A 72,089-nucleotide genomic window follows, 5' to 3' on the forward strand; every position below is an offset into this window, starting at 1 on the left:
ATATGGTTTCATGAGCCACGGCATTAACGGGTATGCAGGGTCTCCAAGGATCACAATGGGCATTTCAACGTCCCCTGGTGTGATCTTCCGGTCTGGGAAAGAAGTCCCAGCCTGCAGCTTCCTGAAGAGGCCAGTGTTCCGAAAGATGCGTGCATCATGCACCTTTCCGGACTAGCCTGCGTTAATGTCAATGAAATGCCCAGGGTGATCCACAAGCCCCTGGAGAACCATGAAGAAATACTCCTTCCAATTAACGTACTCGGATGCTAGGTGGGGGGGTGCCAGAATAGGAATATGCGTCCCATCTGTCACCCCTCCACAGTTAGGGAAACCCATTTGTGCAAAGCCATCCACAATGTCCTGCACGTTCCCCGGAGTCACGGTTCTTCTTAGCAGGATGTGATTAATGGCCCTGCAAACTTGCATCAACAAAATTCCAACGGTCGCCTTTCCCACTCCAAACTGGTTCCCAACTGATCGGTAGCCGTCTGGAGTTGCCAGCTTCCAGATTGCAATAGCCACCCACTTCTCCACCGGCAGGGCAGCTCTCAATCTCGTGTCCTTGCGCCGCAGGGTGGGGGAGAGCTCAGCACACAGTCCCATGAAAGTGGCTTTTCTCATCCAAAAGTTCTGCAGCCACTGCTCGTCATCCCAGACTTCCATGACGATGTGATCCCACCACTCAGTGCTTGTTTCCCAAGCCCAAAAGTGGCATTCCGCAGTGCTAAGCATTTCTGTGAATGCCACAAGCAAGTTCATGTAGTATGCGTCACGCGACTCGCTGTCATCGTTGGACTCCTCATCACTTTGGATCCTAAGGAATAGCTCAACTGCCAAACGTGATGTGCTGACGAGATTTGTCAGCATATTCCTCAGCAGTTCAGGTTCCATTTCCCATAGAAATCGCGCGGCACAGAAACCGTTGAGAGTGTCAAGATGGCGCCAAACGTGGACAGAAAAACATGGATTGCTGGAATGTGAAGCGATGCATCACGGGGCGTAGGACAGGAAGCAGAATGACGCACACCCTCAGCCCCTTTCCCACAACTCACGGCGCCAGAATGGGAAGAGGTGCTCTGTGGGATAGCTGCCCAGAATGCACCACTCCCAACACTGCTGCAAATGCTGCAAATGTGGCCACACTGCAGCGCTGGTAGCTGTCAGTGTGGCCACACTGCAGCGCTGGTAGCTGTCAGTGTTGCCACACTGCAGCGCTTTCCCTACACAGCTGTATGAAGACAGCTTTAACTTCCAGCGCTGCACACCTGCAAGTGTAGCCAAACCCTTAGGGTTGAAAGGCTTTTTCAAAGGGGAAGGTTTTTCAACATTTCCTAAAGGCAGTCAGACTCCAGATTTATCTCATCTCCTCTGGAAATCTGTTCCATTGCTGGATCCCCTCAAACGGTCATGCTTTATCTCCCACAATTCATCCTCGCCTTTGTTGTCTGCATTGGCCCAGCAGAGCACAGCTGTCATAGTAATTAATAGATTCAGTCTTTAATATATCTGGGACATGACCTGTTAATTGCTTTGAACATTAGGATCAAGTGCTTAAACTGTCATTAGAAGCTAACAGGTAGCCAGAGGAAACACTAAAACAGGACAGAAGTGCTCATAGATGCCCAAGCTATGGAGAAGACCAGCAGCCACGTTCTGGAGCAGATAGAACCTGTGCCTGTTTCCTTAAAGTTAATATCCATCCTTTATGAGCCAGAGTGTAAGTTTCATAGACTGATTACTAAACGATTGCCTTATATAAAAAGAAAGCAAATGGAAAGCCAATGTGATCTCTGATCTTGTGGCAACAAAGATAGTTTCCAGCCATCAAGTGCCCAGATTTCCAGAAATGCTCCCTTTTTATTTTAAATAAAGACTAATCCAGGACAATATGGAAGGGAAAAAGCACCAAAAAAAATGCAATTTGTACGAGTATCACAATTAAACATGTTACAAGAGAGTTTTCAATCACTGTAAACATATTTACAAAGCTGAAAGTTGGAAATTATTAGATTCCCTATTCACACCAACATTTCAGTCCAGTTCTGCAGGGGACGTGTCACATTTTTCATGCATGGGCAAAACACATATGTTCTGTTTAGAAAGAAAATTTTCCTGTGAATTGTAAAGGTCCTTTATTTCTATGCATAATAGGCTACCTCAGATGCACATCAGGGAGCATAGGAAAAAAGAACGAAAGATGTTAATCACTTCAAAAAAAACAACCCTGAAAAAGTTCTCCTACTCGACTGTACGTAAGTTTAGGGCAGGATTTCCCAGGAACTTTGAAGTGAATAGATACAGTGACAGAGTTTTGTTAGGACAAGTGCATTAATACTGAATAAAATAAACTAACCGTTCGTTATTTATTTTTATAGAAATATCTTACACTGAGGCCTTATCCAGCTTCTACTAGCTCAATTCCCACCGATCTCAAAAGGGAATATAAGTTATCCCTAAATACACCAAAACAAACATTGGAAAACCAGTCAGACTGCTAGAGAGCTGACCACCAGTGTCTTATTCAGAAGTTTTTGAAAAGAAAAACTAACTGATTGCAAGATATTTTTAAAAGTTAATCAGGAATTCCAAATATCACAAGTGACAAGTATCAAACAAAATTTACTTTGATCATATCAGTGTATCCACCTAGGGGCCAGTAGATTATTATTAATTTAATAATGTTTTGTAAGCTGGGATGGAACCTGTCATAGGAAGTCACAGGAAGTTTTGACAGCTGTCTCAAATGCCTAATGGCATTGTAACTGATCAATTAGAAGCAAGTGGACTTATTTTCTATCTAGCCCCACAGCAGCTAGATGCTTCCTTTCACAAGAATGGTTTACTAGTTTGCTTGTACCAATTCTTTTAGAGGCCTGATCCTCTGTTCTTGAGAATAGCACTCACAGGTAAGGGATTGACCACATGCTTCCTGTAAAAGACATCTGCCCTGCTCCCATGCCATTTGGTCAAACTCTTCTAATTAGGAGCATATGCAGTCTTTACATAGAAGGAAAGAGTATTAACTTTGAATAATAATCTTTATTAGTTTATTTTAAAAGGTACATTGTAATCCTGAGCTACTGCTTTTATACATTTGTCATCATACAAAGACATGTCATTTACAATTTGAAGAATACATTTATTGTGCTCCAAATCCTCATCTGAATGTCACTTTGTCCTAACAGGAACACAGATAATTTAAAATAATATACGTATCCCTGGAACATCCACATTAATTTACCCCAACCCCATTATCTACAGACTACTGTCTTCTAAAGAGCTCAGGACATTCCTTCTAAATTTAGCAAAAAACTAGTTTAAAACTGTAAAGATGGGCAGTGCAAGAACTGGTCCCTTAACCCTTTGTGAATACATCATTAGAAAATTAAACTGGTTTCAGTCTCTGTATTCTCTTGAATGAATTGCCAATGTCAAATTGACCAGCTGTATTTTGAAGGAATGATCAGAGTAACAGTTTACTCATTTTCATATTACAGAAGTACCTCTTTTTGCAGTGACCACTGAAAAATTCTCCCAACAGGAAAAGTTTATGATGATCAGATGAAAATAAGAGGTAACCCATCATCACCCTGTTTTCAGCTAAATTACACCTAAGTATTATAAAACAAGTCATATGAAACACTTCCCTTCAACCCTGTAAAGGAACTCACACAAACAACCAGAGCAAAGTTCCATAAATCCAAACGTGGCTTTTAGGATTTGCCTGTAAAAAAAGAAACATTAACAAGTCCCAGGATCCTTGAAAAAAAAAAAATCCAAGTTGAATTCCAATACTGGATAAACTGACATTTCTGTTTCTAACTGGATTACCAAAATATTGCATCTCTCTGCCTGAAAACCTGAAAGCATACAGTGTTTACAAATGTTGACTCTCTAGCAACAGTGGCAGTCTTCAAAAGTACACTCGTAAATTTCACTTCCTGAATAAGGTCGTTATGATCTTAGGTAAAAGTTACAGTAAGCAGTTCAAGCAAATTGCTTATTGCTTAGATTTTAAAGCAAGCCACTTTAATACAGTTTTAATGAAAACATAAGTACAAATATGAAGTTACTGTAGAAAAACTTATAAATACCTGTTGCTTTTGACTACTTACTGACCACCCAAACAATGGCACTGACTGATCTTAACATAATAAAAAGGAAACGTAAAATTTAATACTGTTTGTTGGAATTAAATTCAACAATACCTTTAAGACAGGTGCATGAACATGTAAACAAAGCTTTAGTATTCAGAGCTTGGGAATCTAGCAGCAAAACAAACTATTTGCATATAATGTAGTGCAATGAACATTTGTTCTTAAAAGATCCCCAGTCTTAAAACTACTTGTAACAGAATGAAATCCTTAAAGGAAAAGTTTAAAAAATGTCCAACATGTAGCATCCAGAATCACTAGACTTTTTCACCTGCTGTAACCTACCATTATAAGTCTATGCAAAACTGTGCTCTGGATAACTAACTTTTATGGCTCCCCAGTAACAGGCTCGAATAAGGCAGATCAAGCCTAAGAGATAAGCAATAGCCCAAGAAACATATGTTGCATGGAAACGCCTGGCAAAATCTTGTGTACCAACCTAAAAAAAAGAGAAAAAAAATGTCAGTAACACAATAGTCTAAGCAATTTGAGAGGAGAAAAAAGTGTTTTTAGAGAAACATATTAAACTTAACAGGCACTGTCAAGGGTCACAGTACCTTTTTTCAGTTCCATGAAGGTATTTTTTTATTTCAAGTCAAGAATGCCAGTATTTAAAATTGTACCAAAACTCAAAGAAATTGCCTTTAAACTCCATATATAGTTTCTTACTTTCACTCCTTCCACTACAGACCAGTCCTCCACTACTCATCTGAGGGTGCAAAAGGCCCATCACAGAACCAGGGCAGTTATACTGTGCAAGTTAAGGGTGTCAGTAAGCTCGTAGAGACAAAATTCAACTCCTGTGCAGGGGGCTCCTTGCACCGCAGTATGTAGCTATGGGGTTGCTGTCATTCCAAGGCTGCAGTATTGACTACAGAGGTTCCATTACTGTTCTGCAGGCTGGGGACATGGGTACAAGAATATAGACTATGTTCCCAAACCTCTCTTCCCCACCATGTAATGGAAATGCAGCAGTTTGGTTGCTAAGGGGCACTCCTCAGTCTCCACCCCTAGAAGACTGGAAGATATTTACAGTGATACTGTATAGCAGCACCAATCTCTATTGACAAAACATGGGAGAAACATTCCCATTTCATTGGTGACAATATGAACTCTAGCATACCAGATGTTTGTGTTCAGCTCTTGAGATTGGAGGGTAAATAGGTGGTTGGGGAGAGGATAAGGTTGTTTTCTTCCCCAGTCGTGTGTGGATTGAGGTACAGGTTTCAGATTGTTAGGGTAGTTATAGGTAAGTATACAGGAAGGAGGAGAGAAGCTTCAGGAATTTGACACATAGCTACAGGATGCCGGAAACAGAACCCATGCTCCTGAGAGGATGCCTTGTAAATGGGAGATAACAGAATAAATCCTCCCCATTTGGGGCTGAAATGGCAAATAGAAAGAAACCTTTTACAGCCCTGGATCTCGGATGGAAAAGGGATTTTGGATTATGACTTCTGGTCTGGTTTACAAATGGAATGTTTCACTCCGAGAAGCCAAGATTTGGGCCAACATTTAATGGGAGATTTTCTGACTGAAAAGTAATGGAGGTTGGCATCCACAGTAAGTGGTGAGGTTAAAGTATAAATCGGGGGTCAGCAACCTCTGGCATGCGGCTTGCCAGGGTAAGCACTCTGGCGAGCCAGGCCAGTTTGTTTACCTGCCACGTCCGCAGGTTCGGCCAATCGCGGCTCCCACTGGCCATGGTTCACTGCTCCAGGCCAATGGAGATGGAAGGAAGCATCAGCCAGCACATCCCTCGGCCTGTGCCGCTTCCTGCTGCTCCCATTGGCCTGGAGGGGCAAACTGCAACCAGTGAGATCCACGATCGGTCAAACTTGCGGATTCGGCAGGTAAACAAACTGGCCCGGCTGCCAAGGTGCTTACTCTTGTGAGCCGCGTGCCAGAGGTTGCTGACCCCTGGTATAAATCTATATCCCATCATCCCAGCAGGTAGGTCAGATTTTCAAGGAGAAAACTGGAACACTGCAATTGGCGTGTCACAGGAAAGCATCGGAGTGAGAGAAAAGGGAATTTGGTAAGGAAATGGGAACAAAAAAGCACCATCCCCATATCAGGATGAAAACCTGGAAGCTTTATAGAAGACAGCAGCAGGGGAGGAGACAATATCTCTCTGTGACCATACTGTTGTCTCATACTACTAACTCTCCCAACATCTAGCTGTTACCCTTCCATCCTTCCCCATCCACGTACCAGCCAGACCCATTTTCCCTTGCTCTCAAACTTCCCATCTCCCTTCTGATTCAATCTCCCTTAACGCTCTTCAACTTTCCTATTACTCAGAAGCCTTCCCATCCCAGTCCGATGCCCTCAAGCTGAAAATTGTTCCTCTTCCTACTTAACCTCTCCATAGCTCAGCACCACATCCCCTCCACCTCTAAGCTCTCTCTGACATGACACTCTTAGGGTGAGAATACACTCTATGCAACTCTCTAGACTAAAAAAAATCCATCCCTGGACTCCAAATTCTTCCCCTTCCTTTCCACCATTGCCAGGGAGAGCAGGATGGAACTATGTTGTGCTACTAGTCCCTACTCAAACTGCACCAGCCCTTCTGCTGCCTCTCTCAGTGGCAGAAACCAACAAGGCTAGCAGAGTGGGACTGCTGAGCTGACTGCAGAGGCTAGCAGGACACTGCTGCACAGGAAACACAAGAATGGTTGTTTGGAGAAGCCTTTGCAGACTCAAAATCCAAGAGAGAGGATCCAAAAAGGTGGCAGGTCACCTGTGCTGCATCTGAACTTGAAGGAAGTAGAAATCATGAACACTAAATTAAGGAACTTAGATAAGGAGACCCTAAGAAGGCATAAACAACTGACAATAAAAGCAAATGTCAATAATGTGCTAGCCAAGGCGGAGGGATATGGCCAGGATCTGTGCTATAGTAGACGTAGTCATGGAATAACTCAAGAGTTAACCTAGTTCATGGGACTTGGAATAATTATTAGTTAACGCCAATTAAATATTGACTCTTATAGCTAAAAGCACAGTTCATCAGTGAGGCCACAGAATCAAAACAAAATTTGCTGGGTCAAACCACTACAGGAAAAAGGTGGCAACTTCACAAGAAGTGGAAAAAACACTTCTTTCTATATTTCCTTCTATGACTTTCATCTAGATTCCTAAAATAATTCGGGTCTGAGAATCACAGGATTATAAATGACAAAATGTAAATTTGTTGAAGTAAGAGAAGGAATCAAAATCAGGCTGGACAATCGAGATGCTAAAGAAGCACTCAAGGACGAAAAGGCCATGGTGGAGAAACTAAATGAATTCTTTGCATCGGTCTTCACAGCTGAGGATCTGAGGGAGATTCCCAAACATTAGCCGTTCTTTTTAGGGGACAAATCTGAGGATATGTCCCAGATTGAGGTGTCATTAGAGGAGGTTTTGGAAGAAACTGATAAATGAAACAGTAATAAGTCAACAAAAACAGATGGTATTCATGCAAGAGTTCTGAAGAACTCAAATGTGAAATCACAGAACTGCTAACTGTCATATATAACCTACCATTTAAATTGCTTCTGTACGAGATAGGAAGATGGCTAAGGTAGCACCAATTTTTATAAAAGGCTTTAGAGGTGATCCCGCCAATTATAGGCTGGTAAACCTAACTTCAGTACCGGGCAAACTGGTTGAAACTATAGTAAAGAAGAGAATTATCAGACATATAGATGAACACGATTTGTTGGCAAAGAGTCAACATGTTTTTTATAAAAGGAAATCATGCCTCATCAATCTACTAGAATTCTTTGAGGGGGTCAGCAAGCATGTGGAAAAGGGTGATCCAGAGGACATACTGTACTCTGATTTTCAGAAAGCCTTGGACAAGGTCCCTCACCAAACGCTCTTAAGCAAAGTAAGCTGTCATGGGATAAGAGGAAAGGTCCTCTTATGGATTGGTAACTGGTTAAAAGATAGGAAACAAAAGGTAGGAATAAATGGTCAGTTTTCAGAACGAGGAGAGGTAAATAGTGGTGTCCCCCAGGGATCTGTACTGCGCTCAGTGCTGTTTAACATTCATAAATAAACTGGAAAAAGGGGTGAACAGTGAGATGGCAAAATTTCCAGATGATACATTACTGCTCAAGATAGCTAAGTCCAAACAGACTGCAAAGTGTTACAAAGGGATCTCACAAAACTGGGTGACTGGACAACAAAATGGCAGATGAAATTCAATGCTGATAAATGCAAAGTAATGCACATTGGAAAACATAATCCCAACTATACATATAAAATGATGTGGTCTAAATTAGTTGTTACCACTCAAGAAAGATCTTGGAGTCACTGTGGACAGTTCTCTGAAAACATTCACTCAATATTTCCTTTTGTTTTAAATCTGCTGTCATGATTTTATAGACCTCAATCATATCCCCCTTTAGTTGTCTCTTTTCCAAACTGAAAAGTCCAAGTTTTATTAATCTCTCCTCATATGAAAGCTGTTCCATACACCTAATCATTTCTGATGCCCTTTTCTGAACCTTTTCCAATGCCAATTTATCTTTTTTGAGATGGAGTGACAAGATCTGCACACAGTTTTCAAGCTGTGGGCCTACCATGGATTTATATAGAGGCAATATGATATTTTTTATCTTCTTATCGATTCCTTTCTTAATGATTCCCAACATTCTGTTCGCTTTTTTGACTGCCGCTGAACATTGAGCGGATGTTTTCAGAGAACTATCCACAATGACTCCAAGATCTCTTTCTTGAGTGGTAACAGACCAAGAATTTGGGCTGTTGCCTTTTAATTTCACTGCATGATACACTGTTCTACTTTTATTGGAAAGGCTGAGTAAGAACATCAAGATTACCTTCTCCTCACCTTTTGTTATTTTCTCTCTCTCTATCTGGCCCTCTTACACATCTACCTGTAAACACTTCTGATGTTTTAAATCTTTCTGCATGTGCAAATCTTTGCATGTCTCTAAGAATTTTTGCTGTTCTTCTCATCTCTCCTATATCCATTTTAAGAGGGGTGACTAGAAAGAAACAGCAGACAAGGTATGTATATAATGGTATATTACTATTGCAGCATTAAACTATGTCCCTTTCCTAATATAGCCTAACAGATTGTTTGCACACATCTGGTCAGTGTGCTGTAGTGGTAAAAAAAATCACTGATCTTTTTATGAATTGTTACAGTTAAAGCAGAATCTATCAATTTATTTAAAGTAGCTAAAATTATTTCTTACAATAAGTATTACTTTGTGCTTGTCTGCACTGTATGTGTCAGTCGTTGTGTTGCTTAACTATTTAGCTCTCAAGTTACACAGGCACCTTCTGCAAATTATATCTTCTATCTTACTGTGACAGAATGTATGCACCCTGTGTTCACACCCTAAACACTACCGAAATATTTTTTGTAGAAGACACGTCTTGTAAGGTATCATTTGAAAATGCGTAATTTGCTGGTCAGTATGGTCCTGATGCATGGCAACATTGTATGTAAAGTTATAAGTTTGCCTGCATAGTGTTATTAAAACATGATTCAAACCCCACAGCCCTGCCCAAACAGAGGGTGGCAAACAAGTCTGTCCTAAACAAAGAAACGTGTGCTCTGCTTAATTTGCACTTAAGCAGTAAACGAAGTCATCATGCAGGAAGGGAAACAAAAAAAGTTTTAAAGGGTGATAAAAAGCCAGCAGGGAACATCCTTCTCCATAGACTCTTTGCCTACTAGTGTCCATCTGGAAATGTTGTTCAAGAGAAGGACGGAAACAATACAAAGAATGGACAAATGCTCTAAGGCACCCTTTTTCCTGACCATTATATTCACTGCGCCTGAAGCAACAAAGGACTCTGGGGGACAAGACCTACAGGGTCAGTAAGACTGCTGAAAGCATGTGGTCAGAAACTTTCTTGAATCTGGTATAGTTTGTGAAGTTAGGTATTAGTGAACATTTTATCTTTATTTTACCTTTATTTTTTCTTTCTGACTTTTATGCCTCATTACTTGTATTCACTTAAAATCTCTCTCTTTGTAGTTACAAACTTTACTGTTTTATCTAATCCAGTGTGTTCAAATTGAAGTGTCTGGGTAAATATTTGGGGTGACAAGTTGTGTGCATATTAATCTTTTAAGGGAAATTTGCACTGTCCAGGAGAGGGCTGGGCAGTATAGCACATGTGTTTATTGAAGAAAATCTAAGACAACGGATGTGTTGGGGTCACCCTACTGTATAGCCACCGCTGATGAGAACCAGAGTGTAACCCAAACATGCGTGGCAGGCTACAGGCACATACAGACACTCAGGGTGTGGCTTGCATGTTTGAGTGACCCAGGTGAGAGCTACTTCAGCAAGGCATTGTAAGGCAACCAAGGTTTCAGGGCAGGAGTGACACAACTGCTCATTAGTCTGGATTGTATGCTGGTATGTCACACTTACTCAGTGGCCTTACAGCTGGTGTTGTGCATAGTTCTCGATCAAACATTTTCTAGAGATCATATATATTTTACTCTCGTCCCTCAGGGACAGGAAGGTTTAGTCTACATGGCTTCCTGGCAGTCTCTTGAAGCTAGATCAATATCACGACTAGAGCCGGTCACAAATTTTCTACTGGAAAATACTGATTTGCGAAACTGAAACATTCTATTGGAATAGGTCAATTTCAATGAAACGGCTGATGAAACCAGACTTAAGAGGCCTAATTTCCTGCCTATGTGACAGGTAGCTGGGGAGCTTGGGCTTCCAAGCTCCTCACCTGGCAAGAGCCCAAGGAGCATTTCTTGTTTCAAAAACACTAAAATGTTCCCGTTGAGGGAATGCTTCAGTGTTTCCGAAACTAAGCATTGTGAAATTTCAGTTCCGCAAAAAAATCTTGAGGTTTTGGTTTTTCATCCAAATCAGGAATAATTTTTTTCCCCAAACCTCAAAGTTTCTCATGGAAATGAAATACAGTGTCCCAGCCAGTTCTAATCATAACCTTAAAAGAGCCCAGGAGCCTTTTAAAGTTGCATGCCAGAGCATAAGTACGTGATTAGTGGGACGGTGACAGGTAATACTGAAGGTAGAAATTGAAAAGATTCTACTTAAATGCTGGAAAAGGGAGGAGACCCACTGAAAATTAATATTAAATGCATTACTCACAGTTAATCCAACTCCAATGAAGATGCATATCATTCCAATGGTAATGTATGCACAGCAGCGTCTCCGTGGGAGTGCACTTCCGACAGAGGAACTGTAAATGAAATGTTTGTTAGATTAGATCCACAAAAAAATGTTAAACCATTTAATATATGCCATGTTAATGTTATATTGCTTTAGATTTTTAATCAAAATGTTGTGTGGTACCAAGTCAAACATCTTATAGAAATCTAAGTATATTACATCAACCGCTATTACCTTTATCAACAAAATCTGAAATCCTACCAAAAAAAAAAAAAAAAAGGTAGTTTGACAGAATCTATTTTCCATAAACCCATGGTGATTCGAATTAATTACATTACCCTCCTTTATTTCATTATTAATCAAGTCCCATATCAGCTGCTCCATTATCTTGCCTGGAATCAATGATAGGCTGACATGTCTATAACTACCCAGTCACCTCATTTACCCTTTTTAAAAACTGGCACATTAGCTTTCTTCCAGTCTGCTGGAACTTCAGCAGTGCTCGAAGGCTTGTTTAAAATCAACTTTAATGTCCCAGCAAGCTTCTCAGACAGTATTTTTAAAACTTACGGATGCAAATTATCTGGACCAGTTGATTTAAAAGTGTCTGACTTTAGTAGCTTTTATTTAACATCCTCCTGGGATAGTAGCAGAACGGAAAGAATGTTATCATATAATGAGACTGCATCATCTGTTTTTCCCCCAAATACAAAGCACTCTACATTTGCAAGAGTAGCCATGCCCTAAACAAGTTTGACTAAAACTCTACTTCAGCAATCCACTTTTAATACACAATATTACAGGCTGGGGAAGAAGCAAAGCAAGATTAGATTAAGCAGCCGGTTGCTAATGAGCTGTCTAACTCACTCAGCTCTCTGCCTCTTGATGCCTTGGTTAGTTTTATTTTGGGAGATGGTAGTAGCAGTAGGGATGGGAGAACTAATGACAGAAGTATATCTTGCCTAAAATGGAATCTTTTGTCTGAATATTTTGAAGTATTCTTCTGTTCCCTCAACACTACATATTTAATGCTATTCTCTACCACCACACTCTCCCCCCATAAACACACATACACTTTTGAAGTTATTCTTGTTATAGACTCAGCAGATCTCCCAATTCCTCTGCTGGGCTGGCCGTTCAAATCCAGTATGGCAAGCCCTGAGGTGAGAGGCACACAACAATCAAGCAAAACTGTCAGCCACCATAGACAGAAACAAGATAGTACTACAGTTTTATTTAAGGTAGAAAACCTCTTTGCATCAGTGTAGGATGGAGACCTCAAAAATTTGGAAAGCACCCAAACTTTCTGGTGTATTATCCAAAACAACCTTTGGAGGTTTGCTATTATTACCTATGCGTAACTTAGAGACCATACACAAGACCCTAAAAGTATCAGCGTGGGGCTGCTAAAATTTGAAATTTTACTTCTGAGATTCCCCTAGCCAAGACACAGACCAATTCTGATTAGTAACAAAGAGAGTCATTTGTTCCAATTTTACATACTTTATATTTAAGTTTAAGTGATTTATAGTTAGCACCATGGCATCTAGGCATCCGGACAAAAAATGAAAAGGTTATCCAGTAGCATTTTATTGCGCTCATCTTAACAGCCACGTTTTTAACAATAAGGGTGAACATGAACCAACCAAACAAAACCCCCAAACTAAACCCAAATACAGAACCCCTCTATCCATCTTCACTCGATCCTGGAAACGGACAACAATACTTTCTGGTTAAAAGCATCAGAAACTGTTAAGAGATCTACCAACGTCAATATACAGATATTACCCTTGTCCATTACCAGAGGGACATCAAGCACCACTAATAATATTGATTCTGGACAGTACCCCAGTCTGAAACCAGACCAATAGGGATCAATGTAATATGTGGAATACAAGAATAAACTGTGGCTGACACTACTACTTTCCTGGTGGTGCTTTCTTATTAATAAGAGATGCTAGAGAAAAGCCGGTAAGTGGGCAGCTGATAATTCTGTTCTTTATTATAGATTTTGTCCATTATCGGACACATAGATGAACATTGTTTGTTGGAGAAGAGTCAACACAGCTTTTGTAAAGGGAAATCATGCCTCACCAATCTATCAGAATTCTCTGAGGGAGTCAAACAAACATGTGGATAAGGGTGATCCAATGGATATAGTGTACTTGGACTTTCAGAAAGCCTTTGACTAGGAAAAGCTCCATCACCAAAGGCTCTTACGCAAACTAAGCAGTCATGGAATAAGAGAATCTGAGAATCATAGAATATTAGGGTTGGAAGAGACCTCAGCAGGTCATCTAGTCCAATCCACTGCTCAAAGCAGGACCAACGCCAACTAAATCATTCCAGCCAGGGCTTTGTCAAGCCAGGCCTTAATAAACTTCTAAGGATGGAGATTCCACTACTTCCCTAGGTCTTCTCATGGGATGGTCTTCTCATGGATCAGTAACTGATTAAAAGACAAGAAACAAAAGGAAGGAATAAATGGTCAGTTTTCTGAATGCAGAGAGGTAAACAGTGGTGTCTTCCAGGGATTTGTACTGAGACCTGCGCTGTTCAACATATTCATCAATAATATGGAAAAGGAAGTAAACAGCGAGATGGCAAAGTTTGAAAATGATACAAAATAACTCAAAATAGTTAAGTCCAAAGCAGACTGTGGAGAGTTACAAAGGAATCTCACAAAATTGGGTGACTGGGCAACAAAATGGCAAATGAAATTCAATGCTGATAAATGCAAAGTAATGTATTTTGGAAAACTTAATCCCAACTATGCATACAAAATGATGGGGTCTAAATTAGCTTTTACCACTCAAGAGAGAGAGAGATCTTGGAGTCATTATGGATCACTCTCTGAAAATCCACTCAAATGTACAGTTGCAGTCAAAAAAGCTAACTGAATGTTAGGAACCATTAGGAAAGGGATAGATAATAAGACAAAAAATATCATGATGCCGCTATATAAATACATGGTATGCTCACACCTTAAATTTATTGCATGCAGTTCTGGTTGCCCCATCTCAAAAAAGATATTAGAAATGGAAAAGGTATGGAGAAGGGAAACAAAAATAAGTAGGAGTATGGAAGAGCTTCCATATGAGGAGAAATTAAAAAACTGGGACTTTTCAACTTCGAAAAGGCACAACTAAAGGGGGATATGATGCAGGTCCATAAAATCATGAGTGGTGTGGAGAAAGTAAATAAGGAAGTGTTATTTACTCCTTCTCATAACACAAGAACTAGGGGTCACCAAAAGAAATTAATAGGCAGCAGATTTAAAACAAACAAAAAGGAAGTATTTCTTCACACAATGCAGTCAACCTGTGAAACTCTTTGCCAGAGGATGTTGTGAAGGCCAAGACTATAACAGGGTTCAAAAAAGAATAAGATATATTCCTGGAGGAGAGGTCCATTAATGACTATTAGCCAGGATGGACAGTGGTGCAACCCCATGCTCTGGGTGTCCCTAAGACTCTGATTGCCAGATGCTGGCACTGGACAACAGGGGATGGATCACTCGATGATTGTCCTGTTCTGTTCATTCCCTTTGTAGCATCTGGCATTGGTTACTCTTGGAAGACAGGATACTGAGCTAGATGGACCATTGGTCTGACCCAGTATAGCCGTTCTTATGTTGTAAAAAAGGTTTCTTGACAAAGATCTAGTCACTACTTGTCTAAATGAGTTGGATATTTGTCCTTTTCAAAAGGAAACAATATTAATAATGGGACTCAAATCTCCCCTTTGTCCTTAGGCAGATATGAAGGATAAGAGTCAATATCAAAAGGTAACATCTTCCCAAAAACACCTACACTCAGTAAGCCAAGCTGGGAGAATAAACCAGCAAATACCACATCTCTGCAAATCCATTCCTACACTTCTCACGAACCAGTCAGCTCAGCCGAATCTAATCAATCTCATCTTTGAAAGAGATTGACAATTCCCTTGTGTAGGAAACACTTAATTGTAACTAAATTGTGACAGGAGAAACCATCAATAACTTGATATGCTCCTGAGAGTCGAGACAGAACGGTTACTTACCTTCCGTAACTGTTGTTCATCGAGATGTGTTGTTCACATTGATTCCACATTAGGTGTGCACACGTTGCATGCATGAGCGTCGGAAACTTTTTCCCTTAGCAGCTCCTGTCGGGCCCCCGCCAGAGTGGCACCACTGCGCCGTGCATATATACCCTCACTGGCCCGACCCCCTCCAGTTCCTTCTTGTCAGCGACTCCGACAGAGGGGTAGGATGGTGGGTGGTGGAATGGACGTGAACAACACATCTTGAAGAACAACACTTACAAAAGGTAAATAACCGTTTTTCTTCTTCTAGTGCTTGTTCACGTCCATTCCACATTAGGTGAATCACAAGCTTACCTTTGGAGGAGGGTAGGAGTCATGAAACAATTGACCAGAGGACCGCTCTGCCAACAGCAGCGTCCTCCCATGCCCGCTGGTTGACTGCGGAGCAGGTCGTAAATGTGTGCACCGATGATCAGGTGGCCGCCCTGCAGATCTCCTGGACTGGGACCTGTGCCAGGAAGGCTGTGGAAGCTGCCTGCGCTCTGGTCGAGTGGGTTGTGACTGCCGGAGCTGGGACACCAGCAAGGTCATAACATGCCCAAATGCAGTCCATAATCCAAGACTGTGATTTGCTATGTCAACACTGGACTGCCCCTCATCCTCTCAGCCATGGCCACGATTAGCTGCTTAGACTTACGAAAGGGTTTGGTGCGCTCCAAGTAGAATGGCAACGCTCGGCAGACATCTAGGGTGTGCAGGCTGCGGTGACTTGGGTCTGTATGGGGTTTTGGAAAAAACACCGGCAGGCAAATGTCCTGACCCAGATGGAATTGTGAGACCACCTTTCGGAGGAACTTAAGGTGCGGGGAGAGCTGCAACTTATCTCTGTGAAACACATTATGTGGTGGCTCCAAGGTGAGAGCCCTCAGCTCCAATACCTTGCTGGCCGAGGTGATTGCCACCAGGAATGCCACCTTCCAGGAAAAGTGGAGAAGAGCGCAGGTAGCCGCGGGCTCAAACAGGGGTCCCATGAGCTTAGAAAGGACTAAGTTGAGAATTCAGGGGGAACAGGGAGGTGTGAGTAAGGGAACACTATTTCCAGACCTTTGAGGAATCGTCCCACCGTTGAATGGGAGAAAACTGAGCTACCTAAAAACCCTGGGTGAAAGTTGGAAATAGCCGCCAGGTGCACCTTAATCGAGGATGGGGCCAGACCCTGCTGATTAAGGTACAGAAGGTATTCCAGAATGATCGAAACTGGGGCCTGGAGCAGTTGCACCTGTTGTGACCCGCACCAGCAAAGAGAACCTCTTCCACTTGCCCAAGTAAGTTGCTCTGGTAGAGGGTTTCCTACTTCCAAGTAGAACCTGCTGCACAGGAAGGAAACACTGGCTCTCCATAGCACTTAACCACATAGCTTCCATAACGTCAGATGCAGTGATTGCAGGTCGGGATGGAGAAGCCGCCCTCTGCCCTGCGTAATGAGGTCCTGGTGTAGGGGCAGGGATATCGGGGCCTCCACCAACAGCTCCAGGAGCATGGTGAACCAATTCTGGTGGGCCCATGCCAGGGCAATGAGAATGATCGACGCCCTGTCCCTGCCCACCTTGAGCAGTACCTTGTGTACTAGGAGTATGGGGAGGAAAACGTATTTCAGTTCCCTTCCCCACTGAATCGTGAATGCGTCAGCTATTGAGCCCAGGCTGCAACCCTGGAACGAGCAGAAATGTGGGCACTGGAGGCTGTCCTTCATAGCGAAGAGGTCCACCTGGGGAAACCCCCACCTCCGGAAGAGCGAAAGCACATATCCATTTTAAGTGTCCACTCATGCATGCAATAAGTCCTGCTGAGGTGGTCCGCCAGCTCATTTTGCTCCCCCGGGAGATACACCGCCTCGAGGGTTCCAACGCCATGGATGGTAAGGAGGAACTGGAGGGGGTCGGGCCAACGGGGGTATATATGGCCCAATGGGAGCCGCTAAGGGAAAAAGTTTCCAACGCTCGTGCACGCAACGTGCGTACACCTAATGTGGAATGGATGTGAACAAGCACTCAAAGAAGAATTCACAGATGCTATGGCTAAGGAGGAAACAAAAGTCTCTTCACCTTGATCACCCCCAGAAACTTCTAAGAGTCCTCTGTGATGCAACCGGTCAGACTTCAGTTAAGCCTTCCACCACTGTTGCTGGAAATTGTATACCATGGTGACTTCTGAGGATGGTGGAGGAGGGAGCAATATTTCAGATGTCCTGGTGTTTCTGGTTGTAAAACACATACACACACACCCTTATAAATTTGTACTAGACCACTAAGAAGATATCCCAGTGACTGGGAAGCAATATCCCCCAAAAATTCTGGTATTTTACTGGGGGTCTCAGTCTCTCAGCACAGAATTCCAAATCCAACACTCCAGACCAGATCTACTACCCTCACAGGAGCAAGGAAAGGCCCTGATTTCAGTGAGGAGATGATTTGTGACAACAGGTTATTTCTTAATATCCTATAGTTCCAGTCCCATCATGCAGGTCAAAAACATGAGTAAGCCCATTGATAAGAACTAAGACAGAGACCATCTGGCACTTCCCATGGTCATCATGGAGGCCATGCACTCCAAAAACACACTTGGACATGCTTTAGTACAAGAGGACCTCAGCAGCATTCCATGATAACACTGACCACACTAAGCAGTTTGGTTTGGGTAAATCAGTGCAAAGCACACACACAATACACCTGCCAACCATTTTTGTGCCTGCACATTGTGGCATCTATCTCACAATTTCAGCTACAACTCCCTGAAAAAGATGCAGAGCATGGCAGTGGGGGCATGATTGACAACATATACCCTATATTATAGGCATACAACCTATGTACATAGATATATAATGGTGGTGTTGGGGTTCAGGAGAGAAAGACATGGTGTCCTTTCAGGCAGCTAGCAGCCATGGGAGAGCCAAGAGAGAGCAATGCCTGTGTCCTTCTGCCACAAACCAGCTTGGTTCCACACAAGTCTTACTACTCTGCACACTGAAGCTGAACTAAAAGTTAATGTTGGGAGATAAAAGTTCACCAGGTAGATATCTAATAGAGTATCTTTGTCAATACTGAAAGCTACTGAACAGGAACATCTGGTAAGAAAAATAGGGGCATACTTTTTAATTCCTTTAAAAGACAGTGAATACAGAAAGCAACCTGGCGGGCCAGAGAGGGAGAATTGTAAATATTTTACCAAAATATATGAACTTTCCCTCCTAACTAGGGATGATTTGCATATATGACAGCACTCTCAATTAAGCACCTCCTAAATCTAGTAGCGCTTCCCGCTAAAGGAACAAGAGTAAAACTTTAGAACTGATTTTCTGATATTTCAAGTGGCTCAAGAATGAAGCTGAAAAATGAGGCTTCCTTTGCATATTGCTATACCTAAATAAATTCCCAAAGAAAAGCTAAACAGTTAATAGGCTGTCACAGGACAAACAAGCAACTTCCCGGCTGAAGTTAATTAAAACTCCAGCAAAGCCTCACATGCTTAGCATGTGACTAGAATTCTTTAAACAGTCTTCTTGGGAAGCTTTCAAATGGACTGGTTTAAGCTGCTTTACTGCACTTGTATTTATCTACAAGGAATTTCCAAAAGTTCAGAGTACAAGAAAAAGCTTCCTTAAGCTAATACACTGCCTTGTGATACAAGCAATTTTAGCCTTATCTCAAGGTGCCAGGGGCTGAAGTTACACATTTGACCACTAGCAAGCCATCTGTTAATGCTTCTTTCACAGTCCCACAGAACTGCTCTTGACATTCTAGCTGTTCTTGAAAGAATGTTTCATCTGGAAGCCTCACCTAAAGAATTTTTGAAAAAATAAAATTGTGCTAAATACAAAAGTAAAGGCAAGGTTAACAGTATACCTTGAGGAAAAATCTAGAGAGAATTGGTTTGGTTGTTTTTTGTTTTTTTTTAAAGACATGGCCTACAGTCAAAAAGAAAATCTGTGGGACAGCAGGAAATTAAACTTGGGTCTCCCAGATCTCAGGTAAGCACCTTAAATGCTAGATGAGTGATCACTAACCGGTCGATCGCGATTGACTGCTTAATCCTAGAGACTCTCCCAGTCAATTGCAATCTCTGGTGGTGTAGTGGGGCTGCTGCTAAGGCAGGCTTCCAACCTGCCCCTTCCCCACGCCACTCCCAAAAGCAGCCAGCATGGCACCGTGGGGGGGGGGGAGGGAGCATAGTGGTCTCGGTGTGCTGCTCCTGCCTGCAAGCTCTGCCCCTGCAGCTCCCATTGACTGGGAATGGGGAACTGTGGCCAATGGGAGCTGCAGGGATGATGCCAGACGCATGTTGACCCCTTCCAGGAGCGGCATGAGGTTGCGGCAGGCAGGCAGCCTGCCTTAGCCTCGCTGCACCGCCAACCAGGAGATGCCCAAGGTAAGTGCAGCCCGGCAGGAGGCCACACCACAAAACCCAGCCCTGAGCCTCCTCCCAGAGCCAACACTCCGAACTCCCTCCTGCACTCCAACCCCCTGCCCCAGCCCTGATCCCCTCTCCCAGAGCCAGAATCCTATACCCCTTTCTGTACCCCAACACTCTGCCCCAACCTGGTTTCTTCCAAATGAAAGACACTTCTGCACTTTATTTTAAACAAAACAAAACAAAAAAACCTATATAAATGTGAAAAACTAGACAATGGAATGCTAAGCTTAAAAGATCAAGTTCTCAAGAGTCAGGAAACCCCTAAAAAGAGTTAAATTTTTTCTTACATTAGCTTGACCGCATTGTGGATCCTATATATTTCAAGATACCCATTAATGACTACCTATAATTAGGTGAAAGTTACTATTAACAAAGTGGAAGGAATAGAAGATACTACATACTCATATGTATAATACATACTCACATTCTACATTCACACTGTGGCAGAAATCTTAACTTGTAACGTTTCCTGACTTCAGTGTTTGATTTTGCAAACTTAACACTGAAATAACCCTAAGTCTTCTGCCTTTACTTTCCATAGCTGTGAGGTTTTTTGTTTTTTTTCTCCCTGCCCAATAAAATAAGAAGCAGGGAGAAGAGATAAAGCTATAAGTACCTTATGCAACATTTTAGGGGAGAAAATACAGAACATCTTTTTACCCACCTGAAACTGAAGGGTAACCAACATTCTTATTTTTAGAGTAGAATTTGAGGCTTAGAGAAGTTAAGTGACTTGTTTAAGGTCACACCCAAATCTAAACCAGCAATGAGAATAAAAATAAAGGTTATTTTGACTCCCACTATACGGCCCCAGCCACTCAGTTACAATACCTGAATAAATGGAAGATTTTTTTCCCTATGGATCTTACACTTTTTAAAAAGCATTAAATATAGAAAAATTATATGAAAATACTGTCATATCCCAAATTACAGAACCACGTGAACAGCAGCAAGTTCATAATACTATGTGAAAAATTATTTTAAAATGCTGACTTTGTCCCTCGTATTCTAGGCTCTATTTGCACTGTAAGCACAACAATTTTGGAAGAAATCAGTTCCATCACCAGTTACAACACAGTTCCATACTATTGTTTTCCTATAAATAACCAACTTTATATCCAAAAGTTATCTAGAAGAGAAGATGGAAATATCAGGGATGTATTAAGAATGAATCTAGACCATCTGCCATGGGAGGCATGCCACTGGGTGGCTGGAGAACATGCAAAAGGGATGATTGAGAGATTCCCTCCATTGAATGTTATTTAGAGAGGGAAAACTTATGGGATTTAACAAAAGAAGTGATGCAAAGAGCAGCCCAGGATAGACAGAGATGGTGAAGTCTTATTCATGTTCTGATGTCTGATGGTGCAGGAAGGTTTGAGATTCAGTATAGACAAAACCTTCACTATGGTTCCATTTTTAATCTGTTCTTCACCTTCAGAACAGCAGGACTATCAAAACTATATTCCCTATTTTTGCTGGAGTTCTCTATGGAGGTCCAGAAGAAGCAAATTCTCCATCCTTAAGTGAAGGGGCAAGAGTGTTGAGTATTTAATCAAAGACTTATTCTTCAGGAGTATGACAAAAGGGTTTTTAAGAGGAGCAAAAACCCATCACAAAAGAATTTTAAGTAATCTGAATAAAAAGACTTCTCCCCTCTAATCATGTTTCTTCCTTGGTAACTGTGAGCTCAGAATCCTATCATTTCTCAAGTTATCCAGAGTGTCTTCCAGGAAGAAGAGGGTAGACAAGTACTGAATTTATAATGTAAAAAACAAGGAGAGAAAACTTAATTTCCTCACAAACATTTCTTCCCCAGAGTGGAGCTAAAAAAAACAAAAAAAAACCCAACTCTCTGACCTTTTAAAAAATACACTACATAGAAAGAAAAAGGAAAAACCCATTTACACCTCTTTGCAAGGTCACTTTCAAGGTCCCATTTACACTACAAAACAGTATTGTAACTGGGTCCCCTAGTATTGTAACTGGGTCCCTCGCATTGCTGTATTTGAAGTTCTGATGGAACCATCATTTGTGAGCTACTGCTTATATTAGCCAGAGCAAGTATACTTACCAAAGTAGTTTAAAGGGAAGTGAACCATTTTGTTCTCTCCATTTATATTTTATGTTGTAAATGGTTTCTGTCACTTTACAAGGAATCATCTTGCACGCACTCATTGTCATATGAAGTGAAATCTCACCCTCCCTCCTTCCACCAAAACTGACGGTTAAACTTGTGACATCAGAGGAAAAAAAAGCAAGGAACGTTTACAGTTACATGCCCAAAACACCATGTTTTCCCAATATCCAGACATAAAAAGCCAGTACTATCTGTGTTGTGAAAACGCTGGGTATGAATCAAATTTAACTGCTTGATTTGCTTCTTTCAATATATCAAAAGATAACTTTATTTTAGTTCGGTTATTACATGCACTCTCTTAAAAATGTAATCAAAAGCGTTTACATTCTATGAGGCACAATTTATGTATTCGAATTCATTTTTCTGGGTGCCAATCTGGTCTCCACTGTGTATGAAAGTCATTTGTACAGTGCATAAAAGAAACATTCAGATGTAAGTTTGTGACTGTTAATTTCACCACCCCTTCTGTGTTTGCCACTAGAAGTTATGTTATAAACCTAAGTCAGATTTTCATATTTGCTCAAGTGCTCAAGTGACTAAGTCAGTAAGTCTCGGTTACAAAATAACTGGGGCACTTAGCAGCCTTAGTCACTTAAATTATACCCTAAAATCCCTCTTTAGGAACTGATCTGTTCTTGTCAGAACTACAAACCCCCTCTCACTTCTCCAACCCATCCTCCCCCTCCTTCGAGTGCATGAAAACGTCCACCAACCAAACAATACAAAGCTACAGCTATGAAGTTTAAGATTGTGTCCCCTCAAGTCCCAAGGCAAATGTTATGCCACAATACTGCATGCCCTCAAACATTTCTCTGTTATCTGCCAAGATAGTTGCAGCTAGCACATGAAAATACTTTCAGTAAAGGTCCAGTTTTATTATTTATACTGCACCATAAGTGTGCTTGTCCCTTTAAGAATTAATCAAATAAGAGGTCCGTGCTCCAAAGAGATTATACAACATAACCTAGCAAAAAGACAACAACAAAGAAGCAGGGAGAGAGGATGAGGGTTATAGCATTAACATCAGGTGGTATACTTGTTACCATCATGCTGGTTCATTTTTAAAAGAAATATTTGATTCCACTGTGCTTTGGGATAGTATCAGGAGAGAGATGACTTGGAGATCAGCCATAAAATGCTATATGTCAGTTTTAAAATATAACTGCTAACCATGATTAATGTAGTACTCAGTTCGGGAGAGAAAGTCTGTGTGTAGTTACTGCCAATACACTAGAGCAGGGATAGCAAATGGAGGACAATTAACGCAGACTCCAGGGTTCACCTGCCTAGACCAGAGGTTCTCAAACTTCATTGTGTTAAACTTCTGACAACAAAAATTACTACCTGACCCCCAGGAGGGGGACTGAAGCCTAAGCCCACCCAAGCCCCACTGTCCTGGGTAGGGGGGCTAAAGACAAATCCCAAGCCCCACAGCCCCAGGTGGGGAGTGAGGGTCAAAGCCAAAGCTCAAGAGCTTCAGCCCCAGGCAGGGGATCTGTAACCCTGAGCCCCTCCATCTAGGGTTGAAGTCCTCATGCAAATCTAACGCCAGCACTAATGCAAATCTAACGCCAGCCTTGGCAACCCCCTCAAAATGGGACCGCGACCCACTTTGGGGTCCCAACCCACTGTTTAAGAACTGCTAGCCTAGACAATTGGGAAAATGCCTGTCACCCATGTACTAAGCCCAAGATTTCTTGAAGTGTTCCCCCAAAGTACTGGCTGTGCCAAAATGACTCCAGGCCACTTGTATAGGTACCTAAATGTTGAAGTCTTGGCCTAAACTATCCACTAGGCATCTGCCTGTTCTTTCATATAATATATCCCCAATGCTGGTGGTATTTCCCCTTCTCAGCGAAACATATACTACTCCCATTACTGGAATAATAATATTAGCATGGGAAATAAGTCAGCTAAAGTAATATTTTCACCTCTAATTTCATGCCCTTTATTTGCAATCCTCTCGCTTCGAACATACATTCTGGGTAACATTGGAAGCCATCATTTTTAGTGCCATTTGAAGATAATTACTACTATGCCCAATCAATTGTTGCAAAAGTTAAATTTACTTTCTAAATATATATTTTAAATATGTGGTTTGCATCCTTAACTTTCCTTCTTAAAGTTTAGTCTTAATGTAACTTCTCACTCCTTACCAAATAGTAGATTATTCCATAAATATTAAATGTTAAGTATTTTATTGCAATAGCTTGCTTAAAATGAATTAAGTTTTGCATTTGGGAACAGAGAGAAAACAAAATACTTTCCAAATTAATAAATATTTTTCCTTTCTTCTCCTATTGCTCTCAAGCTGAAGGCAAGGTGGGTTGTACATTTATGCAACATCCCAATTAACTGCATGAAATGGTAAGCTTCAAAGACATTAAATAAAAATGTAAGCTGCTGTTAGTTGTAGTAATCCATCTCTTTCTACTGTTAGCCATCTATTTTTTCCTCAAACAATGATAATCAAATTAAAGTAGTTACTAACCTAACCTGCACATGTTAGTTAAACTGTTACTAACTTGTAGGGAATAAAGAGGGAAGGGTTTACTGGCATATATTATGCTCTTTAGTCTCGGTATTCTCAGGTATAGAGAACAAAATATCTGCATGTCAGCCTGTTCTCCAGCAATAATATTTGACATAAGTTTAACTACTTTAAATTTGTTGCTAATGTCTTTACAATAAACTTAGCATTTTTAGGAAACTTACATTTTTTTGCAGTGTGGGCATTTTGCCAAAGTGTTAAACCTCAGTTCCATCCACTGTAAAAGAGAGAGAAAAAAAAAGTTGAAAAAACCCTCTAGCCTGAGAAAGTGTTTATTTTACTTCATGTTAAATGTCACTGGGGATCACTGCAAAAACATTTTGCTTCTCATGCTTTAATCTGACTTGTTTCTTGTTTTATTCCATACATGGGATGCCCTTTCACCAGCAACAACGTTGCACTCCTTGGATTGGGATTTCCATGTTAAATAATTTCCCATGACTTGCCTAACTGTTATATGAGCTTGTTTGACGTACCAAGGGTTCCATTTACAACAGCAGTGAATGCAATGCAGTATAATTAATTAGGCCATTTCTCCCAATTCTAAGACTATGAGTACCCTCTGAACCAGAACAAGTGTATTTTCTTTGGAACATCCCTCTGTTCAAAATATTATTCATCTAGGTTCTAATGAAGCTTCCCCACCCCTCATTTTTACCTTTTAACCTTTTTTCTTGATAATCAGCTTTAATATTTTTTGCGTGCAATGATTCATTAAAGGAAAAGAAACAGAACTGATTCATTTTGAGGAGAAAGAAAATGCACAATACATTGCCTAACAGAAACCATTTTTAAAAAATCAGTTTCATATTACCAAGAGAAACAAAACACTACATTCAGAAAGCTCCATATAGAAAATAAAAGCAAAATTCCATTTGTGATACAGCCCTTACAAAGGGAACAATATTGACATAGTTATAAATAGTGTAGCATAAACAAGGTCTCACATATTAGATCTGAACCAGCAATAATTACAATGCCATTCTGTGTCAAAACACAATGGTTACTACTAGAATGGTTCCAGCAAGTTTAACTCAACGAGCAGAGATAGGAATTGTTTTTCTGTGACACGTTAGTGCACTGGACGAAGGGCTGATGTGTTATATCATTGTTTTGCCAGCATCATTATCAGACAAAAAAATCCCTGTTCACATTACTCAGGGAAAAAAGTGTAAAACGTTTGCTGGTGTGAAATGGAGGTAGCAAGGAAGAATTCACAGTCCTGTATATCTCCTGAACATGCAGCCTATTGTCCTACTGCTCCTCTCATACACACATCTCTACAATGGGAGCAGAACAACTCTTGCCAACTATTTCACAACATGTCTAGTAATCTGTCTACTCTGCCCCCTTGACCCTGAGAACTCAGGCAACTGTCATGCTACAAATTCCCAGCAAGTCTATAGCATAGCTTCTGAAGACTATGGCCTTGATGCTTACCTCCATGTAAAATCAGGAGCAACTCTACTGAAGTGAGTGGTAGTATATTGGTGCAAACCTGCTATAAAAAAGATCTAACCAAGGCCCTATACTTGTACTGTATGTAAATACAAGCTATATCACAACAGCATTTAAATGTGTGCAGAATGCTTTCACATATACTTAGAAGGTCTAACGTGGAAAAGGCCTTAACAGATTCCTGCTCATCTCACTCAGGTAGATTTCTGTTAATAAGGTATGTGAGACCACTAGCACACACATCAATCATTGAAACATCAGAAGTAAGAAGACCTGGAGTTCAAGTTTCTCAAGCAATATGCGTTCTTGCTTTGTCACTGGTTGTATTTTAAAATCCCTCTGGGGAAATAGGTGAGATTGGTCATCAGATTTACAATTTTCTAAGGTAACATGGGGACACAGAGAATTCTGATAAAAATAATTGTGCCTTGGTTTCCATCAAGCTCAATGGAACCACTCACATGCTTAACCATCTGCTCTATCAGATCCAAAAAGACAAAATGAAGAAAATACTGGAAAGCAATGGACAGAGGAATGACTACAGTTACAATATATTTTATTCTTGGAGCAGTATTATCTCAGACTTACACACAGATAAAAGAATACTGCCAAACCCGATAAGAAGCTCTGTAGAACACCTTAACTCAGCAGCATTATAATATATGTGGTGTCAATTATTTTTATCTTACAGAATATAGCTGTCTAGGGTGGACCTGATTAACCTGCTCCTTGGACTGTCAGAAGTTGGCAGTGGCAAGGAAGGAGAAACAGGATTAACCTAACATCATTCAACCGCAGTCCTGAAGACAGATCAAGTAATAGTACAGAGAGACCATTGATGGAATTCCAACAAGTAGTCCTCAACAGCATCTGGCAGTGGGGTAGAAATTAGAAAAAGAATGAGGCTTGGGTGAAGAGATTCTCAGGGTTCCTACAGGAGTGCAGAGGACTTAAGGCAGGGGGAAGGATACAGAAGACCTGGTTATCAGTTTGGATAAAACACTTGGTGCCCCATCTGAATCTTTATCCGTGGGTGTGGGAGAATGGTTAAAAACAAACACCTACACTTCTAATTTATTCAAATACTTCCGTCCCCATCCCCAGTTTCCTTCTGAGACCAGAAACACAAGTGCCAAATATGACATAAGAAAGGCTGTTCTTGGGGTTTTTCCAGCTAGAATGCAAAGTGGAAATGCAGATAGTCTTGTAACATTTTTAGCTTAATTTTACAGACTGGAAGGCCTGAGTTTTGCCACCTTTAGGGCACAGTGTGAAACTTGCCCATTCACAGAAGACTTTCTTCAAGAATGACAACTATGAATGGCCAGCACAATCTTCTTCTGGAAACACACAAATGAGAACCACCCCACCTAGAAAGTGGTGAAATTAATGAAGGAATGTAACATATGGTTCTTCTGCATGAAATAATGTTTTTCTTGACTTTGTATATATTGCCTATAAGCTACAGCGATGGTGTAAAAATGGTGACGAGATTAGCTGTGTGTTAAAATTACTAAAAAAAGTTCTTGACACTTAATTTTTCATTCTCTTCCCCACATTATCCTTTTCATTTTGCATTTAGTCACCTAAGTGTCACAGACCCACCCACCAGTAAATTGGGTTACAGTTTTAAAACAGAGTAAAAACAAAACCCCGGTATCCTAGGCATAAGATGAGAACAATAAAGACCCACTCATTTGACAGTTCAGCTACTCCATTTCGGTTAGAAATATGAGAAGAAGATAACACCCATTTCTGAATCTCAGTTGAGACTGTGGGAAGTGGAAAACTGCAAAAAAAATCATGGTGATGTTTTCCAGTCAATGGTGCTCAGAAAATGACATCACCTACTGCAAATCTGAGTTTCTCAGGAACTATTATCCATTTTTTGTTTTTAAACTTGTGAGGCAATCTTGTAAACAGTGTATTGGGTACCAGGAAGGGCAAATCACCGAACTGCTTCACATACCTCAACTCCACCCCACTCACCCTGCAAAAAAAGTGTTTGCAGTACATTTAAACTGGAAATCAAACATGAAACAGTCATACTGACATGAGGCAGATTCAGACTGCAAAAATCAGATCGTCTTAGCAACCAACGAATGGAGGTATGAGATTGCAGGGACGCTGTTTTAAAGTAAATTCTAATGTTAGTGTGTATTGGTTATCTTAACAGGTAATTAAGCCTACTGTTTTAAAACAAAGATTTAAATTACAGACTCGACCTTAAAACAAAACTGAAATGGTGTTTGTTTCAAGATTCTACTAAAACCTGAGTTTTCTCAGACATAATTTGCCTCATGAGATTTGGTCTCCTGATGGGAAATACCATTTGTCTCACTAAAATAGAAGCTTTTGCTGAGACAACAGCCCCATTCACTGAATGGATATACTGAAATACTGATGGGAATGTGAAAGAATTCTTCTGAAAATGTATTTCAATTACAGATACTGTATTTTAAGAAAAACTTCAATGTGGAAATTAGTACAGGGGCATAGTCAACATGAAAATCACATTTGCCATGAAAACATTTTATCTAGTGTTAAGTAACACCTAAGATAACTATAACTGAAAGAAGAAAAAGATACTTTAAGCATGTGACTTTAAGCATTTGATAAACTTTATGGAGAGTCAATTTCTCTCTTTCTGAAAGAACGCTCATAAGCAGCCCTATGGAAAAGAAAATCCTTTCACATGCTTTAAATATTATATCCTGGTTTTCTTTAATTTTATTTATTTATTTAAGCCTATTCTCTCAAAATCTCTTGTTTTTAAATTGGTCAGTTTCAAGAATATTAAGTTGATAGTTTCCCTTAACTTTACAGAACAAGCATATTTTAACGTGCTGTAAATATTGTACATACTTATGGATCAATAAACGCTACTACATTAAAAAAGTCATAGACTAAGATCAGAAGGGACCAATATGATCATCTAGTCTGACCTCCTGCATAATGCAGGCCGCAAAATCTCACCCACCCACTCCCGCAACAAATCCCTAACCTATGTCTGAGCCATTGAAGTCCTCAAATCATGGTTTAAAGACTTCAAGGTTCAGAGAATCCTCCAGGAAGAGACCCATGCCCCACGCTGCAGAGGAAAGCAAAAAAACCCCAGGGCCTCTGACAATCTGCCCTGGAGGAAAATTCCTTCCTGACCCCAAATATGGTGATCAGCTAAACCCTGACCACATGGGCAAGACTCACTAGCCAGACACCTAGGAAAGAATTCTCTTTAGTAACTCAGATCCCACTCTTTCTAATATCCCATCACAGGCCATTGGGCATATTTACCACTAATAGTCAAAGATCAATTAATTGCCAAAATTAAGCTATCCCATCATACCATCCCCTCCATAAACTTATCAAGCTTAGCCTTGAAGCCAGATAGGTCTTTTTCCCCCACTGCTCCTCTTGGAAGGCTGTTCCAGAACTTCACTCCTCTGATGGTTAGAAACCTTCATCTAATTTCAAGTCCAAACTTCCCGATAGACAATTTATATCCATTTGTTCTTGTGTCCACATTGGTACTGAGCTTAAATAATTCCTCTTCCTCCCTGGGATTTATCCCTCTGATATATTTATATAGTACAATCATATCTCCCCTCAGCCTTCTTTTGGTTAGGCTAAACAAGCTAAGCTCTTCGAGTCTCCTTTCATAAGACAGGGTTTCCATTCCTCGGATCATCCTAGCAGCCCTTCTCTGTACCTGTTCCAGTATAAATTCATCCTTCTTAAACATGGGAGACCAGAACTCCAGATGGGGTCTCACCAGTGCCTTGTATAACGGTACTAACACCTTCTTATCGCTACTTGGGTTTGGCTACACTTGCAGGTGTGCAGCGCTGGGAGTTAAAGCTGTCTTCATACAGCTGTGTAGGGAAAGCACTGCAGTGTGGCCACACTGACAGCTACCAGTGCTGCTGTGTGGCCACATCTGCAGCATTTGCAGCAGTGTTGGGAGTGGTGCATTATGGCCAGCTATCCCACAGAGCACCTCTTCCCATTCTGGCGCCGTGAGTTGTGGGAAGGGGGCGGAGGGGGCGGGTCATTCTGCTTCTTGTTCCATCGCCCCGTGATGCATCGCTTCACATTCCAGCAATCCCTGTATTTCCATCCACGTTTGGTGCCATCTTGACACTCTCAACGGTTTCTGTGCAGCGCAATTTCTGTGGGAAATGGAGCCCGAACTGCTGAGGAATATGCTGACGAGTCCTGTCAGCACATCACGTTTGGCAGTTGAGCTATTCCTTAGGATCCAAAGTGATGAGGAGTCCAACGATGATAGCGAGTCGCGTACGACACGAACTTGCCTGTGGCATTCACAGAAATGCTCAGCACTGTGGACCGCTGCTTTTGGGCTCGGGAAACAAGCACTGAGTGGTGGGATCACATTGTCATGGAAGTCTGGGATGACAAGCAGTGGCTGCAGAACTTTTGGATGAGAAAAGCCACTTTCATGGGACTGTGTGCTGAGCTCGCCCCCACCCTGCGGCGCAAGGACACGAGATTGAAAACTACCCTACTGGTGGAGAAGTGGGTGGCTATTGCAATCTGGACGCTGGCAACTCCAGACGGCTACCAATCGGTCGGGAACCAGTTTGGAGTGGGAAAGTCGACCGTTGGAATCGTGTTGATGCAAGTTTGCAGGGCCATTAATCGCATCCTCCTAAGAAGAACCGTGACTCTGGGGAATGTGCAGGACATTGTGGATGGCTTTGCATAAATGGGTTTCCCTAACTGTGGAGGGGCGATAAATGGGACGCATATTCCTATTCTGGCACCACCCCACCTAGTATCCGAGTACATAAATCGGAAAGGGTATTTCTCCAGGGTTCTCCAGAAGCTTATGGAGCACCGTGGGCATTTCACTGACATTAACACAGGCTGGCCCAGAAAGGTGCATGATGCACGCATCTTTCGGAACACTGGCCTCTTCAGGAAGCTGCAGGCCGGGACTTTTTTCCCAGACCGGAAGATCACACCAGGGGACGTTGAAATGCCCATTGTGATCCTTGGAGACCCCGCTTACCTGTTAATGCCGTGGCTCATGAAACCGTACAAAGGGAACCTTGAGAGGAGCAAGGACCAGTTCAACTACAGGCTGAGCTGGTGCCGAATGCCTATGGAGTGTGCTTTTGACCGTTTAAAGGGACGCTGGCGATCTCTGTATGGGAAGCTAGACTTGGGGGAAAGCAGCATCCCCACGGTTATATCCGCGTGCTGTACCCTCCATAATATTTGTGAAGGGAGGGGTGAAAGATTCAGTCAGGCATGGACCTCCGAGGTTCAACACCTGGAGGCTGAATTTGCACAGCCAGAGAGCAGGGCTACTAGAGAGGCCCAGCACAGGACTGCAAGGATTAGGGATGCCTTGAGGATGGAATTTGAGGCTGAAAACCAACAGTAATGTTTGGTGCCTTGCACGAGAGTGAAGTGCAGTGGTTACAATGTTAGTAGGAATCTGTGTTTCCTAAGCTGATTTGCAGTGCCTGTTTCTTTCCTGGGCTAAGGTATCTTTGACTTTCTGAAATAATAAAGACTGTTTTCAAAGCCAAGAATTCATTTTTTGAAAAGAAAATTACTTTATTGACAGACACACAACTTTTTGGGAACCTAAAAGCAGGGGGGTGGGGTGGGAACTGTACAGTCAAAGGTTTGAATATGTCCTGTCTGGAGTGCTGTGCAATGACTGCTGCACTTCAGGGTGGCTATACTGCATGGTGATGGGGGTTGAGTGCAGAGGTTAATGGTTGTAGTTCTCAGGGCTAGTCGGTGAACGTACAGGTGTTGGAGGCAGCTGGTGGTGGTAAGAACCTGGATGCTGGGGAAGGGGGTTTTGAGCTGACATTGGGGCACAAGGGGAAGAGCTTTGGGACGGGCCGGTGTGGTAGTGCTCTGCCTGCATGGCTACGAGTGCCTCGATAGAGTTCGCTTGGCGAACCAGGATGCTTCTCAGCTGCTTTGTGCTTTTCTTCCTGTTGGCTGCATTTTTCTGGCGGATCCTGCTTTCTCTTTCCCTCCAGTCCTGCACTTTTTGATTCTCTGTGACAGAGTGCTTCATAACTGCTTGCAGCATGTTGTCTTTGCTTTTTCGCGGCTTCTTCCTGAGGTTTTCTAGTCTTTGAGCTGTTGATAACACAGGCAGCTGAGATCTCAAGGTTGCTTCTGAAAAGGCAAAAAATGCAACACTTAACAGAGGCAGTATTGTTTATACCATACAGTTATTCCCACACAGTTAAGGAGTAACATTCTTCACAATAGAATAATCTTCCCATCCCAAAGAGAGTGCACATAACCCACGGGACCCCGAAAATGGTGAGTGTCTCAGCCCTAAAAGCCTATGCTCAAACATGGCGTCTGTATGGCCAATTGTTGGTCAAAAGGTCACATTGGTACCGTGTGCAACATTATAGTGCTGTGTCCAACATTATAGTGCCGTGTGCATTTTCCCGCTCTTTTTCCCTGGTCAACTAAGGGTCAGACTAGTGCCGTGTGCAAAAATACCAGTGTGCCTGTTCTTGAACCTGTCAGTCAGTCAGAAGGTCAAGCTGGTGCTGTGTGCAGAAGCATAGTGTGCCGTGTGCAGATCCTGTTTACGTGGAGGGCTCCAGCTCAGAACCTGGAAGGTGAAGGAGCTGGGGACCAATCAGATGCTGACACGAGTAAGAGCCTTCGAATAAAACCATGTCTCGCACCAAAATCTGCAGGAGTATCTGCATGTCAGCTGGAAGACTTGGATCCTTCTTCCAGCTAGAAGAGTCTCCTGTGGATTTAGCTGGCTTGAGACGGGTGGGATTAATTCCCATCAATTGGCTATGTTCTTGGTGTCTGTACTGCTGGTCAGCTGCGCCTGGAGTGCGGTATTTGTATTCTAATTTCTGTAATATTCTGTTTGCTTAGTCTCTTCTCTTTTTCCCTCCCTTACTTGATACAGAACTGTATATGTTGTTGTTATTTGGTGCAAGTTATGTATATAGTATATAAAAGTTAAATTGTTGTATTAATTGCTATTGTGGTTAATTGTTGTATTTTACAGTATTTAGTTAATGTGCGCACAGTTTATTTAGTTTTTGCATATCTGTTCTGAATTTTAGTAAGCAGTTAATTATAAATTGTTTGATTTCTTGTTGATGGATGTAAATAGATTTTTCAAGTTGTGTAAATATTCTCATTCTAATAGTATTGTTAGTTGGTAAAAGCGCTCCTCCCCAGCCCAAGTTGCAACTCATTCCCCATCAATAAACAGTCACGTGGTTTTGAACTTTCAATCTGTTTTTCATTTTGATTTTCCTCTCTCGATCAAAAACTTGCTCGAACCTGCATTGGTCTCAGACAGTGAGTAAGGGGGACTGAGTGCTTCAGGGCTGTACTGTCCTCGGGGTTTCTGTGCGTTGCGGAAAGCAAACAGCTGCAGGGGGCACCTACACTGAACACTATCCCAACATTTTCCACAGGAGCTGATCCTGGAAGATATCTTGCTGCTGCGGGTCACCTGGGAAGCGTGGGACGGTCTTCTACTGCAATGCGGATTCCGCCCTGGCCCCTATGCAGCTTGCCTGTGTCTTGCAATGGTCCCCCCAACCCTCGCGGCACAGTGGCGCGGACGCGTTAGCCTGACTGGGACAAGGACCACAGTGGCTCTCTCAATAAACTTACACAAGCGCATTGCCCACAATCTGGCTGACACTTTTGAAGAGATTACCGAGGCCGATTACCGCGACGTGATAGACCATATCAATGGGCTATTTCACATCTAGGCATGCATGCATGCAGCCCTAACCCTCCCTCCTCTCCCGAAAAATTTCCATCCTGAAAATAAAAGCCGCTTACCGGGAACCCGCTCCTCTGTTTGTCCTCCACCAAGTACCAGCTGCTGCGACTGGCTACCTTCCTCTTGGCTTGAGAAGAGCTCCTGGCTGCATGCCTCTGGGACTCCAGGGTGTCCCTCTCACCCCAGTATCCTCACTCTTGCTTTCCCCCTCCTCCTCTCCCCGTTCTGAAGTGTCCATCATGGTCGTCGGAGTGGTGGTCACCCCCAAGTATCGCATCCAGCTCTTTGTAAAAACGGCAGGTCGTGGGGGCAGCGCCGGAGCAGCGGTTTCCCTCGCGGGCCTTGCACTAGGCACTCCGCAGCTCCTTCACTTTAATCCTGCACTGCAGGGCATCCCGGTCATGGCCCCTTTCCAGCATGGCCCTTGATATCTGCCCATAGGTATCGTAATTGCTATGGTTGGAGCGCAGCTGGGACTGCACAGCTTCCTCCCCCCAAACACTGATGAGGTCCAGCAACTCGCCATTGCTCCATGCTGGGGATCGTTTGGCGCATGGAGGCATGGTCAGCTGGAAAGATTCACTGACTGCACTCCACACCTGGCTGAGCAAACAGGAAGGGGATTTTTAAAATTCCTGGGGCATTTAAAGGGCGGGTCACCAGAGGCCAGGGCAGAAGAGTTCAAACTGATGAGCAGAATGGCTGAACAGGCATTCTGGGATACCTTCAAATACCTCTAGAGGCCAATAACAGCGCTTTTGGTCGCCACACTGGCAGAGCAGCGCTGCATCACCAGCACTATAGTCGTTATTCCCCAGGCCGAGGTGGAGTACAGCCAGCGCTGTAGCCAGGGAGATACAGCACTGTTATGTGCCTTGCAAGTGTGGACGGTGAGTGAGTTGCAGTGCTGTAAAGCCACTACCAGAGCTGCAACTCTCCAGTGTAGCCAAGGCCCTAGTCTAATGCCTCCCAAGACCGCATCAGCTTTTTTCACAGCCATATCACATTGGCGGCTCATAGTCATCATGTGATCAACCAATACTCCGAGGTCCTTCTTTTCCTCTGTTACTTCTAACTGATGAGTCCCCAGCTTATAACAAAAATTCTTGTTATTAATCCCTAAATGCATGACCTTGCACTTTTCACTACTAAATTTCATACTATTACTATTACTTCAGTTTACAAGGTCATCCAGATCTTCCTGTATGATATCCTGGTCCTTCTCTGTATTGGCAATACCTCTCAGCTTTGTGTCATCCGCAAACATTATTAGCACATTCCCACTTTCTGTGCCAAGGTCAGTAATAAAAAGATTAAACAAGATCGGTCCAAAACCAATCCCTGAGGAACTCCTCTAGTAACCTGAATCCAGCGTGACAGTTCACCTTTCAGTATGACCCGTTGTAGTCTCCTGTTTAACCAGTTCCTTATCCACCTTTCAGTTTTCATATTGATCCCCATTTTTTCCCATTTAGCTAATAATTCCCCATGTGGAACCATATCAACTGCCTTACTGAAATCAAAGTAAACTAGATCCATTGGGTTTCCTTTATCTAAAAACAATCTATTATCTTCTCAAACAAGGAGATCAGGTTGGTTTGGCACGATCTACCTTTTGTAAAACCATGTTGTATTTTGCCCCAATTACATTGACCTCAATGTCCTTAACTACTTTCTCTTTCAGAAGTTTTTCCAAGATCTTGCATACTACAGATGTCAAACTGACAGGCCTGTAGTTACCTAGGTCATTTTTTTTTTCCCCTTTCTTAAAAATAGAAACTATGGTAGCAATTCTCCAGTCATACGGTACAACCCCTCAGTTTACAGATTCATTAAAAATTCTTGCAATTGCGCTTGCAATTTCATATGCCAGATCCTTTATATTCTTGGATGAAAATTATCTGGGCCCCCTGATTTAGCCCCATTAAGCTGTTCGAGTTTGTCTTCTACCTCGGATGTTGTAATATCTACCTCCACATCCTCATTCCCATTTGTCATCCTGCCACTATTCCTAAATTCCTCATTAAAGACTGAGGCAAAGTATTTGTTTAGATATTGGGCCATGCCTAGATTATGCTTAACCTCCACTCCATCCTCAATGTTTGGCGGTCCCACTTCTTCTTTCTTTGTTTTCTTCTTATTTATATGGCTATACAACCTTTTACTATTGGTTTTAATTCCCTTTGCAAGGTCCAACTCTACACGGCTTTTGGCCTTTCTCACTTTATCCCTACATGTTCTGATCTCAATAAGGTAGCTTTCCTTGCTGATCCCTGCTATCTTCCACTCCTTGTAGGCTTTCTGCTTTTTCTTAATCACCTCTCTGAGATGCTTGTTCATCCAGCCTGGTCTACAACTCCTGCCTACGAATTTTTTCCCATTTCCTGGGATGCAGGCTTCTGATAGTTTATGTAACTTTGACTTGAAGTAATTCCAGGCCTCCTCTGCCTTTAGATGCACAAGTTCTTCAGTCCAATCCATTTCCCTAACTAATTTCCTTAATTTTTTAAAGTTAGCCCTTTTGAAATCAAAAACCCTAGTCACAGATTTATTTTTGTTTATCCTTCCATTTAGTTTGAACTGAATTAACTCATGGTCACTCAAACCAAGTTTGTCTCCTACAACGATTTCTTCTATGAGGTCTTCACTACTCACCAAAACCAAATCTAAAATGGCATCCCCTCTTGTTGGTTCAGCAACTACTTGGTGAAGGAATCCATCAGCTATCGCCTCCAGGAAAATCTGAGCCCTATTATTATTACTAGCACTTGTTCTCCAGTCTATATCTGAGAAGTTAAAGTTTCCCATGATCACACAATTCCCATTAGTATTTACTTCATTAAAAACATTAAAGAGATCTCCATCCATATCCAATCAGATCCCGGTGCTCTATAGCACAAACCAAGCACTATCCCAGGTGAGGCTCTAGTAGCTCTTCCCCAATGTGATTTTTGCCCAGACAGACTCTGTCTTATCCATTCCATCACTTCTTATTCCTTTACAGTCTACCTCATCGTTGATATACAATGCTACTCCACCACCTTCACCTTTATTTCTGTCTTTCCTAAACAGTACATACCCTTCAATAACTTTACTCCAGTCATGACTACTATTCCACCATGTTTCTGTTATCCCTATAATATCTGCTTTCACTTCCTGCACCAGTAACTCTAGTTCCTCCATTCTGTTACCTAGGCTCCTCGCATTGGTGTACAAATATCTCAATTTTTGCTGTTTGGCTTCACTCACATTCGTTACCTGATTAGGCACAGACATTCTACCACGAGTACTGCCTATTAGACTGGTATCTACACTACCCTTCCTCCTTATGTCCATTCTCCTATCCACAGCTGTATCCTTTCTTACTTCGTTTTCTTCTCTCTCAATGTTAAAATCCAGTATGCAGACTACCTGGAGATCTCCCAGCCATCTCCCCCAAATTCCTAGTTTAAAGCTCTCTTAATCAGTTGTGCCAGCCTCCATCCTAGAAGTCTATTTCCCTCCCTACTCAGGTGAAGTCCATCCCATAAGAACAGTCCTCTGTTCATGGATGCCAGTGGCAGCACATACCAAAGCCCTTCTTAAAGCACCACTGCTTGAGCCATCTGTTGATCATCATAATCTTGTCACACTTTTTTTGCCCTTCTCTAGGAAGAGGCAGAATCCCACTGAAGATCACCTGAGCTTCGATTTTCTCGAGCATCTTCCCCAGCCTGGCACAGTCTCCCTTGATACATTCCAGCAAGCATCTATCATTTGTTCCCACATTAAGGTCAATCAGTGGATTCTTTCCCACTCCCGTCAGGATCCTATTCAGCCTCAGGGCCACATCCTGTATCTTAGCACCCGGCAGACAGCACACTGTTCTGTTTTATGGATCAGCTCTGGTTACTCTGTCTATTCTTCTCAGTAAGGAGTCCCCAATCATGTAGACCTGCCTTTTCCTGGTGATTGTGCAATTCTCCGGTCTACCCCCTGTTCCCTCTGGCTGCAAGTTCTCTTGATTCCTATTCTCCCTTATAAACCTCTGCAACCCAGCCTCATGGGGTTTATATTTGGTGTTATCTCCATTGACTCTTCCCCTCTTTCTATAGGACTGGCTGTTCTTCTCTTCTTCCTTGCCCCCTCACCTTCAGCGACCACCTGCTGTGCCCCTTCTTAATTTTCCAACTCCGTAAACCTGTTCCTGAGCTCTATTTCTCCTTCATTAGCCCGTCTTTTCCTCTGCCTGGTTGTCTTAGTCACAGTGTCAAAGTCCCCAGTGTCCACTTTCCTCCACCAGAAATCTTCCCTCAGAGTTCTTTGGTCTTGCTTCCATCTGCAAGTCTAAGCTTTTCCCTTCAGTCTCCTCATGTCTTTGCTCCATCATCTGCTCAAACCCCTTTCTAAGCTCAACCAGAATTTCCACCTGCATCTCCAATCATAGGATCTTTTCTTCCATCAGCTCTATCAAGTGACACTTCATGCAGAGAAAACTCTTTTCAGGTACCCCCTCCAGGATCATGTATATGCCACAGCTTCCACATCCAATCATCTTCACTGAGTCTTCCACTGCTTGGGTAACTACCACTGCTGCCTCTGTATCTGTCATTCCCGGACCAAGGTGGGAAGGCTAACACAAATCAAACCAAACCACCATCCACAGGAAAACAACCCCCCAGTGAGTACCACAACACTGCCAGACCACCACACACTCCCTTCACTAGCCTGTCTGTTCCTCTGCCTGGTTCTCTTAGTCTTCCCCCCAAACTCCTCCAACAGAACTTCCACTCAAACTCCTCTGTTTACAGCTCTGCTTGCTGGCCGCTGTAGCTGTCTGTTCCGCTGCCTGACTGGCCGGCTGGCTACCTAAAACACTTGAAATTATACTTTATCAGGTAGCACAGTAGGAGGAGATCAGAGATTTCTAACTTTGACTCCTATTTCCCAGACCTAAGCACTAGCACACAAAAGGCTCTTGCAATTTCTGGTGCATAGGTCTACCATGTTGTCTAAAAGAAAGTCTAGTGGACACAATGGCAGCAACTGCTGGCACCTTAACTACACCACTATAGACATGTATTGGTGGAAATACACCAGTTGTAGTGGAAATTTCTGACTAATAAGATCTACTGTAGGTAGTATCCAAGACACTGGACCTGAAGAGGCATTTGCTGGGTCTCCAGAGGTAAGTAGATGGCTTTGGGACTATTTACACATACAGAGGACCCACCTACCAGATGGCTGTCTGATTACTTCTCTGACACTGGCAGAGCAGGTGCCAGTGTAACCCATGTGCCCAATAGAGAGATATATCTTTGAGAGATCTGTAGAGAACAGGGGAGTGGGTAGGAATGAATTGTGTCAGGGTCATTGTTGCTAGGCAGGTGCACCATTAGCACTCCACACTTAGAGGTTTCTGGAATTGGGTGTTGTAGTTTTGGCTATGCTCCAGTACATTCCCTGTAGCTCAACTCTACTTACCCCCATGGAGTCTGTCAGGGCAGCTGCTTTACAAAAGGCATGTGTCCTGTGTGGGCTGGGAGAAGCTGAGCCACGTGAGCAGAAAGCAGGCCAGTTTTCTCTAACTCTGAAGCACTTTGCAGCTGATTAGTGATATTGTTAACCCTCCAACAGGGAAGCCCTGGCAATGTTAATTACAGAAAGGGGAAGTTGGGAGGAAAACTAATTTATTTTATTTTAAAAGTAAACTTCAAATTCTATATGATTTTAGCCAAACTGTTTTAAATTGTCTCAACTAGTATGATTCACCAACTCTTCTCTTATTAAAAACAAAAAGGAGTCCTTGTGGCACCTTAAAGACTAACAAATTTATTTGAGAATAAGCTTTCGTGGGCTAAAACCCACTTCATCAGATGCATGGAGTGAAAAATACAGTAAGTAGTATATATATCACATCACATGAAAAGATGGGAGTTGCCTTACCAAGTGGGGGATCAGTGCTAATGAGGCCAATTTAATTAAGGTGGAAGTGGCCCATTTCCAACACTTGACAAGAAGGTGGGGAATATCAAGAGAGAGAAAATGATATAAAATTATTATATATGCCATCATGTGCCAGCAATGCCCCTCTGCCATGTACACTGGCCAAACTGGACAGTCTCTATGCAAAAGAATAAATGGACACAAATCAGACATCAAGAATTGTAACATTCAAAAACCACTAGGAGAGCAATCTCCATGGATACTCAATAACAGACTTAAAAGTGGGAATTCTTCAACAAAAAACTTCAGAAACAGACTTCAACGAGAAACCGCAGAACTAGAATTAATTTGCAAACTGGAGACCATCACATTAGGCCTGAATAAAGACTGGGAATGGATGGGTCATTAGAAAAAGTAAATTTTCCCTCTGCTGATACTCACACCTTCTTGTGAACTGTTGGAAATGGGCGACGTCCGCCTTGATGGCAATTAAATTATGGCAATATTAAAAATGGAGAACCAGCAATTTTTTGCATTTACAGTTTTCTAGTATCCCTTGTAAGGAACACACAAGCTATACCATGGGGCAGAGGATGAATACTTGGACAACTAATCTTGAGCTGCCGTCCATGCTACAGTGCTATTTTTAGCACACTTGCTTGAGCTAGCGCAGACTCATCTCTTTGAGCTGGGAATCACAACCCCAGCTCCAAGTGTACACGAAAACCCTGACGCTACAATGCACATGGGTTACTTACCAGGAATGTATTTCCACAGTGTCCGCACACCACCCGAGTACCTTCTGGCTGAACTGGCAAGGCAGGCTGAGCTGGCTGCTCTTCCGGAATCAACATCACTGGACCAAGGTTAATGATGCGTCTACTGTGGTAGGAACATTAAACATATATGCCATGTCATTACACTAACGAGGGGAAGGGATGATGCATTTAGGTTATTAGCTCTGCAAGACCTTACCAAATATTTTATGACTGTAAAGTGGAACCTACTTATTATATGTGCATCCAATTGAGCTCTCTCTTATTAGTGTTATCCAAACAGGTAAGGAAGACACCATTTTCTTTACTGAAAGGTTATTATACGAGTGTAAATGGCGACAATTTCAAGAACAGAGACCTAGCCAGCAAATGGCAGAGTCCAGTTTGGGACTGTGAACAGAGATATGTGGCAATGACAGGGGAAACACGTAGCAGGAGTTAGACTCTCAATCTTGGTCTTCCAGCCAACATCCTTCTCCATTCAAACTCTCCTTTCCCTTCAAAATCGGCCTCTCTCCTCACCACTTCTCCAACCAGATTTCTTCTTCTCATACGACTCTCTCCCTCTTTCCCACACACTCCAAGCCAAGACAGGCCAGGTAGCCTCCTTGCCTCTTCTGTGTCAACAGTCTCTGCCCACAAAGGGGATGCCCAACACTCACTTCAGGCTGCTCAGCTGGCAGCTTTGGCAAGCAGTGAGAATATGCCCCATTTACAAGCTCGCTCTCTCTCTCTCTCATACACAAACGGAAAAAACACCACGTTTTGTAAATCCCACAGTATGAGGCTTGGGCAGACTATGGGAGATCCCTGTTTATTTCCCAGGAGGTTTGCTCACCTGGGACCCACACAGAGGGCGACTCAGATGACATTAGCCATTCTTTATATCTATCCTCAAGTTGGCAATGGGAATGAGAACTGGCATAGTGTCATTCAAATGCAGAAAGTTAGAAAATACCAGGATTCCAGTACAGTTAAGACCACTTAAGAGCAAACTCTATTTAAAGAAAAAAAACTTTTTCTATACACTAAGTCATTTAGCTTTAAATTAGTCCTAAATAGCCCACTCTGCATCAACTAGGAGGAAAAAATCAATTTTGAGCTCCAAAGACCATTTTATGTCAATTTTGTCACATGCTTGGTTTTGTATTTTTAAGTTAACCAGACTGTATCATTTCATGTTTCCAGTTTGCTCATGTGGTTTGAACAAACAACACAGATGACAGTATATGAAGCAAAAATGCAGGCACAAAGAATCACCTAATCCCATGTCATCCCTCCCCATCCATGCTGCCACAGCTCAAGCTGGGCGAGACCCTCTTCAGTGTGGAAGGCAGGGAACAGTGGCAGGGCATTCTCTGTCAGGGGCCCTTTCCTACAATATGCACACTCCCAATCTTGCTCTCCTTCAAGGAGAGCTGCTGAAGAAGCATATACTATTGGGTCTGATGTTTTAACAAAATTTGGGAAATTGGTTTATTTTTGTGCTTCCTGGTTATCTAGTACATTATTATGTGTTATGGATTCCTGCTTACTTAGATTTATTGGATGAAATCCTTGACTTCAATGGGGCTGGGATTTCACTTATTGTGTGAAAGTATGCAGTGGCATCTGGTGTGTCCAAACACATGCCTCTTATTTCTGTTAGAATTCTAAAGATTCACATAAACATCAGATCAGTTTATATTAACTAGTTTTTCTAAACAAAGAGCAGATATGTTCACTGACTAATTTTTTTTTTTTTTTTTGAGAAAGGAGTAGGAAGGATTTCTGCAATGAAAGATTTAACAAGTGTGTCATGTTATTCACCATTACTAAGCAACAGAGTTACTATAACAGAAGTTGTGTATTCACCACTTTCCCATGGAATTACCATAGAACTGAGCTTCCAGGAAATTATGCACAATATTTCCCAGAACTTTTAAATTGTTTCCCCACTATATTGTATGCTATTCACTTCATATATTCCTCATACAACTTACACAATATACTATTCCATATTAAATATATTAAAAAACATGCTTGAAACGGATATCAATCATGTTAGAGAAATGGTTATTATGGCACTAGTAATGTAGTTTTCTTCTTTGAATACGTTAACCTAATGAATCCAATAAATTGAGGTCTACACAGATCCATGGACAAATATTTTTGTAGTGCTAATGAAAGTGGACACACTTTGCTAAATGAATGACTAACAATGATATTAAAATATTTATAACATTCACATCACCATTGTATCTGTCATTAACATTCTTTAGGTCTTACCAGTTGGGTCTTGGACATCCTATTCGCCGAGATGTATCCTTACAGATAAGAAGACAATTACATGGACATCTAACATACTTCTTTCCTGAAGGAGGGTTTTTGATTGGCTAGACAAAAACAACAACAACAACAACAACAACAAAACCATCAGAATTTTTATACAAAATAGTGAACTAATATTTTTTCTTTGCTAGTTTCCTAAGTATCTTAAACAGAGTAACTGATATGACATGAATCCAAGTTAAAAAAAGGGAAGGACAGAGTCTCTCCTTACAGGACAGGACATGACCAAAAAAAAGACAGGGCTAAAGTTTTAACAACAAACAATTAAAATTATTGATCGGCACCCTAACTTTAGCTTAAAGAGCAGGAAAATGCTTTTGTCTCACTGTTTAGTTGAAGAAGCATAACATTAAATTAGGTCCCAGTTCCATGCATGTGTGTGTTTGCATAAATTGCTGAATGCATGTTGTTTGAACTGTGCAGCCCTTACATTTGATTTTATAAAATGAATCCTAAGAACACTGGTATTTCATACACTGCCACTTGAATGCTTAAATATCCACATCTCCAAAGGGTTTATCCTCATTATTCTCTCAATCTATCTATCTACTCACTATTATATACACAGAGCCTCAGTCAAGTAATATACAGTCTCTACTGAGAGAAAAAGATTTTTATACATATATAAAACAAGAACCAAGGATTTTGTAGCCTAATGCACAGTGTCCAATTCAAAGTTTAGAAACAGAGTTCAAAACCTACAAAGTTTAGTTTTATTCAACATTTACTGAACTGTATTCTAAACAAATACTGCTGCTTAAGAGATAAATCCTACCTGTCATACTCTGAGACTTAATCCCACTGACTGCAATATTTACATAAGTAAGGGAGCAAGATCTGGCACAAAAGCTAAGACCCTTTGGGACTTCTGTGCCTAAATACCTTTTAGAATCTGGACCAAAATAATTAACAGAATGGATAGACTGAAGTTACAATACAATATAATTTAGAACAAAATATCTGAAATATCATCTGCCTGTTTGTATAGAGCCTAACGCAATAAGGTCCTGGTGCATGAGAGGTCTCCTAGGTGCTATGGTAATACAAATTAATCAATAATACTAAGAGAATCATGCATCTTGTTCGTTCTCTAAGAGATAATCGCAAACACCTAAAGCTAGGACCTGCATTTTTTATATCTCAGAAGTTCCTGCTATCAGCACATTTTTACTGCTAGAACAACCCCACTCCCGCTTTCCTTTTCAACAAATTAAAAATATATCTTTAAAAATATTTTAAGTTCTCTTAATTTTTTCTGTGTTATCCAAAAGATGAAACTAGATGATCATAGTGTTCCTTCCTGGCCTAAGAATCTATGAAATATCAGTTTCTATCAGTGTGTTCACACATTAATTGACATATTTCTAACTGAAAAGTTTTATCCTAGGCAGAGCTAGTAACTTACACTTATAGCTAAGGTTGCTCAACACTTCCCACTACAAGGCACAGTTTTCAATTATTCTGCCAAACTTTTTAGCTGACATTTTCCCTGTTAGGTGACTGCCTCAGTCTAAATATTTTTGGAAAGTTTCAGCAAAAATAGTTCAGCAATTTCTGAAAATGAGGTTAGGGAAATTGGCAAAGTAACATATGTTAAAAAAATTCTTACAAACATTTTGTCCAGCAGCTCTAGCAAATCCATTGCTCAAGCTTTAGTTGAAGGGCTTGGAATTTGATAGGAAGTTAAGCTTAATGTTGGGGCTATGCCTTTTGCTGCTCCCACAAGAAATCATCCAGAGTTGGCCAAGCTCCAAGCCTTTGAAAGTCATAGCTCACACATGCTTGTAGAGTTTGGTAGCTAGAGTCTCCAAAGATTCCATCTGTACTTGGTATGCTCCAGAGCAGGGCTGCTATAGACTTCCCCTGACATTGTTCCTCCAGATTGCAAGGGCTGCTGTGGCACCAAGTGCAAGAACTGAGGAGCAGGGTAGGGTAAGAACTGGTAGGGTAAGACTGGGATTGGCTGGGTGAGGAGGCAGGGACTGGGACCCTGCAGAGAAAAGGCTGTGATAGAGCAGCAGAAGACAGGTTTGTAACCACTAGAGAATGTGGAATCAACCTAGGATTCCTGAGTCTCAACAGTCCTGTGCTGTCAGCGAGCCACAGTCTCCATGTGCAGATGAGTTGGTTAAATTCAGTACAGGAACACGTAGCCCATGATATAATGCTGATTAATGTGACTTGAGGAGCTGGTGGAATTGATGCCATTTGGAGTACCCCTCCACCGCCCTTTTAATATTCTCTGCCCAGCCAAACTCCTCTAACATGTATGGATGGGATTTCTGTTGAGTTGGGGAATCTCACTTAGAATCCAAAAAATTTTGCTTCCTCAATGTAATGGAATTCTTTTTTATTTCTGCTGCAAACATGATGCTCTGCACCCACCCAAGGGCAAGAGGCACATTTGTCCCTCACTGTGTAACACTGCAGTCCTGGATATGGGGAGCATAATGAAATTCATACTACCATTGGTTGATTTTATAAGTATGTCAAGGGGACACTATAGATTTCAGGTCCTGAGAAAACTTGTTTTTTTAAATAAGAGGGGAAGGGGTGGAGTTTATATATACAGCACAAAACTTTCTAAACAATAGTTGAAACTAAAGTCTTTAGAGTATTATTTAACAAAATAGTGCACATATTCAGCCAAATACACATATGTAGTCCACTGGGTAAATTAGGCATTGTTTTCCTTAATTTATATCTAAAATACTTAAGACATCTCGATTTTTTTTTCTGTCATATCTAGAAATACTGCACCCTCTTTTCCCTCAACCCCTCCCCGCCCCGAAAGCCTATCATTTCATGCTGTCTCGTCTGTCCCTAAAACATCAGGGAGTTAGCTTCTGCTTTAACTGACTCTTTTAACTCTTTGAATTCCCGCTTGCTAAGAATAAGAGATGGAAAGCAAGATGCATTCCACCTGAAACAAGTAGGCGTAGGAGCTTGAAGGCTTTATTGCTTTTGTACATTTTCATTGCTAACAGATAACCGAGCCCACCTTGTGTCAATAATTCTTGAACAAACATGCTAGGTGATCAGTAATACTGATATACCCTTTCTACATAACCAGGAGTTAATAGAATATATCAACAACAATGGAAAAATCTAAAAATCCATTTACCGTAGCTTCATTGCAAACTGTGCACTTAACAACATGTTGGTGAAGCTTGCCATCCAAATTGATTAGTGACTGGCACACGCGGCAGTTTATTACAGGAACACCACTGGCATCAGGACTGGCAATGGCGGTATACGGAGGGGGGAGTTCTGCTGCAAAGAAATGATAAAACAGTTCAACAACCAAACCAATAGGATGGTCAGAGTAACTCTACAGCAGAAAATATTTCCAGTGGTCACAATAGCTTAAGACACAGAATCAGAAAGTTAGTGGTTGGTGTTATCGTTTATCTAAAGTAATCACAAAACTGTTTTACAGATTTTCCCCAATATTCTGTATTAATACATTAGTCCTAGTTCTATAACCATACTGTATGATATTGACAATATAGAAGCATTACATCACACACTGGGAAGGTGATAAGAGGTAACATGTCTGCCTCTGGAATACTGCATTTGTATCCAGGCACTTCAATACCAGAGACATGTGGCCAAATTCCAAAGAGTTCAGAGAGAAACAAAAACAAGGATTGGGTGGGGTGGGGAAGAAAAAGATTGACTTCTGGAGGAAAAATGAAAACTGATAAATAAAATATACATAGCTCGGGTAAGTGGGAAAGTCCTGGCAAGCACTTATATTACCTGAAGAGGATACAACATTGGGACAGATATATTTAGTGTGGCATACAAAAGGGTAATACTAGAAGAAATCAGGTAAAATTAAAAGAAAGGAAATTTTTCCTGACTCCCAAGAATAGCTCCCCTAGAGTGAGCACTATGGATCCAATCCCACAAGGTGCTAAAAGTACATCCTGAGGGTTCTAAGACCCCTCAACTTCCACTGAAGTCAAAGGGAGTGGAGAATACTTGGCACTTCACAGATTCAGGCCCTTTAAGAATGTGGATTAGTCCCTTGACGGAAATTTGTGGAAAACAATTCTGCTTTTGGCAGTAGTAGGCTGGACTGACCAACCTTGGGGCTTCAGCTTTCAGCAGTCACTCAGACAAGTTTCGGAATTATGGGGAAGGTATTTGGTTGACTGGGATTGTAAATGCAAATACAGCTTATGTAATGGACTAAAAGGAAATGTTAGTAATTTAAAAACAACAGCTCAGCACGATGAGGGACCAAAAAGGCCTTCTGCCCTTTTGAATTACCAGATTTCCCTTTCTCTATCCCAGTGTCTGAGAGAAGCCAGCCATAATGTACTAGGTCCCCACTACAGTTTATACCTGTGTTCTTAAATAGGGAATTGCAAGAGGCAATAGAAAACACAGCATAATGCATTACAGTAATGCTGCAAAATTCATTTAACCACGACAGTCCTAAGTAAACTTTTACTGGAGATAATAGCTTGAGTCTATTTTAGTCACTTTTTATGTAAATTAGTGTCTTGAAATGAGAGCACTAAATATGTGCATATGTGAGGAGAAGGAGGTAAAAATTACTGAAGCCCAAGGCTTTAAAACAGCATAAAATAGGAAGTGTGTACAAAAGAGCTCCCCTTTAAGCGAGGAGCCAAGAGACACCGAATAAACTATACAGTAGCTCACAGCCAAACTATCAACAAATGTTTCAAAGAAACCCAGAGTCACATCGTATTCCCATAAAAAAAATGGAGTGTTAAGCAAAGCAGCAGCTGCTGGAAAGAATTAAAGGGCTACTGTTAAAGCTGACAGGCTCAATTTAGTCCTATCAGTTTGTTTTAGCTTAGCTTGTGGAGACACTGTATAGGGTAGCCAAGTATCCAGTTTTCGACCAGGAAGTCCGGTCAGGTCTACTGATCGAACATCCACAGTCCACTTACTGCAGGCGGGGGAGATGGGGAGGCACTGGGTCATCACCTGCACCAACCCCTACTCAGCCGTAGGGTCGCCAACTTTCTAATTCTCGAACACTGAACACTCTTGCCCCGCCCCTTTCCTGGGGCCCCCACTCCCTCCCTTGCTTGCTCTCCCCCACCCTCGCTCATGTGACCATTTTCACTGCAAGGCCCAAAGAGGCACCAGGAGAAGGCCAGGAGCTGCAACAGTTTGAACACAGGAGATGGAATGTGTGACTCAAATACCCGGCATGAAGGTTGCACCCCAGTGCAAAGGGGTTGGAGGCGGGCCACCTGGCACTGAGGGGGCTTTGCTCTGCCTGGGCCCTGGGGCTGCTGGCTGAGTTTTATTGTCTGATTTTATTGCCTTTTTATTTTCTGTCTCTGATTATGATGGTGCCCAAGAGGACCCCACTCTTCCAGGGGCTGCCTAAATCACCCAGCTGGGAAGGGAGGAGGGTGAGCTGAAGAAAAAAGATGGGAGAGGGTGAAGGAGAGGGGATGGGGAGGGAAAGAGGCCAAGGACGACAGCAGAATGAGGGTGAGAGAGGGCAGCAAAGGAGAGAGGAGGGGGTGTGGGGGGTATATGGGGTGGATGAGGAGGCAGGGGGAGGCAGAAGGCTACAGGTGCATGAGGATGTGGGGGGCACACGGGTGTATAGGGACATAATGGGAGTTCAGCAGTGTATGGAGGTGAATGGGGTGCAGGGTTATGGAGGGTGAAGGATATAGGGTGGCAGATCTGGGAGGTGCAGGGGGTTGGGACAGGGAGGGATGAGGGTGCCGGGGATGGGACGGGGAGGGATGCAGTGAAGGGGATGGGGGTGCAGCCCTATTCCCAGCACTCAGAGATGGAGATACATACCTCAAACTCCTGGGTGTCAGCGATGGGGCGACACACCATGGTTCGCTGCAGGGCAGTGAGGGCACATGCCACAGCTCAAGGCCAGCCACAGGAGAAGAGTGAGAAGAGGGCCGGCAGCACCAGAAGAGGCGCACACCATAACTCCTCAACAGCCACCTGCTGAGCGCTCACAAATCGCGCTAGTTTGTCCCCTGCCCTGACTCGGCCAATGAGAGCCACTCCTGCAAGAGGGGCCGCCACACACACCTCCTTGGCCACACCTAAGCCAAGGAGCCGGACATGCCGGCTGCTTCCCGGGAACCATGCAGTGCGGTGGCTACCACTGCGAAGCACCACCAGCTGGACAGTCATCGACCTGGTCAGCAGTGCTGACCGGAGCTGCCAGGATCCCTTTTCAACCAGCTGTTCCGGTCGGAAACCAGACACCTGGCCACCCTACCGAGCTGGGGCTGCCTTCTACCTGTGTCAGGCACCTGCAGCTCCCAGCCCTGGCTCCGCAGACAAGTCCCTTCCGATCGGGGGGCAGGGGGGAGCAAATGGTGGGCAGGGCCTTGGAGCGAGGAGGCAGGGCAGGAGCAGGGCCTTGGGAAAGAGGCAGGGCAGGGGAGGTTCCAGTACTCCTGCTGGAGTGTCTGGATTTTAAATATTACAAAGTTGGCAACCCTAACTAACACTATACCTCATTCTTTCCATCCATTTTTGTGAGTAGGCAGGGTACTGAAGTACAGAAAAAAACCTACAATATATTTCCTAATGATGAGAAATCAAATCTTCTAAGATGCTGTTAAAGCCTTTTCTTTGCTGTGTAGCCTACACACAAGCTAACCAAGACCTTCGATTTGTTTGCATTTTTGGGTGCATGAATGTGAAATGTCTCTCTACGCTGAAAAAATAAAACAAAACATAATTTTGGTAAATTTCAGACTCAAGTCTACTATCATCTGCACTGGCAAAATACTGGAGTAACTCACCGACGTGTATGGAGTTACTCCAGAATTACGCCAGTGCAGCTGAAAGCAGAAACTGGCCCTTCATTAATAAGGATAGGTTCACTTTCAGAACCTCAGCCTTACCATCACCCTTTGCAGAAATCAATACACTCCTGAAGATGATTTTTGGAGTAACTTCAGAACATTTTAATGATTGGTTGCTTTCTGAAGACCTGCAGTGCCATTTGGATTAATGCCCAGGCATGCCTATATGCGGAGACACAAATTAAGCTCTCCACAGTCTCAGTTCAAGACTACACACTAGTAGAGACAGAAGCCAATACCATAATGCATAAGAACCCAAAATAAATACTTTTGGAGTCTGGCAATATTTTCTACTGCACCCACATTCTAAATAGAGCAGTGTAATTAAAAAAAAACAACTGTAGATGACTGAAAGTTGGGAAAATCAGACAGGTGGTGGTGCTTGGGCTATTGCTGCTACTGCTCCCATAAACCCCTTTTCCAGCATCGAGAAAGCTGCCTATCACAAAGCTGGCTCATCTGTTGAGCAGCCAGCTCTAGCCAAAGAAGGGCCAGCTCAGTAACAAATGGCATCACGGCTAGTGGGCGAAGAAGTGAACTAAGAACAAGGGGGAGACCCAAGGACCCCTGGGTACCAACTGGCAGAAATCATAGGGATGCATAAGGGTTAGAGAGATCCCCTGGGTCTGGTATTTACATTCTAGTTCACCAAAGAGGGTCATATAAGGTTTCTACAGAAGCCATTATCTTTGTGAAATGTATGTGCAGATAATATGCAAGGAAATATATATACACACACACACACTGCAAATCATGTTCTTATGCCAATGTAGTAAAGGCAGGTCACCCACAGGTAGTGTGCCTGAAGGCAGGTTTCACAAAACAGGAGGTGGGAGACACTCATCTCCCTAGCTGACAACTGTGTATTGTTTGTCTTACAAATGGAATGCTATTTGCATACTGAGTCAAATGCTAATGAGAGGGTTAGGATTTCAGGAGAAGAAATGAACAGAAAGAGGTGAACAGCTGGAGGGTAGGAGCTGTATATAGTAAGGGCCCTACCAAATTAGCAGTCCATTTTGGTCAATTTTGTAAATTTCATGATTTCATCTATTTAAATCTGAAATATCAGTGTTGTAATTGTAAGGTCCTGACCCCAAAAAGAGGCGGGGGTGAAATCGCAAGGTTATTGTAGAGGGGTTGTGATACCGCTACCATTACTGCGGCGATGCTGCCTTCAAAGCTGGGCAGCGGGACAGCAGCGGCTGCTGGCCAGGAGCTCAGCTCTGAAGGCAGAGCTGCCATCAGCAGCAGCACAGAACTAAGGGTGGAATGGTATGGTGGTATTGCCACTCTCACGTCAGTGCTGCTGCCTGCAGAGTTGGGCCCTCAGTCAGCAGCCGCCACTCTCTGGCTGCCCAGCTCTGAGGGCAGCAGTGCAGAAATAAGGGTGGCAATACCACGATCCCCTCTGAATTAACCCTGTGACCCCCCTGCAACTCCCTTTTGGGTCAGGAGCCCCAATTTGATAACGCTGGTCTACTCTGTGAAATAGTATAGGGTAAAAGCACACAAAAGACCATATTTCACGGGAGGGGAGACCAGATTTCACGGTCTGACACGTGTTTTTCAGCCTCATCAGGAGGAAAGCTGCCAGCACATTTGGTCCCATGAAAGGAGGATCTCAGCTTTCCTAGTGGAAAAATGCTGTGTGAAAGACTTTGGTTAAGCAGTGCCTTATCAGACAAGAGGGCATCGTGTTAGTCAAGCTTAGTTTCTAGAATGCACCTTCTGATTTTATTTTACATGTAACCCTTTGTTGTCAATATTTCTGTTTGCTATCACTTGAATCTCAGTTCTTTGTTATACTTACTCTCTCTCTAAACATACCTGAATGCTATGTGTTAAGCAAAGCTAGGTTCTAAGGTGTACTGAGTAAGCTGCAGTGTACTGTTCCTGTAGGAACAGTGGGCCTGCTAATTCTGTGAGTGTCCAGTGGTTTAGGGGGCTGGACACCATAGGGGGAAGTTTGGAGGACTCAGGGGCTGGAGCGTGCCTATTGCAAGCCTGCACGAGGGACAGCAGACCTCACAGGGCCTGAGAAGGGTGTGCAGGTGTTGCCTGTGGCTCGGAGTTGGCCCCTGGCAGGCACAGACAAGGCTTCCCCATGCTCAGGGCAGGTGATAGCAAGATGCCTCACATTCCTAGGTATCACTGGGAAGAGTCACAAAGGGACTCCTGCCTTGTGATCCCAGCCCAAGAGCAATTCACTGTGAGTTTGTAATCTCTGCCTCATTTTCCCCTTCCATAAAGGGGTGGCAACAAGTGCCAGGCATTGTGTTGTGACAATTGTTTGCAAAATGCTTTTAGTCCTGGAGATCACCAGAATGCACATAAAAGTCCCCAGTGTCTGGGAGCCTACCAGCCCACAGAACTGCTGTGTGCCCGAGAACTCTCCTTGCATGTCCTTTTAAATATTGGCAGCTCTGCTTGGTGGAATCCAGCACAAGCAGCAATCTTCTTCCACTGCAGCAGAAGTCTGATGGAGACCTGAGAATGGTCAAATAAGATTTGTAATGGGAAGAATCACTACCACAGCCCCATATTAGAGCTGTTTGGCTCCAAGGCGAGCAGCACAGATTCTAGTATCCTGCCACATCAGCTACTTCCAATACCTCAAGATAAATTATGATTATCTTTTAGAATGGCACTGGACTGATGTTCACATCTGAGCTAGAACAAGGCTGATTGTGAACTGGGCAAAAATATCCACCAAAAATGAAGGAAATATTGGGGCTATAATCTTCATGCTAAAAAAATGCATTTAGAGGAGTTCCAAAAACAAATCAATACCAGGAATTAAATTTCAGCAGAGAGTATGTTGTGAGAAGACAAACAGATTCCCTAGCAGGGTTAGGAGTCTGCCAGTCATGAACTCTTAATAGAAATGCAGACAGCTTTCAAAGTACATTAATATAGCACTTACAGACGGCTTTTTTAACAGTCTGAACTTCAGACTAAATAATTGTGGTACTTATAAGATATAATATACTGAGAGCAGTAAACCAGTTCATATGCGTAGGTCTAGCATTCCTGATATCCAGTCATTTCCAGCAAGTCCTGTTTTTACAAGCCATAGATCTTTTCAGAGCCCATGTAATGAAATCTTATTCCTGCTATTGACATTATGGTTTATAGCTACATTATCAATGTTACTTCCAACAGAAGAAAAACAACAGCTATGTCATATCATCAATGACAGCAGAATGCTCTCTGCTATGCAGAGTATCCTAGTTCAAGCTAGGAGGTGGGTCCCTTTCTCCCCAGGATAGGAATGCTGTGAATGTGGTAAGGTACTGGCTTCCTAGGAAGCCATATTTCACATTACTCTTGAAAATCTTCCTCTGCCAGACATTCAGAAACCATCTCCAAAGGGATCTGCATCCAGGTTTCCTCACAGGAAGCTACTGTGATTCTGGGCCTAAAAAGGAGCATGGAAACGAGGAGGGATATATGGAGTAATGAAGAATATGCTGACAAAAAGAAGTTATTGCTCTATTTCTGTGCCTCTCAAACTACAGTTTACAGCCATCCAGTGGTCTGCAGAGCCATTGATGGTGGTCCACAAAATAAGGCAGACAGGTGGTTAGAGACTCAGGCAGTTAGTGACTGGGAGATAGTCCAGAAGAAAGTTCCCCTCAACGTGCACTGCAGAATAACAAAGCTAGAGGACCACTGCACTACATCAAACAATCTTACTCCTGCCAGTAAGAGGTTATAATCTAAATCTTGCACTGGCCAGCAGAATCATGGCCCAATGCATCCTCTGTCATAGGCATGGTGCTGGATTATTTCTCTAGAGTGAATTCTGCTGCTTCTCCTCTCAGTAGGAATATGCACGCCTACTATCTGCTTGCCGTAGCATGCACACTTGTAGGTTAGGCATTTCTAACTCCCTAACTCAACAAACCAGGCCCTTCTGGGATATGATAATCCCTACCACACTCTGTGTACTTTTGAGAGATCCTGCCCTGCGGCTTGTGTGAAGAGAAGATGCTCCCTACTTATCGGTGCTTCCAATGCATTAAATTGAGCCCTGGGAGTGTGTTACCATCCACACACTCCTCATTATTAAAAAGGTGGTTCTTCCTCTTAGAAGACTTCATAAATAAGAACATAACTAAGGCCTTGCCCGCACTTGAAAAGCGTATCCAGCCTCTACTAGCCTGAAAACTAAGCCTGCTAGCCTAGGTGAAAGGGGGTGAAAGTTGAAGGTGGGAACATCTCCTTCTTTCCACTGCCTGCGCTCCTGCTGGGTCCTAGTGATCCATGGATTTTCTTGCTTGCTCAACCAGCAGGCATGATCCACTGGGTGCTCCCCCATGATCTACTTTTGGCATCTCACCACTAAAGAACTCCTGCTTCAGCATCTCTGCAGCTCCTAAGACATACAAGAGAGAGGAGTTTCTCCTGCAGGTCTCCTGAGGTGTATGGGACAGCCTATCTAGTGGTGCGTAGCTAAACAGTTTCAGATTACAGAATGTGCAACCTTAACTCTGTCCCTTGTATGTACACATTACAGTGCAGTTTTTATTAGTTTAAACAGCAGCCATATATTATACATTTTCTTTTTAACTAGCAACTTGCCTTCCTCAAGGGTAATTGAGGTAGAGAGAAAATTAACGAGGAAGCTACAGCAATTTAGCCTACACACTGTATGCCAGCAAATTTTCACTATTCCTTTAAGCCATACTAGCAAAACAAAATAATTTTGACTTTCATGTACGTGATTTACACAGGCGATCTGGCATACATACTTATAACAACAAAATGCTTAAGGGCCCTATTAACACATGGATTCTGCACCCTCTCTATGGGAGGAGTATGGAATGTATTAATAAAAATATTACATGTCAAAAATCATTCAAACTTGTTGCTTTCTCCTGCCATCTGAATGTGAAATTTAAATACTGGGCTCTCTCACAGATTTTCACTGCTGACATCATAGAAATTATTAATAATATCAACTGGCATGAGAACCATATTTAAGAAAAGTGCTACAGCATTGGCTTATATCTGGGTTCAAACCCAAGTCATAGCACTGATTCATTCATATTACAGAATTAATAATCACATTTTTAGAATACTCTGAACTATACATAGAGTAATAGTTACAAAACAAAGACTCCTAGGAAAAAAGCAACTGAATATGAGAATTCAAGATGCCCGAAAACCAATATACTTTAAAGCTAAGGAGGTTATAAATATAAGGAGCGAAGGCAATCCTGCATAATTAGATCCCAGGGAAAGAAAATCCAATCTCCATGACCTCTGTTTTGAGGCCTGTGTTACTGGTTTGTGTAATTAAGAATGCTAGATGATGGTTAATGTTAACCAAGAGCATAGCAGAGCTACATTTTCATATCCAGCCTTGATTTTCTGACAGGTTAAAGATTACAGTATACAAAATACATATTTGCTCACCTATAGCATTTGTCCGCTTTTTTTAGTTCTCTCATCTACAGTGTATTCACATATAAATCACTTTTTGGTTTAGATTTAAACCATCTGTATGTGAGAACTGGAGATCCTAATTTGTAACAAGCCTGGTAAAAATAGAGACCCAAATATGCTCTATTAAAGCCAGCCAGAGTAGGATTGGAACCTCATACTTTAAATGCTGCCACTAAAGCTGCACTAATCTCATTTAGTTTAGACAGTCTGAGCTTTTTCTAACATTGTTTAATTGAAGAGGTTTAACTAGTTTAAAAAACATCTATATCAGTGTGTTTTGTAAACCATAGATTCATAATTATATTTAATTTTTAGATCAAGTTTATTACTATTCCTAACTCCAAATCTAAGTTACTTGCTTAAGTAAAAATTAACTCCCTCTTACTGAACAGACAACCTTTACCAACAGACCAATTTTATTACACCTATAGAAGAGAGTTCAACAATACAGCATTAATTTGGATCCCACATTCACAAGTCAATGACTTACTGTATCAAACTTGCTTTTTTTGTGCGTGGCCTTCAAAACCAAATGTGCAATGACATCTGTTAGTCACTTTATTTGGTATAGATGCTATTGTGCAGAGAACTACTCTCTAGTACCAGTTTGCCCACCAAAGTAGAATTCCACCACCTGTGTTTACTGGTACAAGGCTTTGATGACCACTGGAAAATAAATGGGGTCTTTCTATGTCTTTTTTCCATTTGTTCCAGTTTGATTCTTTAAGATATGCTTGCAGGTAAGATTCTCTCCGTGTCCTATAGTTCATCATACTGAATTTAGTTACTCACAGTTAAAATATCCTTTGGTTTAATCCCACCTCTAATCAATGGGAGGACTAAAATCCAATAATTTACCTTTTAAACTCCAACGTGTGAATCTGTTGTTATAACTATACCTGTACCTGTTCAAGCCTGCTCTGCAGTTGGGAACAAAAAAAAAAAAAAAGTTCAAAACTCAAGGCACTCAGCATTGTTAGAAACATGCTCTACCCTGCCTTTTAAAAGCATCATCCATTGTTTCTCAGCTTTTTCTTTGCTGCTCAAATTTCCATCCAGTAAAGAAAAAGTGAGACTACTTTTGCTACCTGAGAAACTACCATTTGTTTATTCCTTTCCTCCTTCAGCCTATTGTTCACTAAACTATACACATGCCTGCTTGTCTCAAGGCCCAACAACTACCTGTCCCCCTCCTCAAGGCAAGGTAGTCCCATCAAAGAGCAGCTATCAGCAATCAGGCACAAATCAGACGTGATTTTCTCTAAGCCCAATAATAATGTCAGCATTATTCCCTCTTAAGGCAACTCAAGCAAAAGATATTGAAAGGTAAAAGGTACTTTCAGCTCCACAATAAGTTTAGTGTCACTTTTCAGTAAGGTATTTCACAAGCAGCACCAAAAGGTGCGTAGATTTTTAAATGAAGACTAATTACATATGCAATATCCCACCCACATTTTTTATTTTTTTTTTCAATTTTCAGTATAAAAATAATTACTGAGATCTAAAGTGAGGTAAAAAAAAATGACTTGCTCGTGGGTTGTAGGAACAGGGAACCCCTAGGTCAGCAGATAGGGAGGTGGGGAGGGGTGATGAGGCTTTCATTGACAGATTGCATGGTTTTTCTTGTTTCTTGAGCAACAGCCTCTCAAGGACACGGGAACAATGTGTGCACCAAACACGCCCTGCCTCTGCCTAGGCCAAGCAGCAGTTGCTGAGCGATGCACGTTAGGGTCTGCACGTTTGACTCGCCGCCGGTAACAATGCTCTGATGGCTGCTGCGGAGAAGCCGGGAATGCGGCACGTTGCAAACTCATCGTGCAGCCTTTCTCACCCTGCCCCCCCGGCAGGAAAATACCCCAGCCTCCGGGGCACGCCGAGAAAGCCCTGCAGGGCCAGGCCAAGCTGCGGGACTCATCAGCTGTGCCAGACGCCCACCCTCTCCCCCCGCGCAGACTGGCCCGGGGGAGGGCAGCAGTGGGGACTCACCTCTGGGGCTGCTCACTGGTAAATAGGGTGGCGCGGTGGGGGTGACATTGCCGGAGCTGGGCGCGGACAGCAGAGGGGAGCGCTCGTCCACCCCGTCAGCAGCCATGACTACTGCGGCAGCAGGGCAGGCTCAGCCCGGGGAAGCGCTCTCCGCGCTCGCCCGGCGTGTGAGCGTGTCACAAGGCACTGGAGCGAGGGGGAGGGGAGCGGGACCAGCAGCGCGAGAACGGGGGCAGGGCCTGGGAGCAGGACCGGGAGAGGGAATGGGACCTGAAGGGGGGAGGGTGCGACTAGCTGGACTCTCAATGTCTGTCACAAGCTAATGAGGCAGAGGATGGGGAAGGGCAGAGCTTCCATTCCCTGCAGCCTCTGCCAAAACTGGTGCGGGGAGATAACTCATGTGGCAGCTGTTTTTGTTTCCCAGGGCAGCTAATGCCTGAGCCTTAAGATGAGGGTGGCAGGAGGGAGCGACTGTTGTTCAGGTTCTTCAAGTCCTCCCAGGAGAAACTGGGACGGGAGCAGGAGAGAGAACACCTGTGGTTGCCCACGCCATCCCTGCAGCAGGAGAGGGAAACCCTGGTACCTTGGGGTTTGTTATGAGGCACCCACGCACACACAACCCCTCTCCTCCTTGCCTGCTACACCTATTCTCTCACTATAGTGTCACTAGTCAAGAGCTGTCTCTTGCACCAACCGAAGCTGGTCCAATAAAATATAGCACCTCACCCACTTTGTCTCTCTAATATTATAAATAAGATTTTCGTTCCAGAATTGTTTGTAGACACTATTAGCACAGAGAGATAAAGAGATGGGTACATTTTGCTTTTTCAACTGGAAGTTACTAACCAAAGAAGGGAAAAAATAGTATTTTCTCACTTTCTGCTTTTTTACTAGTGGTGCGATCTGTTATGTCGCTCTTGCTCAAGGTTTTTATATGACAGTTTTCACTGGGATGTCTGCACAAAATTAAAGCTCTCATGAAAAAAATAATGTTTTTAAAAATAAACTCAAAGAAAATAGATGATATAGTAAACAACAAAAAGCAAATGGAGTCATTGTAGCTGGCCTTGTTATTACTTTTTCAATTGCGTCTTTCAAAAACCTGATGAGGAGGCAGATGTTTCCTCCCTGTGATTGTAAATACTGATGTGCTTACTAAGGTGATGGCAAATCAGGGACCTTTACTGCAGTTTTAAATATGCATAAGGAAATTCATACTCTTTTTATCATTTGAATCTGCTGCTCATCTGGGAAGGGTCTTCTCGTCTGGTGTCAATGAACTCCCTGAAGACACAAGGCACCACTTAATAGTGTCTCTGCCTGAAATTCCACTCAGGCACCAGCTGGAAATCCCAGCTGAAGAACTGGGGATAACCTTTCCTATTGTATTTTTTGCCCTAGATTGCAAAGAGACATACACTTGTCACACTGTGTTGTCTAGATACATTACTGAGGGATTAGAGATTTCTAGGCCCTCCTAATGGGAGGCATGTAAGTGATAACACAACAAGGTGTGTAGTTATTCTGGATAACGGCGTATGCTTGAGGCATTAGGTGGATTGCCAAGTGTCATCAGCCATCCCAGAAGTGTGGTTATCTAAGACAACTGAACTTCCTGAAGTGTGTTACTGGGAAAATGCTGTTACATTTTTGTAACAACAGGGTAATAAGTCCTGATCCTGAACTCTAAAGTTGGATGCAAACACAACGATTTCATTACTGAGTCAGATTCCTTCCCTCTTAATTTTGTTTTATAAGATATATTATTTAGAACTGACCAAAAAAATTCTGACAGAACAGCTTTCCTTAGGAAAATTCTAATTCAAGGAAATAGAAACATTTCACAGGAACATATTGATTTTTGTCAAAATTTTAGATGGGAAGTTATCAAAACATTTCCACTTAGCTAAGGCTGAAATGTTTCATTTCAATAAGGATGATGTGTTTCATTTTGAATTTATCATTTTGTCTTGTTAATATGATATGATAGCCAATTATAAAGTTAAATGAAACAATTCAAACATAACAAAACATTTCTACCTTATTGAAACATTTTGACATTTCTGAAATAAAGTATTTCAGGATTGTCCTTTCACGGGAAATTTCAACTAATCGTTTTGATTCAGGATGAAAAATAATTTTGAAATGTTGACATTTCCTGCAGAATGGAAATTTTGACTTTTGACCAGCTCTAATGTTGCCACGTGAAGAATAATACATGAAAGGGCACCTGGTGGTTAGGTGCATGTTGGCAAGGAACTAAGCTGAAGGCCAAGTACTTCCCTCATCCAGCAAGTGCCCTCTTGTCATCTCAAACCACTGTGCTCTCTGGATTGTGCTATTCCCCTCTGAAAATGCTATGACTGACTTTGCAAGAGGCAAATTTTAATTCTACATAGTTCTGAACCATGTGTTTTTGTTTTTGTCCTTTCATTAAATTAGACTGATCCTGAGAGGTGCTGAGCAACCCAAATTCCCGTTGATTTAAATAAGAGCTGGTGGTTCTTAGCACTGCTCAGGATCAAGCCAGACCTTAGAGCCTTTTCCTGCAAGGACTCTTAAAGCTCCCATTGGTTAGATGCCTAAATGCCGTTGAGGATCTGGGCTAACATGCTGCTTAACCCCAACTCTGTTTGGGGTTCTAAGTTGGTGTTAGGCTAATATCAGAAGCTCAATAATAGGTCTTTAGTATTTATAGTTGAAATATACCTCCTACTATGACCTTGCTAACAAGTACCCAGTTTTCAGCCATGCACCTTTACCATTTCTGCTGTACTGTGAAAGATATAATAGCTAGAAAAGATAAATAAAAAGAGATAGAAGATAGGCAGGTTCACCAATACCCACTGCACTGCAGTTACAGGAAATTGTGCGAGACCCATCTACTGTATTGTTCCATGCCTCAGAGGAAGGCTTAAAAACCCTAATATCACTGCCAATTGCCTAAATGGAAAACTACATTACAGTTCAGATCTGTTAATCACTTGAACTCTGGGCATATGAGCAAGAATTATTGTAGCTAAGCATCTCATTATACTGACCTATACCTGGAGAATAATTGGTGTCCAAATAATTGCCTGTTAAGTTAGTATAAAAGTAACACACAGTCACTCCTACTACCTACTTCTCCCTTTCAATGCCAAAAGGCTACTCCACAGGGGGACATCCAGGAAAACAAATGCAGTTTAATCAAAGATGTGAATTTGAAATAGCATAGTTAAACTGCATTACATCTCTTTGTGGACACTGTTATTCAGAATTAAAAATAGCCTTAATTTGGTTTAGCTGAGCTTTGGTCTACACTACAGAGTTAGGTCGATGTAAGGCAGCTTACATCAACCTAACTCAGTAAGTGTCTTCATTAAAATGCAGCCCCACTCATGTAACTCACCCACTACTCTGACTTAATAACTCCACCTCCACAAGAGGCATAGCTCTTAAGTCAATGTAGTTAGGCTGACACAGTGTAAGTGTAGACTCTGCAGTGCTTACATCAACTGTTGCTGCCTTTCAGAAGCCTTCCCACAAAATTCAGATCTGTTAATCAGTTGAACTCTGGGCATATGAGCAAGAATTATTGTAAATATGTATATTTACACAATGCCCCACACTGACAGTTAAATTGGTGCAAGCACTCCTGGTGAGGACGCACACCACTGACACAAGGAGCATAGTGTGAACATACAAAAGCAGCTTAATTACTGTGGTGGCTGTAAATTCGATGTAATTTAGGTTGCCTTAATTTTGTACTGTAGATGTGCCATTAGTATACTCAGGAAGTGAATTAAACTAAAGCAGATTAAGACCACTTTAATTTGGAATGAGGCTGTTAGTTGCTAGAGCTACTGTACTCCTAAATTACAGAAGTGAGCTAATAATTCTCAGTGAATAATTTGTTCATTGCATTTTGCCTATGTTTCATTATTTTAAATTAATTTTATGAAAGTAACTTCAGGTTTACAATTACATATTGACTTACACATTTAGGTCTCAGTCAGGCAGTGGGATCCACTGGCATGGAGCCTATGCCCATATGGCATTTTCATTGATTTAGGTAATACATAGTTCCAAAGGGTGTCCAGCAGATTGATACAATATGTTATGTAGCTATCCATAGATTATACAGAAACTACATTCTTTTGAATGTTACTACGGTTGAAAAGTCAAGTACTCAGGAGATAGAGAATGCCAAATTTAAGGTTGCCTATGCATCAGAATTCAGCCCCCTTATGCATATACTGATGAGGCTATCAGTGAAGGCTGAAACACCACCCTATACAACTACCAGCTATGGAAGCTGAGCAAATAGAACGTGGGTCCAATGGATTCTCAGCTTTTGCATTTATATCTTGAGGCTACTTTTTAAAATATATGGAGGAGCTTCTGGGATGCATTTCCATTGCTGGCTGCAAAGGGAAGAGTATAATGTATTAAAAAGTGAGGCATATGTTCAGCACTGATCAGAACAAAGGAAAATATCTTAGATGTAAGACTTGTGGGGGGAAATAACTACTAAGTGCAGGTAAACTGAAAAGCATCCTACTGCACCTTTGAAAATCACACAAGCAAATGAACCAGCTATGTCTTCTGAAAAATTAAACTTACAAAAGATTGTTCCAAGTATCTCCAGGTTTACATTGCAAGGTAGACATATCCCAAATCACAGTCGTAGCTCCCCTTTTGCACCAGAGGCCTTGTCTACACTACTGCATGGGGTCGATCTAAGATATGCAGCTTCAGCTATGTGAATAGCGTAGCTGAAGTCGATGTACTTAGATCTACTTATCGCGGTGTCTTCACTGTGGTAAGTCGACAGCTGACGCTCTCCTGTTGACTCCGCTTGTGCTCCTCAGTCTGGTGGAGTACCAGAGTCGATGGGAGAGTGCTTAGCAGTCGATTTATCGCGTCGTCAATTGCTGCCTGCCGATCCAGCGGGTAGTGTAGACAAACCCAGAGGCTTGCTGGGTTTTACCACCTGAACTTCTGTATCGTATAGCTTGGGGCAGGCAGGGAATCCTTCAGAAGTACTGACATGGGGCAAGTGAAAGTTGATGCATAAAGTTAAAAAGGACATAATTAATTTATTTGACAGTTTTTTATTGATTTTACTTCCCATTTTTTGTGATACCTTTTGAGAAGCTTTGAAATACACATTACTTTGCCAATCCCTCTTTTTATCCATTTAGTAGCCAATGTTTTGGGATTTTCCCCCCCAATAGGTTTTGGGGAAAAAAACCACCTTGAAATTAGCACAATTTTTTAATATAATATTAGTAGCTCAAAATTCTGTAGCCCCTTTGTGATGTTACACCCCATATTCTAAATAGATATATAGTTATGATATGAATATAGCATAGCTAAGATATACTTTAGGCAAGATGGTTCATGTAAGGTGTCATTGGAAAGGTTATAAGCTACTGAATGTGATTATCCAATTTATATGCATGTATCATTTCCGTATCTAAAGTTAGGAATGTGTACTATGTAACAATTACAACTGGGTGTATATTTGGGAGACACCCACCAGACAACACACAACCTTCTGCCGTTAGGAAGAAACAAGACTGTGAAGATACTAATCTCTCTCCTTCCTAAGAGTCCTCCTGGGACATAGCTGTGACACTACTAGATCAGGTGGTCCTGTCACTTGACACTAAATGCTATCTTGGACTTCTAGTAATTTTCCACTAACCAGAAGGAGAGGTCAAGTTTGGAAAACAAAAATTCCCACCTTATGTGAATTGTATTTCAGGCTGGGGAGAAAGGCAAACAGGACTCTCCTCCATTGCCTATCCAAGAAGAAAGACTGCTGAAAGTACCGGAAGGGACAAAGGAACTGACTTGAGGGGAAAGGCAGGGGTGAGACAGGAGTCCAGTCTGCAAGAAGAAATAACTGGAATTGTAAGCTACAGGAACTCGGCAACTTGCCTAAAATAACATTTAGGGTGAGAAATTACTTCTTGAAACCAGTTTCTTTAAGATCTTAAGCTTAATATGCGTGTTTTGTTTTATTTGCTCAGTAATCTGCTTTGTTGCTATCCATTATATTCACTTAAAGTCTGCCTTTTATAGTTAATAAATTTGTTTTGTTTATTATTAAACCCAGTTTGTGGAATTTCTAACTGGGGGGGGGCAAAAAGTTGTGCATATCTCTCTTCACATTGAGAGAGGGGATGAGAGTGCGCTGTGCAGATCTTTCTATACAGCGCAAGACAATATACCTTTGGGTCTGCTCTCCAAGAGAGGTGGGCACCTGAGAGCTGAGGCAAGTCCCTTAAGCTGAGTTTTCCCAGAGCTGATCTCAGTGTCTGTGTCTTTCTGCAGCTGGGCATGGCCCTGCCTGTGTGTGTGCTAGAGGAGGCTTAGGAGCCTGGCTCAGCAAGACAGGGTAAAAGGGGTCCAGGCTGGCAGAACAGGCGGCTCAGCAGTATCCCAGTACATCAAGTGGTACCTTAAAGGGGGGCAATCCGTCACACCCTTATCAAAGAAAAACATATTTGTTTATGCACTGGCATCATGAACAGCTTAACCACAGCTCTCTGAATTATGATTCCTTTGTTAATTATGGCTATTGAACTATCAGAGGAGAGTAAAACATTCTTTTGTGGGACCTATATTTTTGTTTTATTAGTTGAATTTAAGGTGTTGATTTCGACCCGTAAAAGCACATACTGCACACAACCTGAAGGAATCACAACGTCAACATTTTTCTCTGACTTTATTGTAAATTGTGCAAAGCTTTCAGATACTATAGGAACACTATAACATCTAAGACAACACACATTAAACAGATACTATGCATTTTTGCTCTTAACTCACAAAGAAAGCTGTAAGGGTTGGATCCTGCATCATTGAAGTCATTGAGAGCTTTGCTATTGACTTCAGTGGGCACTGGATGAGACAGAAAAGGAAGAAATTAGCAATCTATGTATCCTAAAGTTCTTGAATAATTCCAGTCAGATAAAAACATCTTAGAGAAGAGTTGATTTGAAGGTCTGATGACTAAGCAATGGCTGGAAAATCCATGGTTTCCAGGGCAGATGATGTCTCTGTGAAAGTGTTGGTTGGAAGGAGAATGCACCTCTCCTGTAATTAGTGTGGATTAGGGTAACCAGGGGCGACTCCAGACACCAGCACACCAAGCGCGTGCCTGGGGTGGCAAGCCACAGGGGGCACTCTGCCGGTCTCTGCGAGGGCGGCAGGCAGGTTGCCTTCGGCAGCATGCCTGCAGAGGGTCTGCCGGTCCCACGGCTTTGGCGGGCCTCCCACAGGCGTGCCGCCGAATCTGCGAGACCGGGGACCTCTCGCAGGCAAGCTGCGGAAGGCAGCCTGCCTGCCGTGCTTGTGGCGGCAAAATACCTAGATTTGCCTCTGAGGGTAACATAGATTTATTTTTTATTTTGAGATTGCATTCTGTTTTTCTTGTATACATGTTTTCTGTTCCTTAGTTACTTGTATAAATTAATCTGTCTTTTGTTTCCTACTTGGAGTACTGCTTGTAAACACAGGGGATAAGAGAGGATAAGGCCTAACCTGGTTTGCCTCAAAACACGCTACATTAAAAACAGGCACATTAGGATTTAACTTCCACTTTTTAAAGGATACCTTTTTTGCCTCTCACTGCTTCTTTTACTTTGTTGATTAGCCAGGGTGGCTCTTTTTTGATTCTTTATGATTTTTTCATTCAGAGTATGCATTTAAGTTGAGCTTCTATTATGGTGTTTTAAAAAGTTTCCACGCAGCTTCCAGGGATTGTACTTTTGGTGCTATACCTTTTAATTTCTGTTTACTAATCTCCTCATTTTTGTGTAGTTCCCCTTTCTGAAATTAAATGCTACAGTGTTGGGCCACTGTGGTGTTTTCCCCACCACAGGGATGTTAAATTTAATTATATTATGGTCACTATTACCAAGTGGTCCAGCTATATTCATCTCTTGGATTTGATCCTATGCTCCCCTTAGGACTAAATCAAGAATTACCTCTCTTCTTGTGGATTCCAGGACTAGCTGCTCCAAGAAGTTGTCGTTTAAGGTGTCAAGAAACTTTATCTCTGCATCCTGTCCTGAGGTGACATGTACCCAGTCAATAGGGGGATAGTTGAAATCCCCCATTATTATTGAGTTTTTTATTTTAATACCCTCTCTAATACCCCGAGCATTTTACAGTCACTATCACCATCCTGGTCAGGTGGTCTGTAATATATCCCTGCTGCTATATTCTTATTATTCAAGCATGGAATTACTATCCATAGAAGTTCTATCATACAGTTTGGTTCATTTAAGATTTTTACTTCATTTGATTCTATGCTTTCTTTCACATATAGTGCGACTCCTCAACCAGCACAACCTGTTCTATCCTTTCGATATATTTTGTAGCTTGGTATTACTGTGTACCATTGATTATCCTCCTTCCACCAAGTTTCTGTGATGCCTATTATATCGATATCCTCATTTAATACAAGGCACTCTAGTTCACCCATCTTATTTTTAGACTTCTAGCATTGGTATATAAGCACTTTTAAAACTTGTCACTTTTTAGCTGCCTGCCATTACATAATGTAATTGAATAGGACTATTTTTCATTTGACTGTTTCTCATCAGATCCTACCTTTATTTTATCATCTTCCATCTTCTCCTTCTTATTAGGACATAGGCAATCTTCATTTATAGATCCTCCCCTAAGGCATGTCCGAACCACACACTCCTCTGCACTTGTCAGCTTTCCCCCAGCCCTTTGTTTAAAAACTGCTCTACGACCTTTTTAATTTTAAGCACCAGCAGTCTGATTCTATTTTGGTTTATGTGGAGTTCATCCTTTCTATATAGGCTCCCCCTTTCCCAAAAGTTTCCCTGGTTCCTAATAAATCTAAACCCCTCCTCCCTACACCATCGTCTCATCCATGCATTGAGACCCTGCAGTTCTGCCTAACTGGCCCCATGTGTGGAACTGAAAGCATTTCAGATAATGCTACCATGGAGGTCTTGGACTTCAGTCTCTTACCTAGCAGCCTAATTTGGCCTCCAGGAGTTTTCTCCTATCCTTCCCTTTGTCATTGGTACCTACATGTGTCATGACCACTGGCTGCTCCCCAGCACAACACATAAGCCTATCTAGATGTCTTGAGAGATCCACAACCTTCGCATGAGGCAGGCAAGTCACTATTTGCTTCTCCCAGCTATCTATGTTTCTAATGATCAAATCCCCCGTGACTATTACGGGTCTCTTCCTAATAGCTGGAGTTCCCTTGTCCAGAGAGGTATCTTCAGTGTGAGAGGATACCACATCATCATCTGGAAGGAGAGTCCCAACTATGGGGTCATTTCCCTCTGCTTCAGTTGGATGTTCTCATTCTCTGAGACTTTCATCCTCCTCAACAGCACAGAGGCTGTCAAACTGGGGGTGGGACCATTATACTGTGTTCTGGAAAATCTCATCTATGTACCTCTCTGTCTCCCGTAGCTCCTTCAGTTCAGCTACTCTGGCCTACAAAGCCTACACACGGTCTCTGAGGGCCAGGAGCGCCTTGCACCAAATGCTCACATAGGGCAGGTAATCATACATGCTGCATTAAGTGCAATAAACTGGCACTGTGCCTCTGCACTTCTCTCTGTTTCCAACACCCCTATGTCCATGGCAGCACAGCTCTGGCAGGAGCCATACTCCTACTAGCTGCCCCCAATCAGGAGCGGCACCAGGGTTTCTGGCACCCTAGGCAGAATTCGGGGGGGAGGGGCAGCATTTTGCGTGTTCCCCATGGGGCACATGGGAGCTTCCGGTTCTGCTCCTGTCGCACCGCTGAAGAAGGACTGTCATAAACAGATAGCTAAGAGTTAATGTTCTTTTACCTGTAAAGGGTTAACAAAGGGAACCAAACACCTGACCAGAGGACCAATCAGAAAACAAGATTTTTCAAATGTCAAGGGAGGGAAGTTGTTGGGTGGGTGTTCTTTGTCTCGGTTCGGTGACCCTCTCGGCTCTGAGAGTGATCTCTCTATCTCCAAGCTTTCTAATCTTCTGTTTCCAAGCTGTAAATACAAGGATAGTAAGACAATAGGTTTATATATATTTTTTTTGTATTTACATGTGTGTAGTTGCTGGAATGTTTTAAATTGTATTTCTTTTTGAATAAGGCTGTTTATTCATTTTTTTTCTTTTAAGCCATTAACCCTGTATATTGTCACCTTGATACAGAGACCAATTTTATGTCTTTTTCTTTCTTTTTATATAAAGCTTTCTTTTTAAGACCTGTTGGATTTTTTTTTTTAGTGGGGGCTCAAGGGGATTGAGTCTGCAGCTCACCAGGGAATTGGTGGGAGGAAGAAGACGGGGGGAAGAGAGAATTTCTTTGTGTTAGATTTACTAAGCCTGAATTTGCATAACCTCTGGGTGAGGGGAGAGAAATATTTGATTTCTCGGTGCGGTGTTTCAAGGACTTGAAGCAGGGAATCTCCTAGAGTACCCAGGGTGGGGAAATCTGGGAGGAGGTAAAGAGGGGGAAGGGAAGTGTGTTATTTCCCTTTGTGGTGAGACTCAGGGCATCTGAGTCTTGGGGTTCCCCAGGAAAGGTTTTGGGGAGACCAGAGTGAGCCAGACACTGGAATTTTCTGGCTGGTGGCAGCGATATCAGAACCAAGCTGGTAATTAAGTTTGGAGGTTTCATGCTAGCTTCTCATGTTCTGAACTCTAAAGTTCAGATCTGAGTAGGAAAGTTATGACATGAGTGGCCGTGGTGTGGGATAAGATAAGAATCCAGAAGCCAGTAGGAATTTTCTTTTCTTTTTCTCTGCTAGGGCTTTTAAACAGAGAAAAAGAGTTTGGTTTTAAAAGGAGCCAGAGAGAATTTTTTTTTCTGTTCTCTCGTTGCAATTTGGCTTGCGTATTAAGCAAGGAACTATTAAGGTTGACAAAGAGTCTTTTGTTAAACTATAGCACTCTGATTGAGAGTTAAGTACCCAGCACAACACACATGCAAATAAAGTGGTTTTTCTGGCTTACTTTACATTTAAAAGATCAGCTAGAGGAAGAAAAAAAAGGCACTGTTGCTAGGCAAACTCCAGGAGACAACAGAGAGCCAGCAGTTCATATAATAAACAGTGGAGGGCACCCCAACACAAGAAAACAGGAACCATGACTTCCAAGGCAAAAATGGATGCAGTGGAACAAATCAAAGAGGTAGACCACAGGCGAGATATGGGAAAAAAACTACAAGAGATGGAGCTGAGAGAAAGAGAAAGAGAGGCAGCCTACAAAAGAGAACAAGAAGATAGAGAGGCAACCTACAAAACAGAGCAAGCAGCCAAAGATGCAGACCACCAAAGACAGCTGGAACTCCAGAGGGAGACCTACTGGCAGGCCCTGGAATTAGAACAGGCTAGACAACAGAACACAGCCAGTCCTAACAACCCTTCGCCAATGATTGTTCAACATCACAAGAAATTTCCCACCTATAAGGCAGGTGATGACACTGAGGCCTTCTTAGAAAATTTTGAAAAAGCCTTCCTTGGGTACAGCATCTCTGAAGACCAGTACATGGTAGAATTGAGGCCACTGCTCAGTGGACCCTTTGCAGAGGTGACAGCTGAAATGCCTAAGGAGAAAATGAATGACTATAAACTTTTTCAAACCAAGGCCAGATACAGAATGGGGATAACACCTGAACATGCCCGTCGGCGGTTCAGAAACCAAAAATGGAAACCAGATGTGTCATACCCCCGACACGCCTACCACATTGCAAAGAATTATGAAGCCTGGATATCAGGAACAAAGGTTAACAATCTGGACGAGCTGCACCTCCTGATACAAATGGAGCAGTTCTTAGATGGTGTTCCTGAGAAAATAAAAAGGTACATCCTAGATGGAAAGCCCAAAACAGTAATCGAGGTGGGGGAGATTGGAGCCAAATGGATGGAAGTGGCAGAAAAGAAAAAAGCTACTGTCAAGGGGAACGAATACCCCAGAGGGCACACCGACAATAAACCCTACAACCGAGGGCAGCCAAAGACCCCACCAACAACCAGGAAAGCCACAGACGCCCTATTCTTCCACCTCACCAGTCTCCAGTAACCCACCTTGACCCATTGACCAGTCAGCTGGAAGATGCATTAAGTGTAATGAACTGGGACATATAAAGGCCAATTGCCCAAAGAACCCCAAACGAGTGCAGTTCATTACACCACCCTCACACCAAAGATCCCCAGGCCCAGATGCCTCTCAAATACCCTTGGAGCAAAGGGAAATTTTGAGAGTGGGCGGAAAGAAGGTTACTGTGTGGAGAGACACGGGGGCACAAGTGTCAGCTATCCACCAATCCTTCCTCGACCCCAAATTCATCAACCCAAAGGCCTAAGTGACAATTTACCCCTTCATGTCACAAGCTGTAGACTTGCCTACAGCTGAACTGCCTATCCAGTACAAAGACTGGTCAGGAATGTGGACTTTTGCAGTCTATGACAATTATTCCATCCCCATGCTACTGAGGGAAGATTTGGCCACCAAGTGAAGCGGGCCAAGAGAGTGGGGATGGTTACACGTAGCCAAACCAGGCAAGCTTCCAGACCCATTCCTGTTCCTGAGCCGTCCACTCAGGCCCCGTCTGTGTTACCAGAGACCCAGACAGGGGTAGTGGACCCGGATCCCATGCCAACAATTGAAACAGCCACAGTGACTCCAGTCCCAGACCAGGAACTGGAAAAGCAGCCAGCACCAGAACCGGTGCCAGCACTGACGACAATGCTTGCAAATCCATCTTCAACCCCAACACCAGAGGGCGCCAGCGAGCCTGAACTGGCAGAAGCAGCAGACAACCACACCCAAGAGGCTCAGCCAGAGCCTGAAATACCTCCTGGTGCACCAGCGGAGAGCGGTTCACCAGCAATGGAAACAACCCCATCACCTACATCGCTTCCAGAGGGACCAAGCCCAAGTCCACAGTCATAGAAGAACTGGTGTCTCCAGCTTCAAGGGAACAGTTCCAGATGGAGCAGGAAGCAGATGACAGCCCTCAGAAAGCTTGGGCGGCGGCACGGAGCACCCCACCGTCTCTCAGCTCTTCTAATCGATCCCGGTTTGTTGTAGAACAAGGATTTTTATACAAGGAGACTCTTTCTGGTGGACACCAGGAAGACTGGCATCCACAAAAACAGTTGGTGGTTCCAACTAAGTACCGGGAAAAGCTCTTAAGCTTAGCCCATGATCATCCCAGTGGCCATGCTGGGGTGAACAGAACCAAGGATCGGTTGGGGAAGTCCTTCCACTGGGAGGGGATGGGCAAGGACGTTGCCAAGTATGTCCGGTCTTGTGAGGTATGCCAAAGAGTGAGAAAGCCCCAAGACCAGGTCAAGGCCCCTCTCCAGCCACTCCCCATAATTGAGGTCCCATTTCAGCGAGTAGCTGTGGATATTCTGGGTCCTTTCCCAAAAAAGACACCCAGAGGAAAGCAGTACGTACTGACTTTCGTGGACTTTGCTAGCCGATGGCCGGAAGCAGTAGCTCTAGGCAACACCAGGGCTAAAGCTGTGTGCCAGGCACTAACAGACATTTTTGCCAGGGTAGGTTGGCCCTCCGACATCCTTACAGATTCAAGATCTAATTTCCTGGCAGGGACCATGAAAGAACTATGGGGAAACTCATGGGGTGAACCACTTGGTTGGCACGCCGTACCACCATCAAACCAATGGCCTGGTCGAAAGGTTTAATGGAACTTTGGGGGCCATGATACATAAATTCATCAACGAACACTCCAATAATTGGGACCTAGTGTTGCAGCAGTTGCTGTTTGCCTACAGGGCTGTACCACATCTCAGTTTAGGGTTTTCACCATTTGAACTTGTGTATGGCCATGAGGTTAAGGGGCCATTACAGTTGGTGAAGCAGCAATGGGAGGGGTTTACGCCTTCTCCAGGAACTAACATTCTGGTCTTTGTAAGCAACCTACAAAGCACCCTCCGACACTCTTTAGCACTTGCTAAAGAAAACCTAAAAAATGCTCAGGAAGAGCAAAAGGCCTGGAATGACAAACATACCAGAGAGCGTTCCTTCAAGGTAGGGAGACCAGGTTATGGTCTTGAAGGTGCAACAGGCCCATAAGATGGAAGCATCATGGGCAGGGCCATTCACGGTCCAAGAGCGCCTGGGAGCTGTTAACTACCTCATACCATTTCCCAATACCTCTCTAAAACCCAGAGTGTACCATGTTAATTCTCTCAAGCCTTTCTATTCCAGAGACTTACAGGTTTGTCAGTTTACAGTCCAGGGAGATGATGCTGAGTGGCCTGATGGTGTCTACTACAAAGGGAAAAAAAGATGGTGGCGTGGAAGAGGTGAACCTCTCCACAACCCTGGAACGTCTGCAGCGGCAACAAATCAAGGAGCTGTGCTCTAGCTTCGCCCCATTGTTCTCAGCCACCCCAGGACGGACTGAAGGGGCATACCACTCCATTGACACAGGTAATGCTCACCCAATTAGAACCCCACCCTACCAGGTGTCTCCTCACGCCCAAGCTGCTATAGAACGGGAGATCCAGAACATGCTACAGATGGGTATAATACGCTCATCTACCAGTGCATGGGCATCTCCGGTGGTTCTGGTACCCAAACCAGAGGGGGAAATACGCTTTTGCGTGGACTACCGTAAGCTAAATGCGGTAACTCATCCGGACAACGATCCAATGCCACGCACCGATGAGCTATTGGAGATGTTGGGACGTGCCCAATTCATATCTACAATAGACTTAACCAAGGGGTACTGGCAAGTACCGCTAGATGAACTTGCCAAGGAAAGGTCAGCATTCATCACCTATGTGGGGGTGTATGAATTTAATGTCCTTCCTTTCGGGCTGCGAAATGCACCTGCCACCTTCCAGAGGCTGGTAGATGGTCTACTAGCAGGACTGGGTGAATATGCAGTTGCCTACCTCGATGATGTGGCCATTTTTTCTGACTCCTGGCCCGAACACCTAGAACACCTGGAAAAGGTCTTTGAGCGCATCAGGCAGGCCGGACTAACTGTTAAGGCCAAAAAGTGTCAAATAGGTCAAAACAGAGTAACTTACCTGGGACACCAGGTGGGTC

At 42.7% G+C, this 72,089-nt stretch overlaps 1 protein-coding gene across 2 annotated transcripts; it reads right to left on the minus strand.

Annotated features, from left to right (window-relative positions):
- Window positions 1–3,019: 3,019 nt before the first annotated feature.
- PIP4P2 (phosphatidylinositol-4,5-bisphosphate 4-phosphatase 2) lies at window positions 3,020–57,212 on the minus strand. 2 transcript variants are annotated; one of them, XM_030553429.1, is made up of 7 exons: window positions 57,021–57,212; window positions 45,863–46,008; window positions 42,676–42,782; window positions 40,390–40,513; window positions 24,639–24,691; window positions 11,267–11,357; window positions 3,020–4,593 (listed from the first exon to the last, which is right to left on the minus strand). In XM_030553429.1, the coding sequence occupies exons 1-7, from the start codon at window positions 57,124–57,126 to the stop codon at window positions 4,450–4,452; spliced, it is 771 nt and encodes a 256-aa protein (XP_030409289.1). In that variant the 5' UTR covers window positions 57,127–57,212; the 3' UTR covers window positions 3,020–4,449. The 2 variants fall into 2 exon arrangements, with proteins under 2 accessions (XP_030409289.1, XP_030409288.1); XM_030553428.1 differs by having other exon boundaries at window positions 45,863–46,011; window positions 57,021–57,210.
- Window positions 57,213–72,089: the final 14,877 nt, after the last annotated feature.

Source organism: Gopherus evgoodei, chromosome 2 (assembly GCF_007399415.2).
Source record: "Gopherus evgoodei ecotype Sinaloan lineage chromosome 2, rGopEvg1_v1.p, whole genome shotgun sequence".
NCBI classification, from domain to species: Eukaryota; Metazoa; Chordata; order Testudines; family Testudinidae; genus Gopherus; species Gopherus evgoodei.

Bases quoted from the DNA above. Each gene is read 5' to 3' on its own strand.
- PIP4P2 (XM_030553428.1), bottom strand. From the start codon at position 57,126: ATGGCTGCTGACGGGGTGGACGAGCGCTCCCCTCTGCTGTCCGCGCCC. The intron at 42,783-45,862 runs GTAAATGGATTT...GTTTTTGTCTAG, and splicing joins CAGTTTGCAATGAAGCTACG to CCAATCAAAAACCCTCCTTC. The intron at 40,514-42,675 runs GTAAGACCTAAA...TTCCTACCACAG, and splicing joins GGATGTCCAAGACCCAACTG to TAGACGCATCATTAACCTTG.